This window comes from Zea mays, chromosome 9, assembly GCF_902167145.1.
Source record: "Zea mays cultivar B73 chromosome 9, Zm-B73-REFERENCE-NAM-5.0, whole genome shotgun sequence".
Lineage (NCBI taxonomy): Eukaryota > Viridiplantae > Streptophyta > Magnoliopsida > Poales > Poaceae > Zea > Zea mays.
The window spans coordinates 136,723,360-136,795,448 of record NC_050104.1 but is presented as its reverse complement, the minus strand read 5'-3'; the positions used below and the strand labels follow the sequence as shown (position 1 = coordinate 136,795,448).

At 46.1% G+C, this 72,089-nt stretch overlaps 3 protein-coding genes across 3 annotated transcripts in view; 1 reads left to right on the top strand and 2 right to left on the bottom strand.

The window, feature by feature from the left end:
* LOC103639163 (nardilysin-like) overlaps positions 1 to 7,999 on the top strand; it is a 26,475-nt gene extending 18,476 nt beyond the window's left edge. The window contains exon 19 of the mRNA XM_008661956.3: positions 7,334 to 7,999. Within this exon, the coding sequence (XP_008660178.1) occupies positions 7,334 to 7,580 (247 nt within the window). The 3' untranslated portion in view covers positions 7,581 to 7,999. The remainder of the gene's footprint in view (positions 1 to 7,333) is intronic.
* Positions 8,000 to 46,497: 38,498 nt separating this feature from the next.
* LOC100283018 (seed maturation protein) lies at positions 46,498 to 49,045 on the bottom strand. The gene is made up of 5 exons (NM_001155920.2): positions 48,713 to 49,045; positions 47,524 to 47,704; positions 47,297 to 47,438; positions 47,152 to 47,221; positions 46,498 to 46,982 (listed from the first exon to the last, which is right to left on the bottom strand). The coding sequence occupies exons 1-5, from the start codon at positions 48,837 to 48,839 to the stop codon at positions 46,816 to 46,818; spliced, it is 687 nt and encodes a 228-aa protein (NP_001149392.1). The 5' UTR covers positions 48,840 to 49,045; the 3' UTR covers positions 46,498 to 46,815.
* A 4,479-nt stretch (positions 49,046 to 53,524) lies between these two features.
* On the bottom strand, positions 53,525 to 55,760 carry LOC100277584 (uncharacterized). The gene is made up of 2 exons (NM_001151102.1): positions 55,483 to 55,760; positions 53,525 to 55,225 (listed from the first exon to the last, which is right to left on the bottom strand). The coding sequence occupies exons 1-2, from the start codon at positions 55,660 to 55,662 to the stop codon at positions 53,768 to 53,770; spliced, it is 1,638 nt and encodes a 545-aa protein (NP_001144574.1). The 5' UTR covers positions 55,663 to 55,760; the 3' UTR covers positions 53,525 to 53,767.
* Positions 55,761 to 72,089: the final 16,329 nt, after the last annotated feature.

Here is a 72,089-nt window from a genome sequence, read left to right as displayed (position 1 = left end):
GCCGCACGTCCTGTTCAGCGGGAATGACCTAGCAGCTACACTCTTGTACATGGACTTGGAGATGTGGTCCGTGGAGAAGTACACCCTCCACGCTGCTACAGGTGTCCTGGAAAATTGAGGCGCACGTCCCGGATGATCGAGGTCGTGTACACCAGGGCGTACGTCGCGAGAGTCCTGATGATGTGGCAAGCTGACACATACGTTGTCCATGCCACTATAGGACACGTGGCAAGTCGTGGGACCATGATAACAAGGAGATGGGTACAAGGTGGTTACAGTTGCACATGTTCTGTTGAGTATGCTTTGCACGTCTTCTCCTTGATCGGGTAAGCAGCATGGACGATTTGGACCTGTGGCACGCCCGGACCCCCCTGAAAACATCGGCCCCCTGGGCCCATATGGTGCCTTCGGAACCCTCCTGACTGAGGCCTCTGTGGGAGGGGCTCAGGAGACGTGGCGAGCCCGGATGTCAGGGGTTTCCACGCCTCACATAGTAGCTGGTGGAGTAGGAGCTTAAGGGGGCCCACCCTAGGTATACAGAGGCCTCCCGGATCAGGTCCTCTAGAGGGACCCCATGGGCACGTGGCGTCGCCAGACCCCATGGAGGATAGGGGCCGACTAGGCCACATGGCGGAGATGGAGCCTGCTAGTGTGCCGGCAATAGCAGTTGTAGGTGAGCGCCTTTTCGAAGCCCTAAGCGTCGAGGGGCCCGCTTGTGCTACTGCGTGGCGGGGGTCACAACCACGTATTTTGCTGACTCTGCAGCGGGGTCATGTCGCTTTAGACCGCCTCGAGGGTGGGGCTTATAGCTTGTCCTCTTCGCGCGAGTCTAGTTTTCTTGTAGCGCTTAGGGCATTCATTCCCAAGGGCGTCGATAGTGGCCCTTAGGCCCACCGCAGGCTTAGAGGCTACAAGTTGGACCAAGTACCCCAAATGGCGTTGTGTGGAAGACAAATCGTCGGGAGCATGCCAACGTTCTTCTCAACCGCCATCGGCACACGATCTCCAACCTGGTGGGGGTTTGTGCACTGTCATCGGGTTTCGTGCACCGGTTTAATGCATGCGCGACGCCCTTGGGGCCTGCACGTGATTCTTCTTTTTGACTCGGAAACAGTAAGGGCTTGTTTGGGAGCAAGGGTATGGAGGGGATTGGGGCTAAAATCCCTTACTATTCAAATTAAAGGGATTTTAGCCTCTCTCCCTTGCTCCCAAACAAGCCCTAAGGGAAAACCTCTAATGTTGTATATATTAATAAATATATTGAAAAAGAGATGCATTGTACATAAAAAAGAAAGAAATAGAAAAGAAATAGAAAAAAGAAGGAAAAAAGAAAAAAATGCTGGTAAGATAAGATTTTAGAGAGTATGTAGCCAGTCTGCAACCAAAGGTCTATAACGAGCCTTGGGCCCCGTAAGATTCTTGGTTTGCGTGTGGCGCCCTCGGGGCCTGTGCGGAGAGTGGAGTATAAATGCAGCCAAAGTAATGAGGAGAGGTTACCAAGCGCTTGAGCTCTTGCCTTCCTTCGCACACCTGAGCCCTTGGCCTTCTAGCTTTCCTCCTTCCACCGTTCACTTTGTTTCCCTTTGTCATCACCTTCTTTGCCGACGACGATGGCCCCCTGGGATCGGAAGCTGGCGATGCAGAGGTCGATGGTGACCAACACACGACTACGCTAGAGACGTACTACAACCTGCTTAGGTTGATTACTTCGGAGTCACGTGCCAGTTTGCTGCCGACGTCGTGGCTAATGGAGATGGTACTGACGTCCAAGAAGGTCGTCGTCTTCGGGGCATACATGGTTGCAGGGCTGGGTTTCCCAATCTCGACTTGCATATCCATGGTGCTAGAGTTCTATCGGACCCAACCCTTCGCCAGAGTCGACCTCTACGGTACCTGGTTCGGGTGGTGATGATCTTGCGGGGGGGAGTGATCACCAGGGTGGTCGGTGCTTCCAAATCAATCAAACCCCCTTCGTCCGGGGTGGTGACTCGGACGGATCGTTGGACCCTGGCAGTGTTGGTTCCCGCGAAGTGGCGATGGTAGAGAGTTGGTTCACGTCGTTGTTTTACGAGCGTGGGATGTGCTGCAATTACAGTACGTCGAAGAGTAGTTCCAACTTCTTGACCTCCATCAAATATGCGGCAAGCTGGCGATTTTAACATCCACACTCGCCACACACCTAGATGACCAACTTTGAGTTGCCCTTGGCCAAAAGTTGTCACACACCGAGTTCCACAGTAGAGCGAAGTTCGACAATGAGGTATTCATACTTTGTCATGTTGGTTGTTGGAAAGTTGAGTCCGATTGCATAACAGAGCCACTCTCCACCTGGGGATATCTAGAGGACGTCGACCCCTGAGTTCTGACGCCTGTCGGAACCATTGAAACACATAGTCTAGTGGGGCCCAGTAAATGAGGTATCAGGCTCCACCTGCTCTGGTGGCACTCCATCTCCAAAAAGTTGGAGAATGAAACCCTAACCCTAATCAGGGTTGAGAGTGTATATATATATAGCTGAGTATTGTGGGCCAAGGTCCATTACAATGGAGGTATACACACAAACGTAAACAATACTCCAACACCCCCGCGGTCTCAACTCTATCTTGCACAGATGTTGAGACTGGAGCAAAACTCGACGAAAACACTCGACGACAGCCCCTTGGTGAAGATGTTGGCGAGCTGCAGCGTGGTGGGCACGCTGATAACCCGAACGTCACCGGCGGCAACATGTTCGCGGATGAAGTGCATGTCGATCTCCATCTGCTTCGTGCGCTAATGCTGCACAGGATTGGTGGAGAGGTAGACCACGCTGACGTTGCCGCAGTAGACAAGGGCGACACGTTGGAGGGGACTGTAGAGATCTTAGAGAAGCTAGCGCAGCCAGGAGGCCTCGGCCACGCTGTTGGCCACAACGCGTTACTCGGTCTCAACGCTTGAGTGAGAGACGACATGCTGGTGCTTGGCGGCCCAAGAGCGGCTGGCGCCCAGGAACACTGCGTAATCGGAAGTGGACCGACGCGTGTCGGGACAACCAACCCAGTCAGCATTGGTGTAGACCACGAGCTCCGACCTCATGGAGAGTCGGAGTAGGAGGATGTAGTTGAGGGAGCCACGAAGGTATCGTTGAATCCGCTTGAGAGCGGTGAGGTGGGGCTCCCGCGGGGTGTGCATATGCAGGCACACCTGCTGGACGACGTAAGCGATGTCGGGCCTGGAGAAGGTCAGGTACTGGAGGGCACTGGTCAGGCTCCGGTAGGATGTCGCGTCGGCGACCGGGGGCCCGTCATCCTCAGCAAGCTTCGCCTGAGTGTTGACAGACGTGGAGTAGGGCTTGCAGTCGGACATGCCAGCCTACTCTAGGATGTCGATGGCGAACTGACGCTGGTGGAGGAAGAGACCCTGAGGCTGACGCTCAGCGGTGATGCCGAGGAAGTGGTGAAGGGGTCTTAGGTCCTTCATCGCGAACTCCCGCTGAAGGGCGACGATCGTGCGCTGTAGAAGGTCGGTGGTGGATGTCGTGAGCACAATGTCGTCGACGTAGTGTAGGAGATATTTGAGCGGCTAGAAAGCTGGTACGTCACGTCAGGTCCAGGGTGCTTGAGACGATGATGCCAAACGACGAAGGTGGTGGTTGTGGCAAGAGCATGGGGGGAGGCTACGCTGGTGAGGGAAGTGGAAGGCAAGTGAATAGAGTAGAGGGGGCTAGAGCTATCACAGTGAGCAAGCACAACGCACGTGGGAAGGTGGCGTATTGTGAGCCCCAGGGATCGAACTCCATAGAACAAGTGGTTGTCACTAGTAAAGCCACGAACCGAGAGAAGGGGATGGGTCAGACTGGGAGCGACAAGGACGTCGTGAAGGTAGAAAGGTCCCAGAAGAACCGATGCACCTACTGAGGTGACCGGGGTGGTGGAACCATTGCCCACAACAATAGAGGGAGGATGTGAGGGGTGTGGTGGACGAGAGGGCCTCTAGGAGGGGAGGGGGACAACGAAGGCTCGATTGCTAGGGAGGTGATCGCGGCACAGAGGAAGACAGTGGGTTCGGGCACGTGACGACCGACCTCGGGGTGTAGCTCGATGCATCCATGGAGAACAGGGTTCATGGCCTGGTCAAAAGACACGAAAATAACCCGGATAAGGTGGTCGTCGTGAAGGAGGACGTGCACAACGATCACGACGGAATTGGGCGAAGCTGGAGGTGCCGAGGGTGGTGGGATAACATAGGAAGTGCTGGGAGCGACGGCGTATGGTGGAAGAGTAGCGGGAAAGGGGGCCAGGGAACCGGGAGCTGCAGACGCTACGTGTGAGGGAAGGCTCCCCGTCGTGGGAAACGGAGGCGCAACCATGGGAGCGGAGGCATGACACAGCACAACGAGGTGGGGGCGCGATGTCGAGGATGCAACACACTCGGTCGGGCTCCACGAGCTGAAGGCGGCGAGGAGATGCAGGAGAGGAGGTGAGCATCGCGGGAGGAGACGATGCAGGCTGGCGGCACAGACTGCAGGCGAGGAGTTGCCGGCGAGGTCGGCGGTAGTGTCTGGAACGAGCCACAGACCGACAATGGCTGGACGACGTCGTCCAGGGAGCCGACCGCAGGGCACGACCTGGGGGCGCCACGACAGCAGATCATGGTGGCTTGGGGCGCGGCCTGGACAGGGAGGCGTGGCACCTGCGGGGAAGGTCCGCGCAGGGACCGGGAGGGGGGGGAGAGATCGCGCGCCGGTAGTAGAGGTCCGCGCAGGGGCCGACGGCCAAACTGCGCTAGGGGCTGCCGGGGATGGTGAGCAGTGAGCTCCTGCATCTGCAGCGGAGGGTGGGAGGGAGGTACGCGGCCGGGCAGGGGCAGGAGGTTGGCTGCGTAGGTCGGAGGGAGAGGAGAGAGGAAACTGAAAGACCTAGCTATGGTACCAAGTTGGAGAATGAAACCTAATCCTATTCAGGGTTGGGAGGGAGTGTATATATATGGCTGAGTGTTGGGGCCAAGGCCCATTACAATGGAGGTATACACAGAGACATAAACAACACTCTAACATAAAGAGTGACTCCGTGATTGGGGTCCATTCTGCACCGAAGCCGGCCAGAGCTTGACTCTTGATGGCGCGACTCGGAACAAACTCCATTTCAAACCCTGCCAGTTCCGCTGCCCATTTTGCTATCCGTCCTTGTGCCTGTGAGTTCCGTAGCACGGCACCCAATGGGTACGATGTGACATAGAAAACCTTAGGCTATCCGCAACCGTTACCCCTAAATTTTTCCCCCTATATCACTTTTCCTCTCTATTTCCCCCCCTATTTTTTTATCTCCCGCAGCGGTTCCCCCTAAATACTCCCCCTATACCCCACTACCACTATAAAATATCATTTTCTATACCAACTATCAATTTTTTATCTACTAACAATTACTCGTGGACCCACAACACAGTGTTTAGGGTGATGAACAGTGACACGCTAGATCTGGGGGGAGAGAGAAGGGGGCCGACGCGTAGGGGGCGCTGTAGGGGGCACCGCTGCGGCCGTAGGGTGCCCCCTACAGCCGACATGCAAGGGGAGGGGGGGCGGTAGCGTCGAGCGCTGCAGATAGCCTTAGGCTTGTTTGCTGCGGCTTCTACAGTATTTTGTCTCTATGGATTGCAGCAGCTGCAGCCGCAGCTACCATCAGAGCAGCCGAACAGGCTCCACCCGGAGGTTCAGGGTCTGTTCCTGAGGGCCTGGAGAGGGTGAAGAGATGGCGGTATCCTTCGGAGCTGGGACCTGGAGGTGGGTCCAGGGTATAGATCCCTGGGCCTGGGTCAGGGGACCCATCCCTTGGACCCGCCTTGGCGAGCCTGGCCCCCTGGGTGAGAGCTAGGGCAGCAGAACATTTATTTTGCATCTATCACGTGCGGGGAGAGGGCGATTGTGAGGAGAGGAGGTAGGGGCTCAGCTAGTTGCTGGCCGGAGCGACAAATCCCCGTTTCCAAGTGTTTAACCTTTAGATCATGTTGTCCTCAAGTTGCACTGGAACAACTGCATGTTTAGTAACACTAACTTTATTGTTGATGCATTGGCACAACCCAGGTAACTGCTTTGCTCCCTCAGTATGCTCAGAGTCTGCTTAAACCTCTAGAGTTTATTTTTATTTACTTGACCCCCCCTCTATCTTAACTGGATCACTGTTCCCTTTTGTTGGTCATCTTCTTTGGTTTTGCTTATGCGAGCAGAGGTCAAGCAGGTATTTGTGTTTTTGGGGGTTCACTTATAGAAAAGAAAAACAAAAGAATGTTCTAAGTGCAGAAGAAACTAAGCACACCGCTGGCATGGAATGTTGAGTGGTAAAAGGTGAAAAGTGGTCCCGTTTAAGGAAAGGGACAATTGTGCCGGTGTCCCTCATGTAACTGCAGATTTACCACTGTCTTTTAGACTTTCCGTGGTTGCCCTTGTTTTTTAAAACAAAACTGTTGTATGCCCCTACTCGGTTATTTACGTGACGGTGTTATGTCTTGATAAAATAGATAAGGAACAATTACGTTATTGCCCCTATTTTGGAGTATAATTGTAGTTTTACCCCTATTTTTTAAACTTACGTGTTTTTTGACAATCCAAATTATTTTCCTAACAACTCAAATTATTTTGAACGACAATTCAAATTATTTTATAATAATTTGAATTATTTTAAAAAAACTAAAAATGTTTTAACAAATTATTTTGTCAAAAATAATTTAAATTGTTGATAACATAATTTTTCGAAATTTGTTTTATTTTGGAAATAATTTAAATTATTGTAAAATAATTCGAATTGTTGTCCAAAATAATTTGCTCTGTTGCGAAAATCATTTGAATTGTCATAAAAACATGAGAAGTCTAAAAAATAGGGCAAAACTACAATTACATTCTAAAACAGGGACACTCCCAATTATTCCTTGTCTTTTTTTATCAAGACTTAACACCGTTAAGTATAACTATCGGAGTAGGGACATATAACAGTTTGTTTTGAAAAAATAGGGGTAAACACGCCAAGTCTAAAAAACAGGGACAAATCTGCAGTTACACTCTAAAACAGGCACTGCCGCATAAAACAGGGGACTGCCGCATAAAACAATTGGTTTTAGTCACCAAAAGAAACACGAGCAAGTGAACTCTGGAAATCCTTTGGTGGTGTATCTTCTCCAAATAATTAATATTGACTTAAGATGTATCACTGTACGCGTTCACCGTAAAAAAAGATGTATCACTGTACTGTACGCATGCTCTTTAAAGTTTATACTTTGTTTTGAAACATGAAATTTAATCTTCTTATCACTTATTTCTGTTTTGATACACCAAAATTTATGGTCTCAAGCTGTGGACATGTAGGTACATGTTTGATATGTCAAAACTGGAAGCTGAAGAGCTTAAGACAGTTCAGAAGGCTGATGTTATAGCTTGGTACAACACATACATAAGATCATCGTCCCCAAAGCGAAGACGTCTAGCAATTCATGTGTATGGTTGCAACTCAGATATTGCTGAGGCTGCTAAACTCCAGGAGCAATCTTGGACTATAATTGATGACGTTGAATCATTGAAGGCTTCGTCTCAATTTTATTCAAGCCTTTGTTGAGGGAAGTTGGGCATGATCTGTCAGTGTGTGCAAAGCGCGTAACTTGGACATTGCCGAGGCCCGCTAAGGTGCAAGAATTTCGTGGATCATAATAGATGATTTAGGCCCCTTCTGCAGATCAACCGCCATGTTATCTATGGCCGGCTTGAAATTGAACAGCATCGTTGCACCTGACCAACATCATCAACGAGTATAGTGCTAGTTGGGTAAGAAAAATAGGATTTTGTCAGTGCATTATGTGATTTTCATAACAAACACACATGGCTTTATTGTTACTTTGCGCCAAGAAATGTTGATCTTCCAATATGGCGTAGTAATTGATGGATGAGTTTTTGAGGAAACATAATTTTGTACTTGGAGATGTAAAATGTTTCTGGAATCTTTACTGAACAATTTTGGAAGTCTTGTCTTATTATATACTTTACCCTCCAGTAACGTTATTTTGCATCTTATTTGGGATACATAGAGGATGCTTTGTTTCCGGGCAAGCCTCTTATCTCACCAAAGTTGGCAATCTTGCCCATCCTGGCAAGGATATCCTTGGCCAGCCAGGAGAGGTGACAAAAATCAATGCTACGCTACGCAAGCTTGCCCACCTTTCGGGCGAGATCCACTCCGTTCAGGGACGTCCAGAAAGAGAAGGTGGGAGGTCCTTTCGTAAAACAGATATCGGAACCATATAAACTGAAATATGCAGTATCATCGAAGAAGAAAATAAAATCCTCCTTTGCCTTCAGGAATTCAGGTGCGTTTGGTTTACATATATGTAACGTGAAGGATAATGGATAACGTTGCATCATGTTTGTTTAGAAACCAATCGTAATCAGATACCACATTAGAAACTAATACTAGCATATTCAAACTTGTTACCAATGTTTTTATTGCTGCACTCTAACCTGCGTGTACTTGTAATCATGTTCACTAAATATAATTAAGCTCCCATCATTAGAAAAAAGAGGGGAGGAGATCAAAGAAAACGAAATTTTTTACCCTTAAACGATCGAAATGACAAACGTGTGAACTTACATTTTCTCTTCAATTGATGCTTATGAAGATATCCTACCAGAGAAAATGCCAAGAAAATGCCAAAAACTTAAACATCCAGCTTGGTTGCAAATTAATCTCTAGTTCCCTCCGCATGTACAATCCACATAAATAACTCGTATATGTGTATGTCACACCCGGATTTAAAGGGATGAAGCCGGTTGCGTCTCATATGTACGCCAAAGAAGAACATTACATATAATGACAAAGTGTATAGAGATAAATGTTACAAATATCATTATTACATAGCGGAAGTCTTACAAAAATAAATGAGAACAACAAAGCAGACTAAGTATTATTCCTCGGTGTCATCAAGCTGACTGAGAGACGCCACCTAGATGAGCTCGTACTCCTCGTTGTAAGGCTCCTTCTGGACCACCTGTTCTTCTGCTGTGGAGGGTTTATATATCGCAAGGGTGAGCTCACAAAAGATCATAGCTCGCCAAGTTGTGGGGAATAATGTGCATGAACTCACCAAATGAGGGAGTTCATGTGAAGTGTAAGGCTGATCAACAAATAAAGGTTAAAGCTGAGCATTGATTTTAATAAGTTGGTTAATTTTTATTAGCATTTACTAAATGTAAGTAGATACCAAACCAGAGTAATAATAATAGATCAAAATTAATAATAAACCACAATACGATGCAAATGACAATTTGAATTTATTTCCATAAATTAATCATGCGAGAGTCCTGAGCTGCTCATGACCGCGAGCACGGCTAGTATACCAGTTTTACACTCTGCAGAGGTTGTACCCTTTACCCACAAGTCATGTTACCCATTTGCCACGAGGTTGAACGAGCCTCATACACTTCTACCAAGGAAGCGAGGCAGGATAACACTACGAGGCCTTTACAAAGTTCCACTATCTTCAGAAAATCCGCTACAGTTTTTAGGGAGCGCAATGCAGGAATCCTCCGTCTGACCGTCATGGCAGCAAAATCAACCTGAGAACCTCCCTACAAGCCAACTCCCCTACTGCCCTTGCCCCTTTCGGGTAAGGTAGACCTCCACTAGCTTTCCTAATTAGTCAGTCAAGGGCGTCCCATTCCACCCTTGTGGTGGCACGTGTTTCTCAAGTTAAGCTTCGTGTTCCAATTAATATAATAGTCCTATCATGAACATAATAGAACAATATTAATAAAGAATGAACATGTGTAATAGTTATCTCAACACCCAAAACCATATACATCAATAGCAAAGACTATCCAAAAGTTCAGGGGTAAACAAGGTGTAAAGATAACCAAACTAGGGTGACCTATTGGGTCCTATCAAAATTAGGCCTGTGCATGCCAAAATGATTATAGAGACCATTATTAGGTAAATAAAAGTGGTCAAGGGCACAACTTGCCTTCAATGAGCTCCTGCTCAGCAACTTCTACCTGCTGAACACCTAGGTCCTCAATCACTTGCTCGTCTACTTGCCACAATACAAACAAACATGGTACAAGGGAAATTAATCATTACACCAAACAAAGGAATATACTGCATGATAATATTCTACACATCTCAACGAGATCGTAGGAACAAGAATCACTAAATTCGGAGTTACAGTTTTTGAGTTATGATTTTCCGAAGGTTTTATATGTTTGTACAAAAATAAATAAGTGATTAATTTTAGTCTAGATTTCATGCTAAAAACAGAGTTACCAAGTGATAAACAATATTAATACAAAATTATTGCAACATGAATAGATTAAAAATGAGTAAAAATGATTTTTTATGAATTAAATAAGTTCCTGGAATTATTTAAACATTAAAAATCATTTTCTATAATTCCTTACCCTATTTTCCAGCTTTTTGTACTGCGCGCGTGAATTTCAGAGAGTCCAGGGGTTCGCTTACAAATTTGCAGGGCACGAGTGTAATTATTTTGTATAAGCAGTGGACCGCGGATTCATTTTCTAAAACTCTAGGGGTTCTTTTGCAAAGAAGACGAGGCCGAAGGGGTACGGGGTAAGATCGGTGTACGATCAGACGCCAACGGCCCAGATTAGATCTACTCCGCGGATGAATTGATGTGCACCCCAGGACGCTCAGATCCCAATCCGACGGTCCCAATAGACTTGGCAACTACTCGAGCTCCTCACCCTCCGATCAAGGATCTACAGTCACCACACGCTCGGCCGAAATGGTACGCCAGATTTAATCTCCGTCGCACATCCGGATTTCGACCGCCGACACTTGTCTTCCCAACCCGGCCGAACTCCGGTGACCCACAGAGCTGCCGCGATGGCGATGCCATGGCCGGTCGGTGGCCAAACACGAGCTCTAGGTTAGCAGCACGTGACTAACAGAAAAATATGGAGAGCAGGGTTCGGCGAGTCGTCTCAGGGGGTCATACCGGGATTTGTGGCTGTGACGAGGCCGGTCGACGGTGAACCGCGGATCCGAGATTGAGCCCAACTCCGGCGAGAAATTCGGCCAACTCCCCCGACTTGCCCGACCTTAATCTGCCACGATCGTGATCCTCACAACCAGACGAGTTGCCAAGACTCCTTGCCGACCCCGTAACGACGACGGAAGAGTGAATCTACAACGGTGGCATGACTTAGTCTTTTGCGTCGGTGGAGAGGGTGTGAGGGTTGTAGGGGTTGCAGGCTCAACATGAGTGAGAGGGCGAGGATGCACCGGTACTTATGCAGGGGAAAAACCCAAGCCACGACAAGAATCTCGGAGCTCCCTCCCCACACCCAACCCCATCGCCCGCCAATGTCGTGTTCTGTTGCGAGGACGACGACTGACCGCCCGGGCCCAATGGTCAGAGGCAAAAGGAACACGACAGAGATAGCAGCCGACGCGTGGGTCCCATACGCAGCGGCCCGGTGCGCCAGACTGACAGGGGGGGTGTCAGCGCACAGGCCCGGTTGGGCTGCACGATGGAGGGGAGAAAAATGGGCCGTCGAGAGAATTCGGCCCACTCGCACCTATTCTTTCCTTTTTTTCCTTTTCCTTTACTTTTCTGTTTTCTTTTCCTTTTTATTTTTAGATTTCAAATTTGAATTCGAATCTTGTTGTGACTTTCACATTTAGGCTAAATGCACAAATTCAAATCCTAGTATAAGAAGAATGTATTTATTTATATATTTATTTTCTTTATATAATATTTTCTTTCTCTTCCTCTTTTCTTTGTTATTTTCCATTTCGAAATTTTCAAATTAGGTCTTAAATCCCAATTTGGATATTAATTTATTTCTATTAATATGGTTACTATTATTATTAAATGCACACACAAATAAATCCCAGCTTGATGCATATATTATTTAGGTGCCATTAGCTACTTAATCACTTTAAATGTGGTTGTTCACATGTTATAATCGATTGAGGTCAAAACATATAAGGGAAATAACTCCTTTCTTATGATTTACAAATTGGGTATTACAATGTATCTAAGGACGTGCAAAAAAATACAAGAGACATATCTTAGTGAAGAAACGTCTCTAGCACAGTTTTTCTAAATCTAAAATACGGTTCCACCCATACAACTCACATAAATGAGTCGTATTTCAAGGAGTTCTCGATAAATTACAAGGCTTATATACATTGGGTTGTATGAACGAGTTTCTTAGATGTATCTAGAACGTGGAGAACCGTAACATAATATCTAGGTTGTACATGTCCTAAGGGCATGCACAACCCCATTAATTAAGGGATCTCTATGAGGGTAAGTAAAAAAAGATGGGTTCTTTGTGTTCATGACTTTCTATACATATTGTCTTTTAACTGCTTTTATGGTCTAGAGGCTTAGGGTTGTATCATACAATTTCTTAGTTGTCTCTTGTACTTGGAAAACCGATTTAAGGGCTCAGAGTTGTATATGTCTTACGACCATTACCACAGAGTCCCCATAATTCTCATAATTCTGATTTAAAGCACACTTCAAACAATCTAAACTCATTGATCCGTTGGGCATCCTAATATCAGGACCCTTAGGTTGTCTTCGGTGGATCGTGTAAAATAAAGGACGCGGCAGTGTATATGACACTATTTGTAGAGTTAAGTTTGAAATAAAGGTTGAGATAGGGGATGCGATATGGGATCTGCTGGAGATGACCTTAAAACCTAAGAATCGAACAAGGATCATGGGAGTCACACACCATCATCTTACGACAAGAGTCCAATGAAAATACATATTATATAACCAGAGTTCACAAAAGTTATTACAAACCATGTTCAAAGTGCTTAAACAAAATAAATAGAATTTCAAGGAGTTTTAAGTAAAGTAACTGAAAGTCGCCTAGAGGGGGGTGAATAGGCGAAACCTAAAATTTATAAACTTTAAACACGCACTAAGGCCGGGGTTAGCATTAGAGTTAAATCGGAGTTTGAAAGATAGTTCTACTTGCTTAGAGTTGCTCAATCAATACGGATAACGTTTGGGGGCAAACTCAAATCAATATGAGCAAGAGAACTTTAGAGAGAGGAAAGAGGGGGAACAAATCAAGTGAAGATCAATAAGTTAACACGGTGATTTGTTTACCGAGGTTCGGTTCCAAAGAACCTAGTCCCCGTTGAGGAGGCCACAAAGGTCGGGTCTATTCCAACCCTTTCTCTCTCTCAATCGGTCACACAGACCGGTCGAGGCTTCTCCTTAATCACTTGGATCACTAAGACCCCGCAAGGATCACCACACACTTAGGTGTCTCTTGCTAGCTTTACAAAGCACTTAGAGAAATAAGAATAGGAAGGAGAAAGCAATCCAACCAACAAGAGCAACAAAAAGAACACAAAACACCCTCTCTCAAGTCACTAATGAATTGAATTGATTTGGAGGCTTGGAGAGGATTTGATCTCTGGAATGTGCCTTGGAGTGAATGCTATTGCTCTTGTATTGAATGTGAGCTTCATAAAACTTGGATGCCATTGAAGGAGGTGGTTGGGGGGGGGGTTTATAGCCTCCAACCACTTCCTAGCTGTTGGCTGTTTTTGCTGTCGATGGGCACACCGGACAGTCCGGTGGTGCACCGGACAGGTACTATTCACTGTCCGATGCATGCCACGTAAGCACGCTTGTTGGGTTTGGAGCTGTCGACCGTTGAAACCCTTTGTCCTGTAGCTACAGCGGACAGTCTGGTGGCACACCGGACATGTCCGGTGCGTTCTGACTTCACAGCCTGACATCTGACTTGCACTGTGTGCTTTTGCAGTCGTCCGTTGAGCGCATGTTACCGTTGCTCCGTTGGCTCACCGGACATGTCCGGTGCACATCGGACCGTCCGATGAATTATAGTGGAGCGTGCCCTGGTAAATCCCGAGAGTGGTTAGTTCGAGTAGAGCTCGGCCTGGGGTACCGGACACTGTGCGGTGCGCCACATGCAGCACACTCTCAAGTCATTGCTCCAAACTTTGTTGAATCCCCAACTTAATTTCTTTCTTGGTTTATGTTGAACCTTATGCACCTGATATAAAAGACATCTTGGCAAACTAATTAGTCCACGTGGTTTGTGATGGACGTCAACCACCAAAATCGATTATAGGAAATAATTAAGCCCATTTCCCTTTCAGTAACATTTCCATCTCAATCCCACTCACACTAGACCTGTAACCACTCTAAGTTTATTCCTCGTACCTATCGTCATGAGCCGAGCCAAAATTATGATACAGAAAGGGCCGAGCAATTCATCAATACAATAAGGTAAAAATACTTCATAATATAACATGTGTATACTAATTTGTATATAGTATAAATAATAAGCTAATAACAAAACCTACATCATTCAATTGTATATTAATTAACTTCAACAAAGATCAAAATAAATTTTCACATGCGATACATTTAGAGAATAAGATACCAACATGATTAGATCTCTATTAACTTGAATTTGTCGTTGAGAGGACTAGCAAAATGAAAAGCTTCGACTATACCATGAGAGCTAATCTTCACTACCAATTACTTCTCAATATATATGATCATGTAACTTCATAGAATCATCTTCCATTTTATTCCATAGTGAAGTCGCCTAGGAGGAGGGGGGTGAATAGGCGGAAACTGAAATTTACAACTTTAAACACAACTACAAGCCGGGGTTAGCGTTAGAAATAAAATCGAGTCCGAAAGAGAGGGGAAAACAAATCAACCAAAGTAATAGAGCGGATGACACGGTGATTTGTTTTACCGAGGTTTGGTTCCAATGAACCTAATCCCCGTTGAGGTGGTCACAAAGACCGAGTCTCTTTCAACCCTTTCCCTCTCTCAAACGGTCACCTAGACCGAGTGAGCTTTCTCCTTAATCAAACGGGTCACTTAGACCCCACAAGGACCACCACACAATTGGTGTCTCTTGCTTTGATTACAAGTGCTTGAAGAACAAGAGTGAGGAAGAAGAAAGCGATCCAAGAACAAGAGCTCAAGGAACACGAGCAAAACTCTCTCTAGTCACTAGATGTTTGGAGTGTATTTGGGACTTGGAGAGGCTTTGATTCTTTTGAATTGTGTCTTGTATTGATTGCACTAGCTCTTGTATTGAATGAGATGTCTGAAAAACTTAGATGCTTGGAGTGGTGGTGGTTGGGGGTATTTATACCTGAAAGTCGCCTAGAGGGGGGGTGAATAGGGCGAATCTGAAATTTATAAACTTAAGCACAACTACAAGTCGGGTTAGCGTTAGAAATATAAACGAGTCCGAGAGAGAGGGCGCAAAACAAATCGTGAGCAAATAAAGAGCGAGACACGATGATTTGTTTTACCGAGGTTCGGTTCTTGCAAACCTACTCCCCGTTGAGGTGGTCACAAAGACCGGGTCTCTTTCAACCCTTTCCCTCCCTCAAACGGTCACTTAGACCGAGTGAGCTTCTCTTCTCAATCAAATGGAACACAAAGTTCCCGCAAGGACCACCACACAATTGGTGTCGCTTGCCTCGATTACAATTGAGTTTGATCACAAGAAGGAATGAGAAAGAAAAGAAGCAATCCAAGCGCAAGAGCTCAAATGAACACAAATGTCGCTCTCTCTAGTCATTATTTGATTTGGAGTGATTCCGGACTTGGGAGAGGATTTGATCTCTTTGGTTGTGTCTAGAATTGAATGCTATAGCTCCTGTAATGTGTTGAAGGTGGAAAACTTGGATGCCATTGAATGTGGGGTGGTTGGGGGTATTTATAGCCCCAACCACCAAAATATGGCCGTTGGAAGGCTGCTGTCGCATGGCGCACCGGACAGTCCGGTGCGCCACCGGGCACTGTCCGGTGCGCCAGCCATGTCAGCCAGCCGTTGGGTTCTGACCGTTGGAGCTCTGACAGGTGGGGCCTCTAGGCTGTTCGGTGGTGCACCGGACAGGTCCTGTAGACTGTCCGGTGCGCCAACTGCGCGTCCTCTATCCTCTGCACGCGCAGGCGCGCATTTAATGCGTTGCAGTCGACCGTTGCGCGCGAAGTAGCCGTTGCTCCGCTGGCACACCGGACAGTCCGGTGTGACACCAGACACTGTCCGGTGCTTCACCGGACAGTCCGGTGAATTATAGCGGAGCGGCCTCCCATTTTCCCGAAGGTGGCAAGTTCATCGTCGAGTGCCCTGGTGCACCGGACACTGTCCGGTGGTGCACCGAACACTGTCCGGTGGCACACCGGACAGTCCAGTGCGCCAGACCAGGGTGCCTTTGGGTTGTGTTTTGCTCTCTTTGTTTGAACCCTTTCTTGGTCTTTTTATTGGTTTATTGTGAACCTTTGGCACCTGTAAAACTTATAGACTAGAGCAAACTAGTTAGTCCAATTATTTGTGTTGGGCAATTCAACCACCAAAATTAATTAGGAAAAAGGTGTAAGCCTAATTCCCTTTCAATCTCCCCCTTTTTGGTGATTGATGCCAACACAAACCAAAGCAAATATAGAAGTGCATAATTGAACTAGTTTGCATAATTGTAAGTACAAAGGTTGCTTGGAATGAAACCAATATATTTTCATAAGATATGCATGGATTGTTTCTTTATATTTTTAACATTTTGGACCACGCTTGCACCACATGTATTGTTTTTGCAAATCCTTTTGTAAATTCTTTTCAAAGTTCTTTTGCAAATAGTCAAAGGTAAATGATTAAGATTTTGAGAAGCATTTTCAAGATTTGAAATTTTCTCCCCCTGTTTCAAATGCTTTTCCTTTGACTAAACAAAACTCTCTCTCAATAAAATCCTCCTCTTAGTGTTCAAGAGGGTTTTAGATATTAGTTTTTGAAGAGGGTGTTCAAATTTGAAATTCTATAAAAAATAAGATACCAATTGAAAAATTCATCATTTCAAAACCTTTTCTTAACTCAAATTTTGAAAATTGGTGGTGGTGCGGTCCTTTTGCTTTGGGCTAATACTTTCTCCCCCTTTGGCATGAATCGCCAAAAACGGATACTTGAGTGAAATATAAGCCCTTCTTAACTACTTTCTCCCCCTTTGGCAAACAAAATATGAGTGAAGATTATACCAAAGACGGAGAGCTGTTCGGAGCGACGGTGAAGGATGAGTAATTTGATGGAGTGGAGTGGAAGCCTTTGTCTTCGCCGAAGACTCCAATTCCCTTTTAATCTATGACTTGGTTTGAAATATACTTGAAAAACACATTAGTCATAGCATATAAAAGAGACATGATCAAAGGTATATTAAGGAGCGATGTGTGCAAAACATTAGAAGAATTTTCTAAAATCAAGAATATTTAGCTCATGCCTAAGTTTGTTAAAAGTTTGTTCATCTAGTGGCTTGGTAAAGATATCGGCTAATTGTTCCTTGGTGTTAATATATGCAATCTCGATATCTCCCTTTTGTTGGTGATCCCTAAGAAATTGATACCGAATGGCTATGTGTTTAGTGCGGCTATGCTCAACGGGATTATCCGCCATGCGGATTGCACTCTCATTATCACATAGAAGATGAACTTTGGTTATTTTGTAACCATAGTCCCTAAGGGTTTGCCTCATCCAAAGCAATTGCGCGCAACAATAGCCTGCGGCAATATACTCGGCTTCGGCGGTAGAAAGAGCTACGGAATTTTGCTTCTTTGAAGCCCAAGACACCAGGGACCTTCCCAAGAACTGGCAAGTCCTCGATGTGCTCTTTCTATTAATTTTACACCCCGCCCAATCGGCATCCGAATAACCAATTAAATCAAATGTGGATCCCCGAGGGTACCAAAGCCCAAACTTAGGAGTATGAACTAAATATCTCAAGATTCGTTTTACGGCCGTAAGGTGAGCTTCCTTAGGGTCGGCTTGGAATCTTGCACACATGCATACGGAAAGCATTATGTCCGGTCGAGATGCACATAAATAGAGTAAAGAACATATCATCGATCGGTATACCTTTTGATCTACGGATTTACCTCCCGTGTCGAGGTCAAGATGCCCATTGGTTCCCATGGGTGTCTTGATGGGCTTGGCATCCTTCATCCCAAACTTGTTTAGAATGTCTTGAATATACTTCGTTTGGCTAATGAAGGTGCCCTCTTGGAGTTGCTTCACTTGAAATCCCAAGAAATACTTCAACTCCCCCATCATCGACATCTCGAATTTCTGTGTCATGATCCTACTAAATTCCTCACATGTAGATTCGTTAGTAGACCCAAATATAATATCATCAACATAAATTTGGCATACAAACAAATCATTGTCAAGAGTTTTAGTGAATAAAGTAGGATCAGCCTTTCCGACTTTGAAGCCATTAGTGATAAGGAAATCTCTTAGGCATTCATACCATGCTCTTGGGGCTTGCTTGAGCCCATAAAGCGCCTTAGAGAGTTAGTAAACATGGTTAGGATACTCACTATCTTCAAAGCCGGGAGGTTGCTCAACATAGACCTCTTCCTTGATTGGTCCATTGAGGAAGGCACTCTTCACGTCCATTTGGTAAAGCTTGAAGCCATGGTAAGTAGCATAGGCAAGTAAAATGCGAATTGATTCTAGCCTAGCTACGGGTGCATAGGTTTCACCGAAATCCAAACCTTCGACTTGTGAATATCCCTTGGCCACAAGTCGGGCTTTGTTCCTTGTCACCACACCATGCTCATCTTGTTTGTTGCGGAAGACCCACTTGGTTCCTACAACATTTTGGTTAGGACGTGGAACTAAATGCCATACCTCGTTCCTAGTGAAGTTGTTGAGTTCCTCTTGCATTGCCACCACCCCATCCGAATCTTGAAGTGCTTCCTCTACCCTGTGTGGCTCAATAGAGGAAACGAAAGAGTAATGTTCACAAAAATGAGCAACACGAGATCGAGTAGTTACCCCCTTTTGAATATCGCCGAGGATGGTGTTCACGGGGTGATCTCGTTGAATTGCTTGGTGGACTCTTGGGTGTGGCGGTCTTGGAACTTGTTCATCTTCCTCATCTTGATCATGGACATCTCCCCCTTGATCATTGCTCTCCTCTTTAGGTGGCTCAATTTCTTGATCTTCTCCTTCATCATTTTGAGCCTTATCCTCATCTTGAGTTGGTGGTGATGCTTGTGTGGAGGAAGATGGTTGATCTTGTGTTTGTGGAGGCTCTTCAGATTCCTTAGGACACACATCCCCAATGGACATGTTTCTTAGCTCGACGCACGAAGCCTCTTCATCACCTAATTCATCAAGATCAACTTGCTCTACTTGAGAGCCGTTAGTCTCATCAAACACAATGTCACAAGAGACTTCAACTAATCCAGAGGACTTGTTAAAGACTCTATATGCCCTTGTGTTTGAATCATACCCTAGTAAAAAGCCTTCTACAGCCTTAGGAGCAAATTTAGATTTTCTACCTCTTTTAACAAGAATAAAGCATTTGCTACCAAAGACTCTAAAATATGAAACATTTGGCTTTTTACCGGTTAAGAGTTCGTATGATGTCTTCTTGAGGATTCGGTGTAGATATAACCAGTTGATGGCGTAGCAGGCGGTGTTGACCGCCTCGGCCCAAAACCGATCCGAAGTCTTGTACTCATCAAGCATGGTTCTTGCCATGTCCAATAGAGTTCTATTCTTCCTCTCCACTACACCATTTTGTTGAGGCGTGTAGGGAGAGGAGAACTCATGCTTGATTCCCTCCTCCTCAAGGAAGCCTTCAATTTGAGAGTTCTTGAACTCCGTTCCGTTGTCGCTTCTAATCTTTTTGATCCTTAAGCCGAACTCATTTTGAGCCCGTCTCAAGAATCCCTTTAAGGTCTCTTGGGTATGAGATTTTTCCTGCAAAAAGAACACCCAAGTGAAGCGAGAATAATCATCCACAATAACTAGACAGTACTTACTCCCGCCGATGCTTATGTAAGCTATCGGGCCAAATAGGTCCATATGTAGGAGCTCGAGTGGCCTGTCAGTCGTCATGATGTTCTTGTGTGGATGATGAATACCAACTTGCTTCCCTGCCTGACATGCGCTACAAATCCTGTCTTTCTCAAAATGAACATCTGTTAGTCCCAAAATGTGTTCTCCCTTTAGAAGCTTGTGAAGATTCTTCATTCCAACATGTGCTAGTCGGCGATGCCAGAGCCAGCCCATGTTAGTCTTAGCAATTAAGCAAGTGTCGAGTTCAGCTCTATCAAAATCTACTAAGTATAGCTGACCCTCTAACACTCCCTTAAATGCTATTGAATCATCACTTCTTCTAAAGACAGTAACACCTGTATCCGTAAAAAGACAGTTGTAACCCATTTTACATAATTGTGAAACTGAGAGCAAGTTGTAATCTAAAGAATCTACAAGAAAAACATTGGAGATGGAGTGGTCAGGAGATATAGCAATTTTACCCAATCCTTTGACCAAACCTTGATTTCCATCCCCGAATGTGATAGCTCGTTGGGGATCTTGGTTTTTCTCATAGGAAGAGAACATCTTCTTCTCCCCTGTCATATGGTTTGTGCACCCGCTATCGATGATCCAACTTGAGCCCCCGACTGCATAAACCTACAAAACAATTTTAGTTCTTGATTTTAGGTACCCAAATGGTTTTGGGTCCTTTGACATTAGATACAAGAACTTTGGGTACCCAAACACAAGTCTTTGACCCCTTGTGCTTGCCCCCAACATACTTGGCAACTACCTTGCCGAATTTGTTAGTTAAAACATAAGATGCATCAAAAGTTTTAAATGAAATTTTAGAATCATTTGATGCAATTGGAGTTTTCTTCTTAGGCAATTTTGCACGGGTTGACTGCCTAGAGCTAGATGTCTCACCCTTATACATAAAAACATGATTAGGGCCAGAGTGAGACTTCCTAGAATGAATTCTCATAATTTTGCTCTCGGGATAACCGACAGGGTACAAAATGTAACCCTCGTTATCCTGAGGCATGGGATGAAGCGTCCCGATCCTTTGGGACTCAAATGTGATACAATTACTAGTCCCAGGAGGCTAGTAAACACATTCCTTATTTCAAATAGTACAGAGTTTAGATAAAGGTTATTACAATACCGGGGTACAAGCGCTAGAGAGCCAAAATAAGAAGCGCAATAGGAAAAATATACTAGCCCAAGCCACAGGCAGAACTGGGTGCAGACACAACCCTCTCAATCAAGCATAGCAGAAAAGAAGTCTTCGGCTGCTGAAAAACATAAATAAATCTGGGTGAATACACTAGGTATTCTGCAAGCCCACCCCGCTCCCGTAGAGAGAAAGAGACCTATATTATACATGCTTTATTTGGTGGAGTTGAAGTCACTCATCATTTTCTTAGAGAAAGGCAGTTGCTGAAAGGTTTTTCCCAAAGTCTTAAAGGTAACCAAAAACTCGACCACCACTGAGCTTCCCGCTCCAGTGGCCTTAGTTTCTTTCTCAACACCCATTTAACCACACATTTCCCTTTTCATGTAACTCATAGAAAAATCTCTAATTGTCATGCCATACCAGACTCGTCCATACCAGTGGACACAGACTATTCGAATAGGTTTTCAAACCCTGCGCAGAGGTGTACACTTTACCCACTAGCCCGGTTTTTGCGATCTCACCGTCGCGAGACCCGAATGCCAGATCTCTTTCCTTTCTCGTACGTCCTAACCTTAACGGTTATCCGGAAGGAGTCAGGCCACCACCATGTCCAAACCGGACAAAACATTCCCCCTCCTTATCCTCCCGGTGCTCCCCAGCCTTCTTAACCCTCGGGTTGGACCGCACGAGTTCAGATTGAGTGACTGCCCACACAGTCTCGAGTGGTTGTACTATAAAGGAGTACAGGTATTGAAAATGACAAGTCGGTCCTTATATGAGGGGACAATCCTTCTGCTCATGCCTAAACCAGCTGAGCCAACACCTTAGGCCCTCCCCTAAACCAGGGAGTCCCTGATCATCCCACTCCCAAGGTGATGAGGGTGAGTACCCTTCATCGCATAACTTTTCGAAAAAGAGACTTTATTTGAAGAAACACATTGCCCTTCTTCCTGATCCAAATTTTGTATCTAGAATGTATATGTCAATGCGGGCCATCTCTCACTCACAATGCAATTTTCCCCCTGAATTCCCGGCCTAGGCAGTGGTAGAGAGAATAGGTAATTTATGCATCAAGGGAAGGATGGACTTGCCTTCGTCGAAGCTTTCCTGGCACAAAAGATCTACTTCCAGGAGATCGGGCTCCGGCCCTTCTTCCGGGGCTACGGGTTCTGGATCCGCGGTCCCCGCTTCTTCTATTAAAATAGTCAATAAACAATACATCAACAGCAGTCTACTAATTGTAGTGTGTCATTTATCAACATTATTATCACTTAGGACTTTTTAGAAATTATTTGGATAATTTTTGGTGCATAAAATATTGAAGAAAACTAATTAAATGAGAAAAGGGTGGAAAAAGAAAAAGAAAAAGGGATTTCTTCTCTGCTGGGCTGGGGGAAGGGTTTTTGGCCCACCCGGGCGCGAGCGAGCGCGCTTGCGGCCCAGTTGCGGCCCACGGGCGAGGGAGACGACGCGGGTGCATGGGCACGACGGCGTCGCTGCGGGCCCACTCGTCAGCGAGAGCGGAGGGGGGGAAACGGTGCTACGGCCTGGCAGCGTGGGCGAACCGGCCGAGCGGGGGAGAAAGGCCGGTCGCCGGTGGGCTCGACGGTGGTTTGCCGCCGGTGGCCCGGTTCTTGGTCCACGGGGAGGTGGCTTAGCACGGGCAGAGGCTGGCGATTCTAGGGGTAGGCTTAATTCGGCCAGAGGGGGTTGGGAGGGGGCTGTCCGCGGGGAGGTGGCGGAGCTCCGCGACGGGGATCGCCGCCGGTGGGCTCTAGGTGAGGGACTGGGGCTGGGAAGTGGTGCTTCGGGTTCGTGGCTTCGTGAGGGAGCTGCTCGGTTCACTTAATTTCTCGCTGGACCAACGGAGAGGGAGAGAGAGGAGGGGGGGGGAACTCACCGGAGAGGGGGAAAACGGTGGTGTTCCACGAATTGTGCTCGGGCGAGGGGAGGAAGGTAGTGGCCGAGGCCGGTGCGGGGAAGGAGGTGCCCGGGGTGGCCTTTTTATAGGCGCCCGAGGGAAGGGGAGTGGCGGAGCTCAGCGGGCGCCGGTGAGGTGCACAACGCCAGCATTAATGCCGCACAGCGCCGCCGATGAGACTCCACGGCGGGGCGGTACCGGGCAAGGACGTTGGTCAAGCGGGGAGGACGGGGCGGTGCCGAACTCTTCCTGTGCGGCGAGGGGACGACGGTGAGGGGACGGCGGAGCGTCGTACGCGGGGAAGACGACGCGGCTGACCAGTGGGACCGGTCTGCCAGTGAGGGAAAACGCGCGAGCGAGAGGGCTGGCGGGTGGGGCTCGCGTGTCAGCGAGAGCGGGTGAGGGGAGTGTGCGGGCGGTTTCACGCGCGAGCAGGCCGGCTAATGGGCCGAGGGGGGGGGGAATGTGCGGGCGCGCGGGAGAGGAGGTGGCCGCGACATGGGCCAGAATTGGCTCAGCAGGGGGGAGCTCTTTTCCTTTTTCTTTTTACTTTTAATAACCCATTTCATTTTTGTTTCTTTTTCTTTTTGCACAAAATTATTTAGTGGATATCCTAGGTGTTGGAAAATAAAATCTAAGTGAGGTGCTTGTGATCAAACAAAGTGTATGCATATGATGGGAAAAATCTAAGGGAGTTTTGGAATAGAGGATGAAAAGAGGGGAGGGGTAGATTAGGGTTTCAAACCTGGGTTAGAATTTTGGGATGTTACAAACCTACCCCACTTAAAGGAATCTCGCCCTCGAGATTCAGACGGGGCTCAAGAAAAGGTAAGGGTATTCCCTCCTCAGAGAGTCCTCACTTTCCCAGGTGGCTTCCTCTTCTCCATCTCTGCTCCACTGAACCTTACAGAGTCTTACTTCTGAGTTGCGAGTCCTTCTGACTGCTGAGTCGAGAATCTTCACTGGCTTTTCCCGATACTGGAGATTCTTTTGAATCTGAATTGCATGGGCCTCGATGTGGTTTTCTGGTACTTTTAGGCATTTGCGGAGCTGAGACACATGGAACACATTGTGAATATCTGACATGGATTCTGGTAGCTCAAGACGGTATGCTGCGGGTCCCACTCGGCCAATGACGGGGTAGGGACCGACGAAACGTGGTGCTAGCTTTCCTTTCATTTGGAACCTTTTGACACCACGCATCGGGGAGACCTTGAGATAAACGAAATCTCCTTCCTCAAATTGGATCTCTCTTCGTCTGTTGTCTGCGTAACTCTTCTGTCGACTCTGAGCTTCAAGTAACCTTTTATGGATCAAGGCAACTTTCTCTTCGGCTTCTTTAACAAAGTCGGGTCCTTCTAGTGTCCTTTCCCCTACATTGGACCACATTAGGGGAGTCTGGCATTTTCTTCCATACAGTGCTTCGAACGGTGACATTTTGATGCTGGCTTGATGGATGTTGTTGTACGAGAATTCGGCGTACGGCAAACTGGACTCCCAATCCCTGTCGAATGTTAACACACAGACTCTTAGTAAATCTTCGAGGATCTTGTTGACTCTTTCCGTTTGACCATCTGACTGGGGGTGGTAAGCGGTGTTGAAATCTAGCTTGGTGCCCATTGCTTGCTGGAGGCCCTTCCAAAATTTTGAAGTGAACTGCGTTCCTCTATCTGACACTATCTTCCGCGGAATGCCATGGAGCCTGACTATCTCCTTAAGGTATATTCGGGCAAGGGCGGCTCCTCCAAAAGTGGTTTTTACTAGAACGAAGTGGGCCACCTTGGTGAGACGATTGATTATTACCCAGATAGAATCATTTCCTTTCTGCGTTCGGGGCAGTCCGGTCACGAAATCCATGCCTATTTCTTCCCACTTCCATTCAGGCACTGGGAGGGGTTGCAGCAGGCCTGCAGGCTTTTGATGTTCGGCCTTCGTTCACTGACAGGTGTCACACCGGGCTACATACTGTGCTATTTCCTTTTTCATCCCTTTCCAACAATATCTGGCTTTGAGGTCTAGGTACATCTTGGTGGTTCCTGGGTGGATGGAGTAAGCGGAGTTGTGGGCTTCATTGAGCAGGACTTCCCGTGCCTCTCCCATTGGTACACACAGGCGGTTCTTGAACCAGAGGACTCCTTGCTCATCTGTCCTAAGGTCCAGAAGTTGCTCCTTGCGAGCTCTCTCCATAAGTCTGGCTGTCTCTGCGTCCAGGCGTTGAGCCTTGCGTATGGGATCTTCTAGAATTGGCTTGACTTCTAGGCTACCGTTGTCTCCCAGACATGCATTTAGCTGAGCTGATTCTTTCTTCCAATCTTCTAAAAAGTTGGTTCCTTTAATCCCGAAAGGTTTTCGGCTGAGGGCGTCTGCTACCACGTTGGCCTTCCCGGGGTGGTAGTGGATTTCGAGGTCATAATCCTTGATCAATTCAAACCATCTTCTTTGACGGAGGTTGAGGTCCGGCTGCGTGAAGATGTACTTCAGACTCTTGTGATCAGTGAAGATGTGGCATTTGTTCCCAATCAGATAATGCCTCCATATTTTCAGGGCGTGAACTATGGCTGCCAATTCCAAATCGTGGGTAGGGTAGTTCTGCTCGTGGGGCTTGAGTAAGCGGGATGCATAGGCAATAACTTTCTCATTTTGCATCAAGACACACCCTAAGCCTTGCCTTGAAGCATCACAGAAGATGATGAAATCCTGGTGTATATCTGGCAGTGTCAAAACTGGCGCGGTTCTAAGCTTTTCCTTGATGATCTGGAAACTTTCCTCACATTTTGGAGTCCACACAAACTTATTGTCCTTTTTGAGGAGTTCGGTCATAGGTTTTGCTATGCTGGAGAATCCTTTGATAAAGCGGCGGTAATACCCCGCCATTCCCAGAAAGCTTCGTACTTCACTGACGTTGGATGGTTGTTTCCATTTTGAAACGGCTTCTACCTTGGATGGGTCCACTTCTATCCCTTCTGCAGTCAAGATATGCCCCAGGAAAGCTATCTTTTCTAACCAGAACTCACACTTGCTGAGCTTAGCATAAAGTTGATGTGCCCTGAGTCTTCCGAGGTCGATTCGAAGGTGACGCTCGTGGTCCTTGCGATTCTTGGAATAGATGAGGATGTCGTCGACAAAGACCACGACAAACTTATCTAATTCTTCCATAAATACCTTATTCATGAGGTTCATGAAAAAGGCGGGTGCGTTTGTCAGCCCAAATTGCATCACTGTGAATTCATATTGCCTGTATCTGGTGACGAATGCAGTCTTCTGAATGTCTGCTTCCTTGATCCTCAGTTGGTGATACCCTGATCTGAGGTCTATCTTGGAGAAGTATTTGGCTCCCTGCAGCTGGTCGAAGAGGTCATCGATCCGAGGGAGAGGGTACTTATTCTTGATTGTAACTTCGTTCAAGGATCGATAATCAATACACATTCTCATACTTCCATCCTTTTTGGTAACGAAAAGGACGAGTGCTCCCTAGGGAGACAAACTGGGACGGATGTACCCTTTTTGTTGCAGCTCTGTAATTTGGAGTTTTAATTCTGCTAACTCTGTGGGGGCCATGCGGTATGGTCTCTTTGCAATGGGCGCAGTGCCAGGAATGAGATCTATATAGAACTCCACTCCTCTTTCGGGTGGCATTCCAGGCAACTCTTCCGGAAATACATCCTCAAACTCTTCGATTACGGACATGTTTTCTGCTGCCAGATTAAACATCATTGGATCGTTGGCGAGCGGCTGGGCTTGACAGGAAACTGCCTTCCCTTGGTGATCGGTGAGAAGGACGGTCTTACTTGCGCAGCTGATGATACCCTTGTGCTTAGTTAGCCAATCCATTCCTAGGATCACATCAATCCCTTGGGATGGCAAGACGGTTAAGTCCGCTAGGAACACTACCCCACTTAAGAGAATTCTGACTTGGGAGCACCTGAGTTGGCACAGGAGGTCTGATCCCGGGGTTCGGGTGACCAAAGGGATGGCTAGGGGTGTAGAGGGGATGCCATGCTTTTCCACAAACTTAGTGGCTATAAAAGAATGGGATGCTCCCGAATCAAAAAGCACAGTAGCGGGAGTAAATTCAACAAGGAACTCACCGAGCACTACTCCCGGGGCTTGCTGGGCTTCTTGAGCGTCGACGTGGTTGACTCGGGCTCTGCCTTGGTACTGAGTCCTGCTCTGCTGGCTGTTGGAAGGAGGTGCCTTGGAGGTAGGTGCCGATGGAATCTTGGGGCCATTCACCGAGTTGGAGTAGGTCGGTCCGGGTGCCTTCAACTGAGGGCAGTTATTCTTGAAGTGACTGGGGTCTCCGCAGTGCCAACAAGCATTTGCTCGCAGTTGGTTGCTTGCAACGGAGGGTGCCTGAAGGGAGCTCTGACTCTGCTGACTGTAGCGCGATGGAGTGGGTCCAGATGGTTTATTGAAGCTTGGTCCCCTGGGTGGGAGCCCAAAGGGTCGAGCTCTCTGGTGACGTTCTTGCTGTTGAGCTCGGAGAACTTGGAATTTCCTCTTGAGGTGCCCTTTTTCTTCCTCTTTTGCCCTTTCCACTTGGATAGCTTTGTTGGAGAGGTGAGAGAAGTTGAGGAAGTCTTGGCTGGCGAGGATGGTCTTAAGCTCGGGTCTTAGTCATTTTAGAAAACGGGCCATCTTCCTGGACTCGGTGCTGACATCGTCAGGCGCGTAACGGGCCAACTCTGTGAACTTGTGCACATACTCACTGACTGTTCTCCCGCCTTGAGTTAGCTCCCGGAATTCATCCTCCTTGAGTTGAACTATCCCCTGGGGTACATGGTGCTCACGGAAGGCTGTTTCAAATTCTGCCCAGGTAGCATCTCTGACGGCCTCACTGAAGGTGTCCCACCATGCTAAAGCCATTCCTGAAAGCTGATGAGCTGCCAGTTGGACACGCTGATTTTCGGGGCATCCGATGGCTTCCAGCTTCCTCTTGATCGTGCGAAGCCAGTCATCTGCATCGAGGGGATTGCTGGACCCCGCGAACGTGGGAGGCTTGAGTCTCAAAAATTCTCCCATCCTGTCCTAAGGCCTTCCACCACCTGGGCGCTGGTTTTCCAGACTTCTAGTGAGGACTTCAATGAGTCGGGTTTGATTGGCTAGAACTTGGGCTTGGTCTAGTGGTAGATCCGGAGGTGCGGGGAGGTGGGTCTCACTCCCTTCTCTGCCAGCTTCTCCTTCGGCTCTCAGAGGACAACCTGCTCCAATCCCGGAGGCGGTAGGCGTGGTTTTATCCGAAGCCATCTGCCATGGGAAGAGAGTCACTATCATGCACATGCCATTTTTTTAACTAGTTATTTTATTCATTACATCAGGCCATTACATAATACAGTACACAGCTACCATAAGCTCATTACACGCGCGTGCTATCTAGGGTACTCTCGAACTCCTTCTCTAAAGTGTCCCCAAATTCCTTAAGAAGGTCATCAAGGCTGGCCAGGGACATCTCCTCGGTGTCGGACGAGTTCCTTAACCCGGCAGGGGGTAGGGTTGGAGGGGTTTCTTCCTTCTACTCAGTCTGACATCCTTGGCTTTTGGTCTTCTTGCGTATTTTTCTTGCGGGGCGAGCTTCTTCAGTTTCTTGTCATAGTCCATCTTCAGGGTGCGATAAGCCTCACGAGTATTGGTTTCCTCGCCTTCAGCTATTGCGAGGCTCTCTTGAAGGGACGCTTTTTCCCCTGAAAGTTCCCTGACTTTTTGCTCCAGGCTTTCCACCCGGGAGGTTAGGTAGGTGCAGTGGAGGGTGAGGTCATCATATTGGTTATCAAGGGTGTGAAGGTATCCAGCCATGTAGACGATGGTACGATCATCCTCAATAGGATCTCCTCCTGACAGGGCCTGAAGTCTTTTCCTCCAGGTGGGGGTATTCTTGTTGCTGGGTGGAAAGTAGCGAAGGGGGGTTTCAAAGATCACCTTGTTGTAGTTCTGGCATAGTTGTCGGAGGGCTGTTCGGGCAACATTCTGGCAAGTATCTGGAAAGCGGTATCCGGTAAAAGTGACTTGGAAGGAAGGATGGTTCGGATAGTTTTGGCTTTCTCCCAGGTAGACTGCCATAGAGCATTTCTCTATTCCGCCTTCAAGATACTCCTTCCAGACGTATTCCGGCTTCTTGCGAATTCCCATGCGAAGCGCACAACTTCGCAAAAGATGTGGGAACCCTTCCACCTCTGAGCAGTAGGATGTCCTAATGGCCAGAGAGTCTTCCATCTGGAATAGGAAAAGAAGGGTCTGTTAAAATCGGTGGGGAGGAGAGAAGACTTTTCTTGGGGAAAGAGGTATTTTCTTTTTAGGGCAAGTTTTAAGATCAGGGCTGCGACCTACGACCAGTCCTATGGGCTCCGATACCACCTGAAGCGTCCCGATCCTTTGGGACTCAAATGTGATACAATTACTAGTCCCAGGAGGCTAGTAAACACATTCCTTACTTCAAATAGTACAGAGTTTAGATAAAGGTTATTACAATACAGGGGTGCAAGCTCTAGAGAGCCAAAATAAGAAGCGCAGTAGGAAAAATATACTAGCCCAAGCCACAGGCAGAACTGGGTGCAGACACAGCCCTCTCAATCAAGTATAGCAGAAAAGAAGTCTTCGGCTGCTGAAAAACATAAATAAATCTGGGTGAATACACTAGGTATTCCGCAAGCCCACCCCGCTCCCGTAGAGAGAAAGAGACCTATATTATACATGCTTTATTTGGTGGAGTTGAAGTCACTCATCATTTTCTTAGAGAAAGGCAGTTGCTGAAAGGTTTTTCCCAAAGTCTTAAAGGTAACCAAAAACTCGACCACCACTGAGCTTCCCGCTCCAGTGGCCTTAGTTTCTTTCTCAACACCCATTTAACCACACATTTCCCTTTTCATGTAACTCATAGAAAAATCTCTAATTGTCATGCCATACCAGACTCGTCCATACCAGTGGACACAGACTATTCGAATAGGTTTTCAAACCCTGCGCAGAGGTGTACACTTTACCCACTAGCCCGGTTTCTGCGATCTCACCGTTGCGAGACCCAAATGCCGGATCTCTTTCCTTCCTCGTACGTCCTAACCTTAACGGTTATCCGGAAGGAGTCAGGCCACCACCATGTCCAAACCGGACAAAACATTCCCCCTCCTTATCCTCCCGGTGCTCCCCAGCCTTCTTAACCCTGGGGTTGGACCGCACGAGTTCGGATTGAGTGACTGCCCACACAGTCTCGAGTGGTTGTACTATAAAGGAGTACAGGTAGTGAAAATGACAAGCCGGTCCTTATATGAGGGGACAATCCTTCTGCTCACGCCTAAACCAGCTGAGCCAACACCTTAGGCCCTCCCCTAAACCAGGGAGTCCCTGATCATCCCACTCCCAAGGTGATGAGGGTGAGTACCCTTCATCGCATAACTTTTCGAAAAAGAGACTTTATTTCAAGAAACATATTGCCCTTCTTCCTGATCCATATTTTGTATCTAAAATGTATATGTCAATGCGGGCCATCTCTCACTCACAATGCAATTTTCCCCCTGAATTTCCGGCCTAGGCAGTGGTAGAGAGAATAGGTAATTTATGCATCAAGGGAAGGATGGACTTGCCTTCATCGAAGCTTTCCTCGCACAAAAGATCTACTTCCAGGAGATCGGGCTCCGGCCCTTCTTCCGGGGCTACGGGTTCCGGATCCGCGGTCCCCGCTTCTTCTATTAAAACAGTCAATAAACAATACATCAACAGTAGTCTACTAATTGTAGTGTGTCATTTATCAACATTATTATCACTTAGGACTTTTTAGTTATTATTTGGATAATTTTTGGTGCATAAAATATTGAAGAAAACTAATTAAATGAGAAAAGGGTGGAAAAAGAAAAAGAAAAGGGATTTCTTCTCTGATGGGCTGGGGGAAGGGTTTTTGGCCCACCCGGGCGCGAGCGCGCGCGCGAGCGCGCTTGCGGCCCAGCTGCGGCCCACGGGCGAGGGAGACGGCGCGGGTGCGCGGGGACGACGGCGTCGCTGCGGGCCCACTCGTCAGCGAGAGCGGGGGGGGGGGAACGGCGCTACGGCCCGACGGCGTGGGCGAACCGGCCGAGTGGGGGAGAAAGGCCGGTCGCCGGTGGGCTCGACGGCGGTTTGCCGCCGGTGGCCCGGTTCTTGGTCCACGGGGAGGTGGCTTAGCACGGGCAGAGGCTGGCGATTCTAGGGGTAGGCTTAATTCGGCCAGAGGGGGTTGGGAGGGGGCTGTCCACGGGGAGGTGGCGGAGCTCCGCGGCGGGGTTCGCCGCCGGTGGGCTCTGGATGAGGGAGCTGCTCGGTTCACTTAATTTCTCGCTGGACCAACGGAGAGGGAGAGGGGGGGGGGGAACTCACCGGAGAGGGGGAAGACGGTGGTGTTCCACGAATTGTGCTCGGGCGAGGGGAGGAAGGTAGTGGCCGAGGCCGGTGCGGGGAAGGAGGTGCCCGGGGCGGCCTTTTTATAGGCGCCCGAGGGAAGGGGAGTGGCGGAGCTCGGCGGGCGCCGGTGAGGTGCACAGCGCCGGCATTAATGCCGCACAGCGCCGCCGATGAGACTCCACTGTGGGGCGGTACCGGGCAAGGACGTTGGTCAAGCGGGGAGGACGGGGCGGTGCTGAACTCTTCATGTGCGGCGAGGGGACGGCGATGGAGGGGACGGCGGTGAGGGGACGGCGGAGCGTCGTACGTGGGGAAGACGACGCGGCTTTCCGGTGGGGCCGGTCTGCCAGTGAGGGAGAACGCGCGAGCGAGAGGGCTGGCGGGTGGGACTGGCGTGTCAGCGAGAGCGGGTGAGGGGAGCGTGCAGGCGGTTTCGCGCGCGAGCAGGCCGGCTAATGGGCCGAGGGGGGGGGGGGGGAATGCGCGGGCGCGCGGGAGAGGAGGTGGCCGCGACATGGGCCAGAATTGGCCCAGCAGGGGGAGCTCTTTTCCTTTTTCTTTTTACTTTTAATAACCCATTTAATTTTTGTTTCCTTTTCTTTTTGCACAAAATTATTTAGTGGATATCCTAGGTGTTGGAAAATAAAATCTAAGTGAGGTGCTTGTGATCAAACAAAGTGTATGCATATGATGGGAAAAATCTAAGGGAGTATTGGAATAGAGGATGAAAAGAGGGGAGGGGTAGATTAGGGTTTCAAACCTGGGTTAGAATTTTGGAATGTTACATGGGAGCCTTGCCCTTAACAAAGTTTGACAATCTTTTAGGAGGGACATTAAGTTTGACATTGTCTCCCTTTTGGAAGCCAATGCCATCCTTGATGCCAGGGCGTCTCCCACTATAGAGCATGCTTCTAGCAAATTTAAATTTTTCATTTTCTAAGTCATGCTCATTAATTTTAGCATTAAGTTGAGCTATGTGATCATTTTGTTTCTTAATTAAAGCTAGGTGGTCATGGATAGCATCAACATTAATGTCTCTACATCTAGTACAAATGGAAACATGCTCAATGGTAGATGTAGAGGGTTTGCAAGATTTTAGTTCAACAATCTTAGCATGTAATATGTCATTCTCACTTCTAAGATTGGATATGGTAACATTGCAAACATCTAAATCCTTAGCCTTAGCAATTAAATTTTCATTTTCATTTCTAAGGCTAGCAAGAGAAACATTTAATTCTTCAATCTTAGCAAGTAATTCAACATTATCATCTCTAAGATTGGGAATTGAAGCATCACAAACATTTGAATCAACCTTAGCAATTAAACTAGCATTCTCATTTCTAAGGTTGGTGATAACATCATGGCACGTGCTTAGCTCACTAGATAATTTTTCACATTTTTCTACTTCTAGAGCATATGCATTCTTAACCTTAATATGCTTCTTATTTTCCTTAATTAGGAAGTACTCTTGAGAGTCCAAGGGATCATCCTTCTCATGAATAGCACTAATTAATTCATTTAGTTTTTCCTTTTGTTGCATGTTTAGGTTGGCAAAAAGGGTGCACAAATTATCCTCCTCATTTTCACTAGAATTATCTTCATCACTAGAGGAAGCATATTTAGTGGAGGATCTTGATTTTACCTTCTTCCTTTTGCCATCCTTTGCCATGAGGCATTTGTCGCCGACGTTGGGGAAGAGGAGGCCCTTGGTGACGGCGATGTTGGCGGCGTCCTCGTCGTCGGAGGAGTCGGAGGAGCTCTCGTCGGAGTCCCACTCGCGGCACACATGGGCATCGCCGCCCTTCTTCTTGTAGTACCTCTTATTTTCTCTCCTCTTGCCCTTCTTGTCGTTATCCTTGTCAATGTCACTAGATAGTGGACATTTTGCAATAAAGTGACCGGGCTTACCACACTTGTAGCAAACTTTCTTGGAGCGGGGCTTGTAATCCTTCCCCCTCCTTTGCTTGAGGATTTGGCGGAAGCTCTTGATGATGAGTGCCATCTCCTCATTGTCGAGCTTAGAGGCGTCGAAGGGTTGTCTACTTGATGTAGACTCCTCTTTCTTCTCCTCCGTCGCCTTGAATGTGATCGGTTGTGCTTCGGGCGTGGAGGGGCCATCTAGCTCGATGATTTTCTTTGAGCCTTTGATCATCAACTCAAAGCTCACAAAGTTTCCTATTACTTCCTCGGGAGACATTAGTGTATATCTAGGATTACCACGAATTAATTGAACTTGCGTAGGGTTAAGAAAAACAAGTGATCTAAGAATAACCTTAACCATTTCATGGTCATCCCATTTTGTGCTCCCGAGGTTGCGCACTTGGTTCACCAAGGTCTTCAAGCGGTTGTACATGGCTTGAGGGTCCTCGCCTTGGTTGAGTCGGAACCGACCGAGCTCCCCCTCGATCGTCTCCCGCTTGGTGATTTTGGTCACCTCATCTCCTTCGTGCGCGGTCTTTAGTTCATCCCAAACCTCTTTTGCACTTTTTAATCCTTGCACCTTATTATACTCCTCCGGACTTAGAGAGGCGAGGAGTATAGTAGTTGCTTGGGAGTTAATGTGTTGGATTTGGGCGACTTCATCTCCATCATAATCTTTATCCCCTATGGAAGGTACCTGTACTTCAAATTCAACAATGTCCCATATACTTTTGTGGAGAGAGGTTAGGTGAAATCTCATCAAATCACTCCATCTAGAATAATCTTCACCGTTAAACATCGGTGGTTTTCCTAATGGGACCAAAAGTAATGGAGTTTGTCTAGGAATGCGAGGGTAGTGTAGGGGGATCTTACTAAACTTCTTGCGCTCATGGCACTTAGAAGTTACGGACGGCGTGTCAGAGCCGGAGGTGGATGGCGACGAAGAGTCGGTCTCGTAGTAGACCACCTTCCTCATCTTCTTCTTCTTGTCACCGCTCCGATGCGACTTGTCGTGTGAAGGGGATCCCTTCATCTTGTTGGCGGACTCCCCGGATGGAGCCTTCCCATGGCTTGTAGCGGGCTTCTCGCCGGTCCCGATCTCCCTCTTGGCGGATGCTCCCGACATCACTTCGAACGGTTAGGCTCTAATGAAGCACCGGGCTCCGATACCAATTGAAAGTCGCCTAGAGGGGGGGTGAATAGGGCAAATCTGAAATTTATAAACTTAAGCACAACTACAAGCTGGGTTAGCGTTAGAAATATAAACGAGTCCGAGAGAGAGGGCAGAAAACAAATCGTGATCAAATAAAGAGCGAGATACGATGATTTGTTTTACCGAGGTTCGGTTCTTGCAAACCTACTCCCCGTTGAGGTGGTCACAAAGACCGGGTCTCTTTCAACCCTTTCCCTCCCTCAAACGGTCACTTAGACCGAGTGAGCTTCTCTTCTCAATCAAACGGAACACAAAGTTCCCGCAAGGACCACCACACAATTGGTGTCGCTTGCCTCGGTTACAATTGAGTTTGATCACAAGAAGGAATGAGAAAGAAAAGAAGCAATCCAAGCGCAAGAGCTCAAATGAACACAAATGTCGCTCTCTCTAGTCACTATTTGATTTGGAGTGATTCCGGACTTGGGAGAGGATTTGATCTCTTTGGTTGTGTCTAGAATTGAATGCTATAGCTCTTGTAATGTGTTGAAGGTGAAAAACTTGGATGCCATTGAATGTGGGGTGGTTGGGGTATTTATAGCCCCAACCACCAAAATATGGTCGTTAGAAGGCTGCTGCCGCATGGCGCACCGGACAGTCCGGTGCGCCACCGGACACTGTCTGGTGCGCCAACTGCGCGTCCTCTGTCCTCTGCGCGCGCAGGCGCGCATTTAATGTGTTGCAGTCGACCGTAGCGCGCGAAGTAGCCGTTGCTCCGCTGGCACATCGGATAGACCGATGTGACACCGGACACTGTCCGGTGCTTCACCAGACACTGTCCGGTGCTTCATCGGACAGTCCGGTGAATTATAGCGGAGCGGCCTCCCATTTTCCCAAAGGTGGCAAGTTCATCGTCGAGTGCCCTGGTGCACCGGACACTGTCCGGTGGCACACCGGATAGTCCGGTGCACCAGACCAGGGTGCCTTTGGGTTGTCTTTTGCTCTCTTTGTTTGAACCCTTTCTTGGTCTTTTTATTGGTTTATTGTGAACCTTTGGCACCTGTAAAACTTATAGACTAGAGCAAACTAGTTAGTCCAATTATTTGTGTTGGGCAATTCAACCACCAAAATCAATTAGGAAAAAGGTGTAAGCCTAATTCCCTTTCAATAGCCCCAACCACCAAACCAACCGTTGGGGAGGCTGTTTGTCGATGGGCGCACCGGACAGTCCGGTACGCCACCGGACACTGTCTGGTGCGCCAGCCACGTCACCCAACCGTTAGGGTTCTGACGATTTCGACCGTTGGAGCTCTGACATCTTAGGACACCGAACAGTCCGTTGCCGCACCGGACAGGCACTGTTCACTGTCCGGTGCGCCTTCTGGCGCTGCTCTGACTTTGCGCGAACTGTCCGTGCACTGTTCACGTTTTCAGACGACCGTTGGAGTTGCCCGTTGCGCTCGATAGTCGTTGCTCCGCTGGCACACCGGACAGTCCAGTGGCCCACCGGATAGTCCGGTGAATTATAGCGAAGCGGCTCTCTAGAAATCCGAAGGTGGCAAGTTTGAAGGGGTACGGCCCTGGACACCGGACACTGTCCGGTGGCACACCAGACAGTCCGGTGCGCCAGACCAGGGTTCTCTTCGGTTTCTTTTGCTCCTTTCTTTTGAACCCTAACCTGGATCTTTTTATTGGTTTGCGTTGAACCTTTAGCACTTGTAGAATATATAATCTAGAGCAAACTAGTTAGTCCAATTATTTGTGTTGGGCATTTCAACCACCAAAATCATTTAGGAAAATGTTTGACCCTTATTTCCCTTTCACATACACGTGCTTTGACAAGTTTTATAGCTAAAAGGCTCTATCAGGTATTTCAGTTGAGGCTAGATGAATGACCACTAATCTTAATAATCTGGCAACCATTGGATACACGAAACTTGTACATAGTTTAACAAAGCCTTTCATCAATTCAACAAGTGATGTCAATGTATTTAGCTCTGAATGATTGTATACATCAAGTTGATAATGTGGAAGGTGGCGCTACAAGTGACACCTTGATTGAAAATCACTATAATAGTATTTTTTTAATAAGGTGTATATTTTCGACATATCAAAAGTGCCATTTCTTGGATACAAGAAAGCACAGAGCGACAAAGGCTCTCTAGCTTAAGAGTCGAAGTGATCTTCCAACTTAATTAGTTGTTGGTCAACTACCACACTAAACACACTTACTTCATATTTATGAATAGTTGTGGTATTATCATACTTGTTTCTAGACTTGGTCACATCATACACTCAACATGGAATACGAACTCTAGTGCTTCACAAATTGTACTAGTCTATGTGTCCATTTTCTAGCTAATTGATTTTTTGAACTAAAATTGTTACACAATAATAATACTAAAATAATAAAGAAGACATATTGATGAATGATCGGTTGATAAGATTCAACTTTTGTATAATGACTACTATTAATGAGGTAGCTGATGAATTTTGGAGAGAATTCAAAATTTCAACTAGCCTTGAGAATCCATGAAAATCTGTTAGCTTACATAGGCACACGATAAATTCATTGTGTGCACGACAACTATCCGGTGGCAACTTTGGCTGAAACTCATTGATTTTTGTTATTCACGACCAATTTGATGCTTCATAAAATACATAATTTTTTTACTTGCATGGACAAAGTTATTTTGACCAATGAAAGTCTGAGCAAGTATGGAAAGGTATAGAGGCCTAGGCCCCGAAGAGTGTCACAGATGCTTTGGTTGTGACTATGGAGCCACCAAGGTAGCGGACTCCTATCAAGGATTCTGTCTCAGAGTCACACTTTATAATGGTGTGCAGCTTCTAGATCCTATCGAGGTGCTGTTTCTCAGAGTCACACCAGGGTAGCGTGTAGCTTCCAGGGCCACATATCCTATTATCGTTGTTACCGTTTAGGACTTTAGGGTGTTGTTGGTCGGGGTGCTGCTAAAAACGCTCGGTTAGGTTCTTGATCGTCCTACACTCGGTCAGATCATGGATTCCTAATTTATATATACAATATTACTTGTCGATGCGCTAGGGCATTAGGTGGGGCTACTTTTCAATTAAGGTACAGGCTCGCTATCAATCCCTGCACCAACATAGATCTAAGTCCCGTTTGGTTCTACTTTTGAAACCTGTCTTTGCTTTAACAAAAGTAGAAGCTGAACCAAAGTTGTAAATTTTTTCACCATAACCTGCTTTTTAGCGTAGAAATCTCATAGCAATTAGGGAGCTGCTTTTACCGACTGCCATTGGTTTATGTGCGTACCGGTTCGCTCGCCACCCATATCCTTTTTTCGCTCGTGATCAGGTAAGACTTTGTTCGGTTAATCCCGTTACCTATGGATTGAACGGGATTAAAAAAAATTATGAAAAAAATTAATTTATTTAGGATTTAAACCCACTCAATCTATATGAATTGAGTGCTAACCGAATAAGCACTAAGCGGTCTCTGCTAGGGTTCCCCATCCCCTGCTCACGGCGGCGTCCGTCCCGGCCGGTGGCACTCCCTGCGGCGTGGCTTTCTTCATCGCGGTCGTCCCCTGCTCCACCGCTTTCCAAGCCGGTGGTCGTTCCCTGCTGCGGCGCCCGTCCCAGCCGACGCTCCCCACCGATGCTCTACCAGCATCACGTTCTCCGGCGTTGGCCCTTGCAGGCGCCCCAAGCTAGTGACCTCCGCACCACAGGCGACCCTCCCAACACCTGCGATAAGGAAACGGTTTTTCTCCCTTGTTGCAGCCTGGCTGGGAACGACATTATTGGGTTGTGCGTGCTAATTTTGAGTTCTGACAGAGTTGATAGAAAATGCTAGATCATGTATCGGAGATGGAAAATTATCTTACCAACAAAAAGAAAATGATAGTACTAGTCACGTGACATCTAGACATAAGCTATTCACTTGAAATACATGTGTAGCTGTCGGCTATGCCCAAGATCAAATATGTTGTGTCCAACTGGAGAGTTCTTTCGGGGAACTAACCAATAGGTTTTCACTAGCGAAATGTTAACTAATATATTAGCTCAGCTAATAGTTAGAACAAATACTTAGCTAAATAGTACCAATTAATAATTTTTCATACAATTTATTTTGTTCTTGCCAGATTAACTTATTCTGATTTATCACGATATTTTTAACATGTTATAGTTCACAACACATCAAATCCACACCAAATTCACAACAGGTTCAACAAAACAACTTATCAGCTTTTTCATAGCTGGTAACTCACAACAGTTTTTTCACAGCTGACAGCTCACAGCTGAACCAAACGCACCCCTAGGCTCCGAGGGCCATGATCATTTTCTTTTCTCGAGTCTCAGCTTGAGAGGGCCTAATGCCTACTGCCCTTCATGGGGTGCATGCCATGCTCTACCATCAACTAAATGTGCACACTTGTACACTAGAGAGAGCAGCTCTCTAACATCTTGGATGTTATGGGTGACAAGTTTCTCGAGCATTTTCTTGTCCTACATGCCTTGTCAAAAGGTGACAATGATGGACACTGCCAAGATGCGACGAATGGTGTTTCTAACATGTTAAAAACATTGCATGAAGCCACACAGAGACTCACCAGGTTGCTACTAAACAACATGGATAGTGGACTGCCAGGTCGAGAGTAGGTGCCCTCGAAGTTGGAGACAAACTGATGGTAGAGCTCTTCCCAAGATCAAATATGGCCTCAATAAACTTCATGAGGCATGACTAGGCAAAGCTAGTCAAGACTACATGCAAGTAGTTTGCCATCACTTCTTCGTCGCCTTCGGTGGTGAGGATGGGGTAGCATAAATCTATAGGAACTTGGTGGGGTTAATGGTCCCCTCATACTTCTCTAGAAGATGGGGATGAAACTTATGCAGCTAGGACACATGTTAGAGCATAGAGGTGAGTGCCATGCAATATGCGCCAAATGAATGGGCCCTGTGTGCTGCAGGTGGCGTTGTCCCGAGAGGGTGGGGCTACTCACCAACCCTCCCATCTTCGAGACCATCATGTGTGTTCTAGGCACCATGTAGCTGCTTGAGTCGATGACATGGCACATGAGGCTATTGTTGAGGATGTGGGACCCTGTTTTAAGACTTAAAAGAGAGGGGTATGATCTTAGTGGTTGGACTTAGAGAGACCACAGTTTGTGCATAAGAGCGGGTAGTTGGAGCATCATGGCCTATTGTGGCCTTTTTAGATTTAGGTTTCATGGGGTGAGAAGGGGTAGCGTTAACATTGTCGATGGCTATGAACCTGGTGACATCTTGTCTCCATTGTTCAACGAACACTTCTCTAGCGGTTAGATGTCAATGGGGCCGATGATGTCGTCAGCGAGTTGAGGCACCGATGATCCCGTTAGGATGACCATTGCTAGGAGGAACCTTCATGCTTGGAGGCCACCTCACCATGATCTTGACGCGAGACTGTGGGAGTGATGTGCGGTAAGAAGACATGTTCTTCTAGTACCTATAGAGGAATACAATGTGACGTCCCTAGGGTATGGCGCACTCTAGAAGATGCATGAGACAAAGAAAGGCCTATGAGAGTAGTTCCACGTGTTCCTGCTAGAACAAGTCCTCCTACATGAGGCAATAGTGGGCAAGACTATGCAAGACTGACATTGCTTGTGTTAAGGCTCAATCATAGTTGTTGGAGTAGGTGTTGGAGGTGAGTGCTCTAGTTGGCAATTGAGCTGGAGATGCCATGGTTGCACTACATGAAAAAACACACCAAATCCAAGAAGAACGTAGTGCCATATCTCTACCTGGCATGCTAAATGTCATCGTTGCATGATGTTGGGGTATAGAAGGCACCCAAAATATGAAAAGTGTAACAAATAGAATGGGGTGTAGGCTTGATGCGTTTTGAACCTAGGTACAAATGGTACCAACATAAGGGCAGTTTAGAGAGGTTACCCTACATTCTCCTGTGAATGATAGATTGATTTACATACGTCGTGCTCAGATTGAGTTTAGTTCCCCATCAACTTGAACAACTACGTCCAAAAGGCACTAGTGAAAATTTTGTCATAGTCACTCATTATAGACTTGGGAAATCCATGTAACTTCACCACTTGATCCATCAACGGGTTAGCAACCTGGGTTGCTGTAAACGAGTGTTTCAGAGCAAGAAAATGAGCATACTTTGAAAATCGGTCTACCACCACTAGAATGGTATCATATCCCTCTGATTTGGGTAGCTGTTCAATGAAGTACATTGTTATATCTTGCCAAACCCCTTGAGGGACGGGTAACAAGTGCAGTAACCCCGCTGGATGGATCCTTCCCCCCCATGGCTTACCGACAGACTTGGCATTGCGTCGCAGAATTCTCCACAACCAATTTGAGACCCATCCACCAGAAAAGTTTCTTCATATGATGATATGTTGCGTGGACCCCGGAGTGACCACCGAGGGCACTATCATGAAGTGTTGCGGTAATCTTAGTTCACAAAGCATAATTGTTTCCCAACCAGATTCTATCGCCCTTCCTAATCACGCCTTGAGAGAGTGAGTACCCATGCTCATCAGGGCTATGCGCACACAATTGCGTCAGCGTTGTCTGAGCCTCGGAATCAGAAGTATAAGAATTCAAAACCTCTTGGAGCCACACAGGTTGAACAACACTCGCTACCGTGACATCCATAAAATATCCCACACAAGAGAGAGCATCAGCAACCTTGTTATCCTTGCCCTGTTTATACACTACTTTAAACTCCATTCCCTTGAGTTTAAACATGGCATTACGTTGAAGTTTAGAGTGTAACTCTTGATTTCCCCGAAAACTGAGAGCTCAGTGATCGATTCTGATTTCAAATTATCCTCATTGCAAATAATGCCTCCAACGATCCACTGCCATGATAAGAACAATAAACTCCTTTTCGTAAATAGAAATTTTCTAGTTTCTAACTCCCAATGTTTTGCTCAAATAAGCTATTGGATGTCCTTGCTGCATCAAAACCGCCCCGATTCCATCATCACACGCGTCGGTTTCAACTGCAAATGGTAGCTTAAAGTCGGGTAATGCCAAAATTGGTGTGCTAAGCATAGCATGTTTGAGTCGGTTAAATGCTAGTGTTGGTTGCTCGGTCCAGTGAAACTCCCCTTTCTGAAGCAACTTAGTCAGCGATCGAGCTATACTACCATAACCGAGCACAAAGTGTCGGTTATACCCTATGAGGCCAAGAAACCCTCGGAGCTCAGTTACATTAGTTGGTTGAGGCTAGTTTTTCATGGCTGTTGTCTTCTGAGGATCTATGGAAAAACCCTCAGTTGAAATGATATGACCCAAGTAAATCAACTCTCGTCGACCAAAAGCACATTTCTTCAACTTATATAAGGTAAGAGTGATAATATCGAAGAGCTTCAAATACTAGCTTCAAGTGCTCCAAATGAGTTTGCCAACTAGGATTGTACACAAGTATGTCGTCAATAAACACCATCACAAAGTTCCATAAAAATGGAGCTAAGATCAAGTTCATGGCACACTAAAACGTGGTCAGGGCATTAGTGATCCCAAACGGCATTACCCAGAATTGGTAGTGCCCGTGGTGCGTTTTGAACGTGGTTTTGTACTCCTCATACTATCCCATGCAGATCTGATGATGCCCGAAAGTCATGTCAAGATTGGAAAAGAATGTGGTGTCAGACAATTCATCCAGTATCTCTTCAACGATCGGCATCAGAAATCGATTCTTGATAGTCATATTGTTCAGCCTACGATAATCCACGCAAAAGCACCATGTGCCATCCTTTTTGTGTACCAACAACACCGGAGAAGCAAACAGACTCACACTCGGTGTGATCAAGTCTGCTTCTAGTAACTCCGTAACTTGTCGTTCAATTCAGATTTGTGATACGAGGAGTACTTATATGGCCTTGAGTTAACTGGAACAGAGCCGAGTAGTATGGGAATATGATGATCGAAGGGCCTTGAAGGTGGTAATCCTGAGGGAACTTCGAAAAGATCTCTGAACTCTCGAGCAACACTTTTAGGTCTGCACTCTACCTCCCCTCTAGCCTTCGTGCCCTCTTCCAACAAAGCCAACACCCAAATTTCATTTCCTTTTAGCCATTTGCCAATATGCACCGTAGATACCTCCATCACTTCTACTACCTCCGAGGTACCCAATAACTGCATTAACTTCCCCTTGTCTTCAAAGCTAAGAACCCTTCCCTTCCAATCACAGTTCATCGGACTGTGATTCTGCAACCAGTCATAGCCTAATATCACATCATATTCTCCTAACTCCAACACCCTCATATCATCAGTATAAGAATGTCCATTGAACCACCACTCCAAAGATTTCACCATCTGTTCACTCTCCATAACCTCCCCATTTGCCACTTTCACCTTAACTAGGTGACACTCCGTCATCTGTAATCCCAGTCGCTCTACCAAGGCCTTACTGACAAAAGTAGTTCCTGAGTCGATCAATATCAATAGAGTTTGATTGCCCACCATGGCCCACAGCCTCATACATTCATGACTAGTGGAACCACTGATAGCATGTAAGGACATATAAAATCTCTCTTGGTTTGTCTCCTTCTGAATCTGACCCAACATCTCCTCAGTCAGATTCATCTCCAACTCCTCAGAGGTTAAGGCATTCAGCTGCTATTGCACCTTCTTAGAATAGTGGGCCTAATGATCGGGCTCAAATTTCTCGCACATGTGAAGCATAGCCCATTTTGTCGCCTATATTCCTTCACTAGTCTCTCCTTGGACATTTCAGGCACAACACTAACTCCTCGATTCTCAACCTTAGATCCCAGCCCGCGAAATTTGCTAGGTCCATCCACTTTCAACGATTTTGACGTTGTTTCTCCAGAATCCTATATTGCACCCTAGCCAGCAACATAGCTCGGCTAACTGAGGTTAGTAGATGCGCCTGAACTGAACCTTGCAATTCATGTTTCAATCCTGTAATAAACTGGGCCAAAAGAAAGTCTCATCCAACTGATGATTGTGCATGGAGGCGACAGAACATGCTTCCTCAAAGTTCTTCACATAATCCTCAACAAATCTAGCCTGATACAAATTCAGCAGGGCTCTCATCGCCTCTAGGTACTCCTCTTCACCGAAGCGCTGCATAACCGCCCTACCAAACTCCTCCTGCGAACTCAATCCATTCCTGATTTTGAAAATTTGGAACTACCGAGAGGCGTTCCCTTCCACGCTCAGAGAATAAGGGCCCCTTTGGTAGGGCTTATTTTTCAGCTTCGGCTCTGGCTCATGCAAAAGTTGTGCCAAACACCTCTTTTTCAAATGGCTTCACCAGTGAAGTGCTTTTCCAAAATGAACTAGAGGGCATGAGCCAAAAAAAGTGGCTCACCCGGCTTCAGCTCACGTTATTTTTGCACAATAGCCCTCCCACCAGTCCAAATTATTATTTTTTGGTCCTCCCCTCAATCCCTAGCCACGTACAGCTAGCCACGTACAGGAGAGATATACATATACAAGGGTCTTTCTGAAAAACAACCTATAAGCCGTTTTGCCAAATGATTTTTAGAATAGCTTTGGCTCATCTAAAGAAGTGGTTTTACCTCGTGAGCCAGAGCTAAAGCCGTTTTTGGAGAAACCAGAGCCCTGCCAAAGTGGCCCTAAGTCACCACCCAAATCGGTTCAGGAACCTGATAGAGAAAAATAACCCAAACGCCTTTCCAACCAGACCTTAGGTTCTTCCCCATCAAACCTTGGAAATGGTTGTCTGGGCAACGACGATACTTGCCACTCTATCTCCCCCAAACGCCTATTCCCAAACTCCCTATTACGATGAGGAATCGAATAATCATACCTTCTACCTGGTTCTGGTTGGTTTATCCTTGCTCCTCCACACCGGTTCCTCTCCCCAGTCGCCGAATCAGCCATCTTCATATCTTGGGCCATCTGCTCCAACCTCAGCTCTGCCACAGCCTTGTCCGTCCACTCTAGCTATTGTGCTAGAAGGACGATCTCCTCTGTTGTCCTCTACGCCACAGTCGCCGCCAGCCTTGCCTGCGCCAGCAACTGTTGCTGCACCTCATCCATACCCATCACCTTCTGTGTGAGCCAATCCATCTTCTTCATCAACCGCTCCCACTGATCTGAATCCTCCTCCTTGCACGCCATAGCATCCAATACGAACAAGGTGCCGTTTGGTTCACATATTTGTAACGTAATGGGTAACGGATAACGTTAAATCATGTTTGTTTTAGTCCAATCGTAATCAGATACCACACTAAAATTTGATACCAGCCTATTCAAATTTGTTACCGTCAGTAATCGAGCCGAAACCATTACCATTACCATTTGCGTTACATTTTTTGAACCAAACAGCACCTTGGTTTGCGTCGAGGGTTTTGGAATCGGCGCCGTTGTGGACGAATCCTGGGACGACCTCTTCCTCGATGATGACCCACGCAGAGGACGATAGCTTTGATACCAGTTGTCACGGCCCTTGGCCACCAACGACGGATCGCCGGGACGTGAGCACTCTGCGACGGCGGCACACGGAGACAGAGTTGGAAATTGGTTCACGTTATTCTCATTGCTTACTGTAGGGTTCGGAATATACTCGTGAATGGGTCGGCTCACTGCCACAGATGCCCCACACCACAAACGGCCAACATGGCCATAAACACCACCCACACGGCCCTTTCCTCTTTCCTACTCCTGGTCACCGTCCGGCACCAGATGACCAGACTCATCCTTGCTGATGCAGCCTCTTCAGACATCGACTCAGTAATCCCTTCGCGCTCCTCAATACCAGCTGTCACATCGAGCTTCCTGTTTCTCGAGTGATTCACACTGTTGGGCCTATATATGATATGGACAAGCATCCTGAAGTGTCATTAAAGAACGCCAATGAGTAAGCTCTATTCAAATTTTAAAAGAAATTATGTGCTGGTTCAAGCTTGCTAAAGACAGTACATCGCATTCCCTGCTATATCTTGTGGTGTTTCTCGGTATGTGCAGGTTTTAGTTTTCGCTCATTTACGTACCTTTGCTGCACTCAACTGATTTTCCAATTTCGAGTTTTAATTTATAGTGTAACTTGACTTGGATCTTATGCAGCTATCCTGCCAAGGAAGCATAAAAAATTGTTGTTTCTACCATGCAACAATTTTCAGAGGTTATCAAAGAGGTTGGGTTTAGTTCTGCTCCTAAACTTTTCACGGTCAACTGGTCAAGTATGATAATTCTATAGTTCTTTGGAGCTCAATTCTCGAAACTCCATTGTTACAGAAAAATAATCATGAAACTCCATTGTTGGAGAAAAATAATCATGCTTGATTCTGTAAAGTGTTTGACAATTATCTTGATTAAATATAGAGATCACCGGGTATAAATTATTGTTGCAGGTGCGACTGTTCTGTTTTCGGAAGACCTTTCACTGTATTCGGCGTGAGACTGACCCGGAGTTGCTATGACAGTTTGAAAAAAAAAATAGTCTATATGTTGTTGTGTAGTGTCGAGATGTGAACGCTATAGAGAGTTTGCCTGATATAACAAAGTGAGAGTATCAAATAGCATTTTAATGCTGAATGAGCAAGGTTTGGCAATTCCGGACATTTGCAACCGTCAGTCGCCTTAGTTGATCATGAAGAAGGGAAGAACTAGTACCAGTCAGATTTAGCAGAAACGAGAATCCATATGGATAATACATAATAGTTATTTGCTAATAATAGACCAGCTAATTGTTAGCTTGTTCTGTAGACAGTAACTATCTGGACGAAATTAGATAGCTAATTACTATTGGCTAACAGCTAGCTAGACTCAAACTGGACCAAATTGGATATCTAATTACTATTGGCTAACAGCTAGCTAGATTCAAACTGGACCAAATCAGATAGCTAATAACTAGCTATTAGCTAATTACTGTTAGCTAATGGGTCCAAAGTCCAAACAGCGCCTTTATTTTGAACCATGTATTGCACTTGTGGCATAATGCTGAAGGAGTAAGGTTTAGCGATACTGAGCAGCGAGCACTTGCACCTGTCAGTCATCTTATTTTATCATGAAGGGTAGGAGTAGGACCTGTCAGATTTAACAGAATTACTAGTGAAATGATACCAGGGGGGTAACATGTTCGGAGCTGACTTCGGAGTGAGACGTAGCCATGCATCTGACTGCAAGCCGCAACCAAAGTACCCTGCAGTAGATTCAGTCTGTTGCCATTGCTGGTACCTGCTACAGCACTCGCTTTCACAAGTTACAACCACTTCATTTTCAACTTCCCATGACAATTGCTTTTGTTATTTTTAACAACATTTAGCCAGTTCGTTGCAAAGAGCTAACACAGAAAGCTATACATTTTAATTTCGTCTCAAACCTTTGCCCAAGAGTACACTGCAACGGTATCTACTGTAGGTTCCATGCCGTTCTCTGTTTTCGTAGCTCTATAGTTTCACACCATGTAAGGTCTGACAATGTAGGTAAAAGATTACCTGACTAGCTTAGCGAGTTCATTTTTCAGAGTATCAGTCCTCTTTATCTCTGATAAACCTTCTCGGTAGTCTACTGATCACATTCTCATCAACTATCTTGTAATGCCTCGAAATGTTCCGGTAGACCATCCCAGCATACCTATCAACAGGCCTCTGGTACTTGTTGTACAATGCAGGCATTGTGACCAAAGCAACGGTTCCTGTCGTGCACCCATTTTAAAATTAGCAATGAAATTCAGAAATAATAACTCAAGACGAAACAGAGATAAGATTCTGCCTGCACTTTGGTGGTACTGTCTGAGTGTCTGTATATTCCTAAACGTGTAAGGAACAAAGGGTAAAGTATGACCTGTACAGGATAATATATACCTATGTAAGCAAGAGTGATAGACGAGCAGAAATTTCCAATGACAGATAACAGCCACAAGACAATCACGACCTGTGAAGAGAAAATGTCTCAGCAATGACAGGAATACCAAAAAAATCAACACAAAGTACATGCATAACAGTGAACCTGGAAAAATAGCCTGAAGTCCTTGCCAAGAGTAATGTCATGCGCTATCATCAGCATGCTGTTCACTTTCACACGGAATGAAGCCGCAGCATTGCTAACCATCTCCTCTGATAAAACTAACTCAGGTAGTGGCCTAGGCTGCCTGCAAATAGTTAAACCAGTATGATAACATATAGGCAATTCATCCAAATTTGAGATACAATGGAAGGAGGATCCGGGTTGCTTACCTATCTAGCAGTCCAGCTATTTTAACCCTTATGAACTGCAGAACTATCAAGATGAGAAGTATATCAGAGCAGATAGTTAATAATGATAGTCCAGACTTCTCAAACAACCACCATGCCAGAGTAGCACCAAATATAACACCAAATGTAACACGCGCTCGCCTCCATAAGATGATATCAGCAGCTGAAAACGGCAATTAACATTAGCAGGAACAAGACAGATAGATGTTCAGCTGCACTTTAATAGGGCATAAAAGTAGCACCGTTTATCCATCTCTAAATTACAATTGACCAGCCAGTAAAAGCTTCCCTAGGACATTTCATGTAGGTAGTAGAACCTTAACTCTGCTGGTCGAGAAAAGCCCCAAACCATGGTTCCACACAAAAGATGCATCGTAAAGTGCCATACGCAGCCAGGCACTAGCCAATGCAAGAGGCAACCTGGCATCATAGGCCGGCGCCACATGAGTAGTCGAGAGTCTAGAAACATCCATAGTGACAAGCAAGCGCCACATGAGCAGCCGAGACTCTAGAAACATCCATAATGACAAGCAAGCAATCCTTGCGCAGAGAAAATATGAATTGTCAAACCACTTGAAGCTAAGATGATCAACTAGTTTAGGCGGGGTGATAAAAGAAATTGACTAACATCTGAGATTAAGTACAACAACCATGCACTTTACAGCCCAATTAGACCCAAATTCAAATGCTACCAATTCTTATCTTACATGACTCTTATCTTTGAAATGGGCTCGTTGCAGCAATTATCAGGTCAAATTCCAGCACAAGTATTTCAAGCCCTATTGGGTTCACAGTAATAACTATAATTTCATTTAAAACAGCACGATACTCTCTGGCTACAAGTCCACATCACACAGAACCGTAGCTTCCGTACATGATGTAGTCCAAACTCCAAAGTTTTGAACTACACGGAACACAACATTTGCTTGTAGTAGTTGTAGTTGCACAAATCAAAACCTCGCGAGCCACCGTTTTCCAATCCTGCAGTACTAATCTACTACAGCTGGGACAAGCACGGCACTTATCTGATCGAGAAGGCCAAAACTGCATCGACGTAACGACGTCACTAACCAATCCGCGCTGCTAATCGCACGGACATGACAACAGGGCGCAGAACCTATCGCAATTCGCAAACCGGGGAGCGGAGAGTTCGGGCAGGAGAGCAGCAGACCTTTCCCGCCGCCGGCGATCTGGTGGACGGAGCGCCTGTACCCGCCGGCACCGCCTGAGCTGCAGGGGTCGGCGGAGCCCTCGATCCCGCCGTTGGCGGCGGCCTCCACCCCGCCGGCAGCGTCCATGCGGGAGCCTGGGTCCGCGGGCGGAATCGGATAGAGAGGAGACGACGCGATACGCTCTGGTGATGGAAATAATCCGGGAAGGACGGAAAGGTTAGGGAAGACGAGAAGGGAAGCAGTTCGATTATCCTCCCACGACGCGGCGGCGGTAGGACCGAAGCCGAACGAGGTCAGCACGAGTGCGCCGCCATTCTTTATTCATTCCTCAGTGTTTTCCCGTAAATTAAGCTGGATTGTGATGATTAATTAGGCCGTTGGATGATTAGCGGGTCCGTACTTTCGGCTAGTGTTGAAAACGATGGAAAAGATCGGTAAACACTAAAATTATTTTAGTTTTCATATTTTTTCAGATCGAAACGGTAATTCCGAAAACAGAAACGATATCGGTAATTCAGAAATATCGGAAACGAAAGTTCGGTACGAAAATTACAACGGTTACGATTAGAATCTAAAAATCGATCGGTAAAAACTGTAACTTGTACCCTCAATCAACTTTAAAAGTTCACGCAAGTCATACATTTATATAAAATTAGTAATAATATATAAGATAGAAGGTCACAATAAATATATAAAGTAATAAGTCTTACTATAATAAAATCATTAATATGTATTAAAATAAAGTAGAATCAAGATGTGTATAATGATATGACACTTACATTCTATTTGTACTCTTACTGCTTGTCACAGTCAATATAATTAGTGTTCTCTTGGTCTTTCTTAAGTTCTCGTGCAAATTATGAATATATGTATCAAGAGTAAAAACATGTAAGAAAACATAAATAAGATTTATAAAAGATTCAAACGATTCTAAACTATATACCATTAGATAGATCTTGATTTTAGGAAAATAATAAAATTAGTTTCATATTTTTCTAAGCTAAGATGAATTTATTATGAGTTTATAAAGATCAATTCAGATTTAATATTTTTCTAAAAAATACCGAATTTATCACCGACGGTAAAATACCGAATAAAAACGGTAATTTCCGGAAACGGTCGGAAGAGAATTAAACCATTTTTGTTTCCGATTCCGATTTTTTCTATTGATTCTGTTTCCGTATTTTTGGTAACCGCTTCCGTTTCTGTTTAGACCTAAATTTTGGTAAAACTTCAAAAACGATTCCAAGTATCCGAAAATTACCGTTTCCGTTTCTACCCCTACATTCGGTGGAGCAACGTATTAGTTCCTGAACATCTTGTACCTCTAGTAATATTCTAACAAATCTTCCCTTAACTCTAAATCCATGGAACTGTTTCACAAACACCTCTAGGATGCTAAATTTGAATATCAACCAAGTCTAAGGAACCATTAGACTTGGAACTGGAGCACGACTTCGTATCATCAAAATAACCTCTCTTCTAGAACGCAATATAAATAGCTTCAACATCAACTGTTGAACATTGCAAATAATATAGATTATTCAAACGGTTGCCCATCAAGATAATACAATTGCCACGAGAAACCTTAAAAACACCATCAATAGCAGCAAAATTGAATCCCATTGCTTCTAAAGTCTCAAAGAAATAAGATTTCTCTTCAATTTTGGAACAAAACAGACATCGATAAATTTCTTAATACTATCATCATGAACTTGGATATAAATAGAGCCGATTCCAATAATCTCACATGTGAATCCATCTCCAATAACAACCTCACCAGCATGAGACTGAACATAATCAGAAAACCAATCTCTATGCGAACAAATATGAAAAGTGCAAGCGGAATCGAGAACCCAAGAAAAGCACTTTTCTACAAAGGCAACAAACAGAGCTTCTCCACTATCCAAAGTTTCAACAAAACTAGCTTCAGCAGAAGACTTATCCAATTCTTTTTTCTTTCTCTCATCTTTATTTCTCACTCTGGGGCACTGAGAAATATGATGAGTATTTTTTCTGCAATAACGATAATAAAGGTTGGATTTATGATATCTAGATCCCCGAACAATTAAACCTTCACCTTTGGGTTCAGAACGAAAATCAACATCAATTTTTTCCTTGGACAACAAATTTGACTTAACATTCTCAAAGGACAGTGAAGTATGATTACAATAAAGCATAATTTCCTTAAAATGCTTAAAAGAAGGAGGCAATGAGACTACCAATAAAATTACCTTATCTTCATCATCTATCTTAACATCAAGACTCTTAAGGTCCACAATAATTGAATTAAATTCATTAATATGTCATTGCATAGATGTACGTTCTAACATGTGAATAGTGTAAAGATGCTCCTTGAGACGTAGTTTGTTTGCAAGACTCTTGGTCATATACAGCTCCTCCAATTTCTTCCACAATGTTGTTGTGGATTTTTCATGCATTACTTCACGCAGAACATTAAAAGATAAACTGAGTTGTATGGCGGACAAAGCTCTCTCATCAATATATTGCCATTTATCATCAATCATGTCAGCAGGTCGCGTCTGCAACGCCTTTTGAACAATCAACTGAGTAAGAACAACCTTCATCTGAATTTGCCAAATAGCAATAATTTTGTCATCAAACTTCGTAATATAAAATTTAGTCGACATAATGTGACAAATAGCAAAACTCATCGTCGGCGGTGGCGACCACAATATGGATATAAACAATGTGTCTAACCCTAGCTCAGATACCACTTATTAGGAAATAAAATAGACACAAAGATTTACGTGAAAAATCCACTCCAATATGAAGGAGCAAACAATCACGAGAAAACAGATCTACTATCAACCGCATAGTATAAGTTACAGAAATGACCTATATTTATAGGCGTACAGAAAAACATCCTCGAATTGGCATTCATCAAAGTCATCCTGTTTTTTTTCTAAATCCAAAATCCTATAGCATTTCTTTATAACTTTGCATTTTAGAAAAATATGACTACCATCCTCATCAATTTGTTGCACACTGGGCATATTGTTTCAATAGCCATTCCATGTCTTTTTATAGTCATTCTTAGAGGGAGGCTGTCATGAGCTAAACGCCAGATGAAATGTAACACCATAGGCTGACATTTAAGTTTTCATATCTGTTTCCACAACTCCTTATTATTTTCATGTCTCGAAGAAGACTGACCTTCCTGCTTTTTCAAGGTAAACTAATTTACATCATAAGGCGTTGTTTGGGAGCAAGTGGAATGAAGGGGATTGAGGGGGCTAGAATCTCTCACTATTTAAAATTGAATAGTGGGGAATTCTAGCCTCTTTAATCCTCTCTATTACCCTTACTCCCAAATAAGCCCTTAGTGTATGGTAGGCAGATTTCACGGAGAATTTTTCCTTTTACATCTGGGTGCCATGCAACATAATCCTCTTGCTCATTTGCTCAAGATCGACTGGAATAGTTAAAATGAGGCGAGCATCAATATCCCAAAACATGTCACGCACCAACTCTTCATCCCACTCTCCAGTATTTGGGTTTATCAAGTCTGAAACTTTATTTAGAACATTTTATCCTCTTGGAGTCACAGATCTTCTAGTTACCTCATTCGGTATCCAAGGATCATGCCAGATATTTAGAGTGTGTTTGGTTTAAGGAATAAAGTGATTCATCTTTTTCTCACTCCTCACTTTTTTATTTGGTTTGTAGAATAGAATGGGTTGATCCATCACCACACCATTCCTCGTAAGTTAATAATTAGTATATACATGAGGAGTGAGTTGATCCTACCAAAATTGATAGAATTAACTTATGATACATCATCTCATGAAGCATAGATTGACTCCACAAACCAAACACGCCATTATTTTCCCCATTCCCAACTCGCCAAACCAGCCCTTCTTTCAGGGTTCAACACAACGCAAAATACTCCTCCAAGAGTACGAGATGTTTGGTTTTGACTCTGCCATAAGTAGATTACAATCTGGGAAGTACTTTGCTGTCAGGACTTGTGCACAAAGCGAATTAGGATTTTGAATAAGTGGGCTAAAATCTGGACCGCTTCTCTCTTAGGGCTTGTTCGCTTTGGGGTGGATTGAGGAGGATTGGAGGGGATTAAATCCCCTCCTATACAAATTTGTATAGGAGGGGATTTAATCCCCTCCAATCCCCCTCAATCCACTCTAAAGCGAACAAGCCCTTAAGAATTTGAGATAATGTACGTTTCTTATGGGAACCCCTCGAAAAGCCTGAAGAACAAAATCCCAACTCAAGAAATTGTATGCGACGGGACATGAGAATTTTTGTGCTGCCTACCTTATTTGTTTTTCCAACCGCGGATGAAAAAAAACAAACAAACAAAGGTAAATCCACGACGTCATCGGCTCCGCAACCAAGCGACGACAGGACGGGGCCGTTGGGCAATTCGTGCTCCAACGGAATCCACTACACGGTCACGCCCGGCTGTGGGATGGCAGACATGACCACGCAATCAGCAATGCTGCTTAAACATTCAGCAAAGTATGTAGGACCGCAGCGGAGGTTAGATTAGATGATTCTTTTCCTTATGAAGTCCGGCTGCTTGCTCCAGCTGAAAGCGCCGTCAGCTGTTTGTTTTTTCTATGGCTGCATCCATGTACTTCACACAGTCACAAAGGTACTCCTCAAATTACTCCAGTTTATGAACGATAAAAAAAGAAAACGGCCTTATATTTTTTGTTTTTTTATCTCTTGTATAATTGACGACCACCAAGGATAATGGTGCTTGTGCTTCAGATGTTGTACAAAAAAAAGGCAAATTTTAGACCATAGACCTCAAACGCAGAAATGTAAATTTTGGGTCCAATTACGTAGACCTCAACAGCATACATAGCAGAGAACTGCCAGTCGCTACTCTAATTAGCAGCAAATAATCGCTACCGGTACATTTAACATGAGGAACTAAAATATACTACCTCATTCCTCATACAAAATATCTCGATATAACCAGCTACTAATGACAAGGTTGAACTACAACTGCATATCACAAGACTATAAAGTACAGCACTGATATTTGTGGGACGACTTGTACCAGCTTAAAAGGATTCTCTCTTCTTCTTGTTCTTCGATTGCTTGGCCAGGAGAACAGAAAGCCCAGTCAATGCAAACTTCTTCCTCTTCCCCGAAATTCTTCTGCGAGCAGCCACATCCTCTCTGCACAGAACACCACTCCTGTTTATAATCTGACCGAGCGAGATCTCCGGTATCTCGCCTGTTTTGTCATCCCAAACACTCTTGTCGTACCCATCAGGTCCCATTAGCTTCATGCTCAGTATCTGCCCGATCGACAATGTTGGTTTGGGTGGTCTGTCTGAAGCATCAGAGATCATATCCGTGGCGTGCGAATCTTCGCGACGGTGAGCTGCCGCCCTTTTGAATCTTGGGGAGCCACCAAGAGACCGCCTCTTGTGCCCGCTCTCAGATTTCCATCTACGAAGAATCTCTTCCACCGCAAACTTCCCATGGTTTGCAGCCTCTACCCTCCTCAGGGCCTCTTGCAGCGCCTTCTTGCACTCCTCGACCTCCACTCTGGCATCCTCGAGCCTCTTGACAGACTCGGACTCTGAATCGTCAGCTGCGTCTACCTGCAGCATTGCGTTCTCCACTTTCCTCCTGGAGCTTTCGTCAGCTTCCAGAGCTCGGGAGCACAGCTTGAAATACTCCTCCATCGAGAGAGTTACCCCTCCTCCATCGGAAGCGGTGTCTCCTTCGAAAGAACTTCCGCTGCTCACTAGCGCTTTGATCTCGGCCAGCGCGAGGGCCTCTGCTGCTCTAGCGGCGTCTTCCATCTTCCTGGCTGCAATGCACCTGACCTCAGCCGTGCAAATGCTGGCCTTTACCTGCTCGATTTCTGCAGCCAACACCATTGCCTCAGATTTCGAATCGTCTGCCATGCTCCTGAGCTGCTGCACCTCGGTGGTCATTTTCTTGATCTCTACAAAAATATCTGAGGGGTCTTTGCGTCTCCTCTGCAGATCCTTCAGCGTTTCCATCTTTTGCGCTGTCTGATCCAGGTCATCCTCCAAAGAAGAAACCGACGAAGTATCAGAGGAGAGCTTCTCTCGGGCTCTTTCAAGCAACACTTTCTCTTTCGCTATGCTGTTTCGCAGTAGCTCGACTGCAGCCCGCACCGCAGCCAGATCACATGTAGCTCTGTTCAGGTTTGCCTTCGCCTGCTCGAGATCCACCGGAACCGAACCTGAATGGTTCTCCTCTACACCTTCCATGTCCACCACCACATCAATGTTGGTGTTTTCAGGTTTCTGCTGTTGAGCTCCCGCCTCAGAAACCTGGTCAGCAGCCTCTTCAGGGGATGTTTCAGTGGCTTCCTTCCGTATCTTCAGTTTCAGGTCTGCTATGATCTTCTTGGTTGCCTCCAGCTCCTTGAGCACATCAAGAGTCTCCCTTTCTTTAACTGCCAGCTCGTTCTCTAGCTGTGCAGCCTGCTCCTCGGCGTTGATGGCCTCTGCAGCTTGGTCAGACTGTTCATGTTTCTGCAGGTTGCAAACATGGAAAGCAAAGTAAGAAACAGCACCATCGATCTACTCTGTTGCTGGCTTGCTGGGGCCAGTCACTCCGGGGACCAAGCAAGTAGAGCAAAACCGAGGAGCCAGCAACCTCGGATCTCACATTGATCAACTACCAGGTGGATGCAGCAGCAGCAAACGGAGCGGACTATGCCACGGCAGGGGATGGACGGAGGAGAAAGAAAATGGGAGAAGAAAAGAGGCGGCGGCGGGTGGTCGGTCACCTTGGAGGGCGCGAACATGCGCCTGACGAGGTCGGAGCTCCAGACGGCGCTGCCACCGAACCGGTCGACGGCCTCCCGCACGGACTCGAACGGCGCGGACGTGTCGATCTCCACCCTGCCGCCGCCCGCCCCATCCGGCGCGGCGGCGGCTGGAGCTGCGCATTCTGCTTCGGAGCTCATGGCGAACGGTGGGGCCGGTTTTTTTGGTGGTGCGAGAGGAGAGTGGAGAGAGGACTGGCTACTTGGCTAGAGTGGGGATATGTCATATACTCATATGTGGGAAGACGCCAAGACGGGAAGAAAGCTGTGGGTTTTAAGATGGAGTCATGGAGAGCGCCCCGGCGAGAGAGACGTTGACCGCCCGCCGCACCAAGGAGCCGTTGGCCGTTGAGAGCACAGCCCCTCCTAATTTAAAAACTAAAAAAAAGAGAAAAAGGTTCCCACACCCCACGCACAAGGCTGCCACATGTTACCGTTTCCCAGCAGGCCTCAGCGGCTGCTCCCTCCTCTGCCAGACTGCCACACAGGTCCCCCTTCTCAGCTCAGCTCCGCCAAAACCCGAAAACGATGCAGCCGAACGCCGGGACACTGTACGACGAGTTGCCGTTGCAGGCCGCCGCGCCCGCGCACTGCAGCCAAATGAACACAGGATCCGCCGGGCGACGGGTCTTGTTCCATCATTGTCACACAGTGGTGGCGCGCGCGGATCACGAGGAAACCAATCGCCCCATCCCCTATTGCAGATGCTGCAGCGATCGTCATCTCCGATGCGGCCTTGTCTGCTTTGGCTGCGATTTTGGACGGCCGTCCTCACTCTGCCTACCAGTGCCAGTGCCAGCACACGGGAACTGAACGTGAACGTTGCCGAAGAGAAGACGACAGCAAGGGCTTCTTCGTTTCTGGACCGTTGCCAAGATCTGAATGGGATATAAACAAAACCGGTGCTGATCCCTATTTGTGGCACTATAAATTTAACACTAAATCGGTCACTACTAGTCTCGTAGCTTGATAGCTTGAGCTTTTGTTACACAGGATCCGATGTCATTAAATTATACCGTCTATAACGTCAGCTATCGATCACACTATAGACTATTACAATGTCTTTACCGTTATTATACATTGAGCATCATTCGAGGACATATATGTTGCACATGAAAGTTTAATGCACATGGTGCACATATTAAATCATCACTATCCATATCAGATCTAACGTTTCTGTTTAATTATTGTAATTCATAAATAACATCTTCCACCACTACATCTCACCATGTTAGAGTGTGTCCTTGGCAAAATGTATCAAACAACTAGAGACGTTAGATCTAAAATGAGTGGTGATGATTTAATATGTGCATCATATGCACTAAACATCCATGTGCACGAGATATATTCTCATCAGTTTTTCTTATACATGTTTGTATTGCAAATAAAACACGTGCTTTATTTGCAAAACATTAATCTAACGTATAGATAAGAATATCCACTCTACATAGTTCATAAAGAGAACAAAATTTATATTGTTTTAAAAAATAAAACTACACAATTGATGGAACAATTAAAATTACATTACTTAGGAAGAAAATTATATAATGTATAAAACAAATAAAAATGACATTATAATCTCGTTTGGATGTAGATTTTGGGGTACGAAATTGTGAATTGGGATCAGTTTTCTTAAATTTTGCTGTTTAATTGCACATGGAATAGAGATTTGAAATTAGGGACCCAATCTCTAGTATTGGACTATAACCGGAAGCTCCATCTTTCAATACAGAGTGTCACCCCTCTATATTGCGTGGAATTAGACCACACAATTCCAAACTTCAATACAATAACATCAAAAAATAGAACTGGAATTGCATCCCATTTCAATACCATGACTGATTTGGTATTGAACCAATTCAATTTCATACCCTCCAATTCACCGTCAATTACATCCAAATGGAGCACTAGAAAAATAAAAAAATTACATTACACATAAAAATAAAATCTAATTTCCATGATGCAAAGATCCTAAATATACTCCATTAAATAATTTTAGAGATGGTCATACATCGAAAAAATGGATTGAGGTCTCATGTTGAAGGATGGTTGCAAAGACCATAGGTGCTTGAGGGGTGATGGTTGGTGCTGCAATGGAGGACTCGACTATATTGTAGTCGTCCACAACGTATGATACATGCACACATGATCACACTGAATACTTGGTGAGAAAAAGGAATGGCATGGGGTAGCAAGAATATATAATCGAGCCTTAAGGACCCTGAAATGCTCTCTATGTCCTTCCATGCGCCCTCATGCCCTACAACAAACATCTGCTGCTTAGGAGTCTATAGGAGGAGAATGGTTCTCATAAACACCAACCACTGAGGGTTGATGCCATCGGCGAGGGAGTACCCTTGGTTGTACTCATGACCATTCACCGTGAAGTTCACATTATCAGTGAGCAACAACGGCTGGTTGAGCATGTTCACGTTGTTGTTCGACCCCGTGACCCCCAAAAAATATGTCAATCCACAAGTCATATGAGGTAACTGTCTCGAGCATGATGGTTGAGGATCCAGTGTCCCTTGTAAACTATCATCTCCATCCAATGGAACAATTCCTGCACTTTCAATGCATGCAATCTATACTTTCTATCATATTAGGAATCTCCTCCTCCCTTAGCTCTATCTTCTAAGATCATTAATAGTGAAACTACAACTATATTTCTCACCAAAACATAAAATAACACCTCTATAGAATAGTTCGAGGCACTCTAATGCTAAACTTCCCCATTTTGATGTACTCATCAATGGAGTCATCAACGCTATCGCATGCAAGCATACATAGGGTAGCGATGCATTTCTGGTAGGGGAGAAACCATCACATTTGAGTGCATCGATTCTAAGAGTGAAGTAGGTGAATGCTTATCCAACCTATCCAAGATTTGAAGAAAGAGAATCCTCCGCAAGCGGTACCTTCGATGAAAGTAGACCAGAGGGTAGACACACGAGTCATTGAAGTAGTCTTGCATCAATCGATCGTGGGTGGCTTCACGATCTCGGTTGATGTAGCACCACTTTTGTATCCTTCGTCTCCTCCTTGTGGAAGACCTAGAGGCAAGCTTCATCGTTGCATCCACTATAGTTTGATGTAGAAAATTGACAACCATCTCATCTTCAGTCATGTTAATGTTTGAACTCGACAAAGACATCACAATAATTTGTGCCCTATTTATGGAAGCCAATTCTTAGTTTTGAAAGGAAGACTAAGAAGGTTAATGATATGCTAGTTCTAAGTATCAAGAAGTTGATAGACATATAGATTAGTGATAGGACCTTTTTTCTTTGGCCATACAATAAGGGGGCATGAATGGGTAGCTTTACCTAGGTAAGTCTAGAGAGGAGTCATGATGTGTTGTTAATGGCCATTATTTCATGATCTTGGCCCTCAACTATCATAAGGATAAGAGAAACTTCATGACAAAGTGAGTAAAAGGTTAACACTAATGAGTTCCACAAGTTGTGTTGAGCTATTTGGATGCAGGTGACAAAACATGAAGAAAACATGCAACAAAGAAGCACTAATGGGCGAAGGCATGAGGCAACGAGGGGGTGGTGACCATGAACATGGTCGCCCGATCAACCCCCTTATCGGTCGGCCCCTCAAGTGACCACCCGGCCACACCGACTTGCCCCTTCAAATCTACATGTGTAACACGATGAATGCAACATTGATAGCCACCTAGAGAGGGGTGAATAGGCAAAACCTAAAAATTTAATCACTTAGAACAAAACTTGATCCCAATTAGTTGGTTAGAACAAGATATAGGTTAATCAGAGCGAGGAGACAAGTTCTTCTTGCAATGTGTTGCTCTAATGAGTGCGCATAATAAACCCGGGAGCAACACAAAATGATTAGAATGGAAATCGACACAAGAGAACTTAGGGAGGAAGGAAGAAAACAAATTGCAAATAATCAAACACAAAGACACGATGGTTTTTTACTGAGTTCGGTTTCCAAACAAAACCTACATCTCCGCTGAGGTGTCACATAGGACCGGGTCTCTTTCAACCCTCTCAAGTGATTTCAATAATCAAACTTGATCCCTCTCTCTTTTCTCAACTCAATCGAGAGACCAAAGTCTCCACAAGGTGCTCCACAAGCTTGGGGGCTCTTGCTAGCCTTTATAATCGATGGGAGTTGTCGGAAATATTTCTCTAGTCGAGTGGCAGACTGCACCCACCTAAATCCTAAGATGAGAAGGGGGCTTGAGGTTAGCCTGTTGAGATGGATGAACCTCTGATTACCCAAGAATCACACCAGGATTATAGTGGTTCGGGCTGCTAGGGCGTAATACCCTAATCCATTGTGGATTGTATTGCTGATGAGTGAGATGGCGTCGAGTTGCCTTGGAAAGCTTGAGTCTTGGTAAATTCTGCACCCTCCCTTTTATAGCCCAAGGGGGCACATACATGGGCACTGAGGAACCCCGATAGGTGGGCCCAATTAGTATAGCAAAAAATGTGTGGAGTAATTAATCCTACCAACCAAGGTCTTCTCCTATGGTGTGAAGATATCTTCACTTGGTCGTAGTGCAAATTCTTCATCCAGTCACACCTTTGCCATGTCTAATCGGCGTGCAGGCGAACGCTCTAGTGTAGGTTGCGGCGTAGACTAGCTCGCCGACATGCGTAGGGGACATACAAATAGTGTTGTCTTGTCACATCCACCTATCACTGGAGTAGGAGTCATGATGAGGGCTGCCCATGCGTGGCGTTGAGAGTCAATGGTCTTGCGTCGGTAACGCGTGGGTTACTGGTGCATCCCATGCCTTACGAACTGCACATTGCCTCTATTAAATGAGGGGTGCAAGCCACCTATCACGGGCGTGGACAAGTGTGCATCCTACCTGCATTTAATGCGAGCGGAGCCCATGCTAGAAGCTTAAGTCAGGCTACACATGCCGGCTTTCGTCATGCACCATAGGCCACCTAGCGACACCGTTTCTCTGCCCGTGTAGGGAGTAGTACCTGGGAGCGCAAGTAGACGTGGTAGCCCTGGACCTCCCTTGCCAGGGGGTCCGAAAGGCACTTCAAAAAGTTCCAGTCCCACCTATATTGGCCCGAACACGTGGCGGCACCGGACCTCCTCTAGCTGGAGGTCCGGATGGCACACGCAGGGGTTTGAGATCGTCCCTCGGGGGTTCGGTCTTATGGTAGGAGTTGCCGAGCAAATCCCTCTTTGGGACTTGTGGTGACACTGGTAGGACTCAACAAGTCGTAGGCTCTGGAATGGGCCTGGTGGCTAGTGGGCCCATCGAGCGGGCCTAGTCTCTATGTCGGGCTAATCAGCTCGTCGCCACGTGGCTACGAACAACCATGCAGGCCTAGGGTTGAAAACCAACGGGAAAAATCCTGTCCCGATCCGTACCATATTCCCATTTTTCCCGATCATTTTCGTATTTCCGGGAAAATATGAAAATGGTACGAAAATGGGACGAGACTAACCGGGAACGGGAGCGAAAATAGTTAAGGTTATTTCCCGCTTGTATTTTCGATATCCTGTTTTTGTCCGGTATTTTTTCGTATTCTTCTGTTTTATGTTAGCACGGGAAAAACTCGGACCAGCCGGCCCAACCACAGAGCAACGGCCCACAGGCATGAGCCACACGACTGATGGGACCTGGATGCACGCGCCCTCCTCCCATGTCACATACGTGGCTCCACCATGCCCTCCCTCTATCTCCAGGACCTGTGTTCCATCGCCATGTACTAGAGGATTAGAGTTGTTGGTATTTTTTCTTTTTACCACCCCCGTTAGACGCTGCTCAATTGCTGTACCGAACTGCTGAGATGCAGTGTCTATGTGCTTGTGCTATCTATCCTTTCAACGGCCCACAGTGAGTGGTGGCATCATGTGGTGATTTTTTTGCTTGCCGGCAATCCAGTGGGTGGTGGGATGGTGGCACCGTGACACCGGTTACAGCAACTTGCTTGTATTAGAAGATATTTTGGTTATCGTCCGTTTTCATTTATGTTCCGTTCGTATTTATTCATTTTCGTATACCCGTATATTCCGTATCCGTTCCCGCTCCCGGCTCTCTCGCTTTCATTCCCGTTCCCGGTCGAAGAATATGGTAACAGAAACGGTTAAGGATGTTTTCCGTCCGTTCATGTTCGTTTTCATCTCTATGCAGGCCCTGCCTTGACCCAGCAGGAATGGATACCCCAGTTTTGGGGTATCGACAGGAACCAAAACTTTCGGCACAATGATTACAAGAATAGCACATTCTTTTCTATAGCTCTCGCTCAAGGTACTATATCTCAAATTACGCACATAAGACTATCTCTTTGCTTGATTCACTCTTCTATGGCACTTGGGAGGCTTTGATCACTTGAGAGGCTTTGATCACTTGAGAGTCTTGCTCTAGTGTATTGGAGTTATTGCTCAGCTCTTGAGTATTGAATGGGCTAGCTGGGGATGTATCTATATCCCCCAACAACCTAAATAGTCGTTGATATCAAATCCCAAAAAATACACTTTCTGCGGACCGGACCTCGGCCACGCCTGCTGTTTCACTGACCGTTCTGACCAAACTGTCAGGTGTCAAGGGGCACTACATCAGTCTAGTACACCACTAGACCCTACCATGTTTTTCGCCATGTTATCTATCTGTTGGATCCTAAAGCCTACCATTGAACCCTGATAGGTCTGGTGCGCCTAGGACCACTTCCTCCAGGAATTAGCCTTCTCCGCGTAAGTGGTCTGGTGCTCCATTTGCTGCACACCAGACTGGTTCGATGCATTAAACCTTAGTTCCCTAGAAATTACCTCTCTGCGTAACCAGTTCTGAGGGCACACTAGATTTGGTCTGGTGCACCACATACCAACTGAACTTAAGTACTTTTAGGCTATTCTTCCTTGACTGAGTTTGGTTGTCTTATTGAGTACTTCTTAGACTTAGACAACATATCGAGAGTCTATAGAATTCGTCTAAGCCATAGTTTCATATGTTTTTTATCAATCCAACTCATTTTCCAACTCTAGCTCAAACCGAGCTCCAAAGCACCGTTTTCAGTCTAAACTTTCCAGTCCCTTAAGGTGCTCAAATATGTTCCCAAGGACATTTAGAACTTATACAAACACATGAACTACTCACAGCTCATCTTATCCAAATCACACCCTTTCTAGCCTCGTTTTGAGCTATTGTTCATATTGAATTCTTAAATTTCATTCCTATGAACCAATATTCATTCACGTAGAAAACTAGTTAGTACATAATGTTGCGATGGCCTCGAATCTTTTGTTTCAGTCGATGAAAAACTTTTGTTTTGAAAAAGCTCCACCTTTGTCAAATTCTTTTATGTTTTTCAAAATTCTCCCCCTTTTTCAATTTTTTTTGCTTTTGGCCAAAATCTCCCTTTTGTAAAGAATTCTCTCCCTTTTTGATAAATTTTCATAAGAGACTCTCCTCTTAGCTTGTCAAGAGGGTTTTTTCATACCAACGAAACCAATTGATAGATTTCTTAAAACCTAGTGGTATGGTCCATTTCGTTTGGCAGTGTGGCCTATTTGCTTTGACCAAATAATTTCTCCCCTTTGGCATTAAACACCAAAAACAGAGAAATTCAAGTGGCCTTTGCTAATAAGATATGACAACTAAAGCATGAATCAGATGCAAATGACCTTTGGTACCAATCAAATTTGCAGTCGAATTGCTTTGCTTTGCCTGATTAATACATTTCCCTTTCAATTTGGGATAAGACATGTTAGAGAGTAAACTCTAGCCAGGTGGCGAAATGCACCTGCCTAATCCTAAGAATAGGGGGCTGCTTAGGGTTTGCCTTATTAGATGGATGAACAGAAGAACTCACAAGGATTTAGAGTGGTTCGGGCCGCTAGAGCGTAATATCGTACTTGAAAGGGAAATAGGCTAAAACCTTTTCCTAAATGATTTTGGTGGTTGAATTGCCCAACACAAATAATTGCACTAACTAGTTTGCTCTAGATTATAAGTTCCACAGGTGCCAAAGGTTCACAACAAACCAATACAAAGTTAAAAGAAGGGTTCAAATCAAAGGAGCAAAGAAAACCGAAGGCTGCCCTGGTCTGGCGTACCGGACTGTCCGGTGCACCAGGGAGAATCACTCCGAACTCCTCAGCTTCGGATTTCTGGAAGAGCCCTCCGCTATAATTCACCGGACTGTCCGGTGTAGCACCGGACTGTCCGATGTGCCATGCGGAGCAACGTCTAACAGCGCCAACGGTCGTCTGCAAAAGGTGAACAGTGAGCTACAGTGCGCGGACAGCGCGCGTAGAGTCAGAGCAGGCGCCAGAAGGCGCACCGGACAGTGAACAATGGTTGTCCGGTGGCCCCACATGTCAGAGCTCCAACGGTCGAACCCTAACGGTTGGGTGACATGGCTGGCGCACCGGACTGTGTCTGGTGGCGCACCGGACTGTCCGGTGCGCCCTTCGACAGCAGCTTTCCCCAACGACCACTTTGGTGGTTGGGGCTATAAATACCCCCAACCACCTCACTTCAAGGCATCCAAGTTTTCAGCCAACACATTCAATACAAGAGCTAGTGCATCCAATACAAGACACAAATAAATTGAATCAAAATCTCTCCAAGTCCCAATTCCACTCAAAGCAATTAGTGACTAGAAGAGAGAATTTTGTCGTGTTCTTTTGAGCTCTTGCGCTTAGATCGCTCTTCTTCTTCCCATTTCTTGTTCTCAAGACATTTGTAATCAAAGCAAGAGACACCAATTGTGTGGTGGTCCTTGTGGGGACTAAGTGTCCACTACAGGAAACACATAAATTTTCGTGGGCCTGGCTATTTTCGTCGGTCGGCCCACGAAAATACATAGTTATTTTCGTCGGCCCTCGGGACCGACGAAAATTTGGCCTATTTTCGTGGGCCAGTACGTATTTTCGTCGGCCTGCCCACGAAAATAGGAACGATATTTTCGTGGGCCCTGAGGCCGATGAAAATAAGGTGTATTTTCGTCGGTCATAGCCCGGCCGACGAACATAAGTCATTTATTTTCGTCGGTCTTCTCCCGGCCGACGAAAATAAGGCATTAACTGACCACTATTTTCGTCGGCCTCAGTGAGGCCGACGAAAATAGAGGCCTGTTAATCGTCCGCCTCGGCCTCAGCGCACCTTCTCTCTCGCTTGTCACTCTCTCGCTCGATACCTTGCGCCGCCGCCCGCCCGCCCTCCATCGCCGCGCCGCCGTCGGCGCCCGCCCTCCCTCGCCGCAACGCCGCCCGCTCTCCACGCGCCACGCCGCCTCACTCGCCCGCCCGCACGCCCGCCCTCCCGCCCGCCCACCATAGCCGCGCCGCTGTCCACCATCGCCGCGCCGCCGTCCACCATCACCGCCCGCCCGCCCGCCCTCCCTCGCCGCACCGCCACCCGCGCCCGCCCGCTCTCCACGCGCCGCTCCGCCACACGTTGCCCGCGCGCGCCCTCGCCGTTCATAGGAGCAGACTCGTCCACGCCGTGCCCACCGTCCACGCCGTTCGTCCACGCCGTGCCCACCGTCCACGCCTGAAGCGTCCCAATCCTCTGGGACTCAAATGTGATACAATTACTAGTCCCAGGAGGCTAGTAAACACATTTATACATCAGATGATACCAAATCTGCTTAAACGAGACAAACCTACAAAGGTGGCGAACAACTTTAAGAGTTGGTCCACAACTCGGGACATATCATCAGAGTGGGGCTGAAGCAGCCTGATATACACAGTGAAGCAATTCAGCGGTCCAACAGCCACAGGCAAGGTTGGGAACAGTCGTAACTCTTACCCGATCTCCTTTTTCTGAAAAACAACAAATAAGCAAGGATGAGTACAAACGTACTCAGCAGCCCACCTTCACCCGCGGAATGGGGAAATCAGATATAATGCATGGAATATGTGGAGCTCAGGATATTTTGCAGAAACAACAATATTTTATGCAGGGTTGTTTTGAAAATCATTTTGTATTTTTGCAAAGCGCATCCTCTCCAAAAGGAGCAGGAAGTTTTTTCAGTATTATAACAAAATCCCCTGGACTAAACCATCCAGGTATCTCAGCAGTTTCCCACTGGTTTTCATTTTCAAAAACAGCTATTGGACTTCCCGTCCACCATAGCTCACGGCTCAACCGCCGGTCCTTTTAAAAACCACTTTTCTCAAACACACCCCTTTTTTTGGAAAAACCAAACACTAATTGCCATACCACACCAGACTCGTCCATTCCTGTGGACACAGACTATTCGAATAGGTTTTCAAACTCTGCGCAGAGGTGTACACTTTACCCACTAGTTCGGCTCTCCGATCCCATGGCCAATGAGACCCGAATCCGACTCTCTTTCTTTCCCCGCACGTCCTAACCTTAACGGTTATCCGGAAGGAGTCAGGCCACCACCATGTCCAAACCGGACAAAACTTTCCCCCTCCTTATCCTCCCGGTGCTCCCCAGCCTTCATAACCCTGGGGTTGGACCGTACGAGTTCAGATTGAGTGACTGCCCACACAGTCTCGAGTGGTTGTACTATTAAAGAGTACAGGTAGTGAAGATGACAAACCGGTCCTTATACGAGGGGATAATCCTTCTGCTCACGCCTAAACCAGCTGAGCCATCACCTTAGGCCCTCCCCTAAACCAGGGAGTCCCTGATTATCCCACTCACAAGGTGATAAGGGTGAAAACCCTTCATCATACACATTTTGAAAAGCATTTTCTTTTGAAAACTCACACCCTTTCTCAAATCATTTGTAACAAATATATTAAGGAGTGATTGCGGCAAGCGGCTTGGGTGGCCATAATAACTTGTCACAAAATCATATCATGCATAAAATAACAGGCTGAGGGTTGTGGTTGAAAAACATAGGTAATTTATGCATCAAAGGGATCCAGTGAGCTTGCCGTGCTTATTCGGCGAAGGGGGAAGGGGAGCTCGCGGAACTGGCTTCTGGCTCCACCGCCTAGCGTAGACTTGCAGATCTGGCCTCCACGAGACGGCACGAACGCTCCGATAACTATGCAACATGAACAAGCAAACATACAAACCAGCAAGTATACCAACAAATATTTAGTATAGTGGTCAGAATAGCGATATATGGATGGGTAGAGTCTTGAGTAGAATCTGTGTCATGTGGTGTTGTGATATTACTGGTGGTGGAGCGGAGGTGCTTACCAGGAGGGTGGACTGGAGGCGAAGCGACACTATGTGTGTAGCCGGCAGAGCAGAGTAACTGAGTGGGTGGGGTGTTTGCCTTGGCTGAGGGTGTTGAGTGTGTGTGGAGAGGGAGAGGGTAGCTGGGTGTATTTATAGCTGGGTGTATGTGGTGTAGCACAGTGAAGTTCACTGTTGGTGAGAATAGTGACGAATGAATCGTCTGACTTAGTATGAACAGGAGAGTTATAGGCAGAATATGGGACAAGAGTATTTTGGGAGTTTTCTGGAATATGGACCATGCTTAAGGGATGACATGGTTGGGTAGGGAATAATTCGATAAGAATTTAGAAACAAGAATTATTGGAATCTGAGTTTGGAAGCCTGGTTCAAAGGAATCTCAAAGTTAAGCGTGTTCAACTTGGAGAAACCTAGGATGGGTGACCAGATGGGAAGTTCCCTACTGGAAGAAAAATCACAGTCACCGGAGTTCGTATGACTGGAATATGGGTCTGGCTGGTCTTAGGTGGACTGGACAACATGATGTACGAGTAGTTGAAATTTGGGATGACTAGATGACCGATGAATAGTAACGATGATCAGTAACGATGAATAGTGGTGATGGAAAAGAAATTATAGATATCATTGATGAATAGTAACGATGATGAATAGTAATGGTAAATAGTAACGATGATGAATAGTGTATGTGAATAGTAACGATGAATAGTAATAGTGAATAGTAATGGTGAATAGTAATGGTGAATAGTGATAGTGAGTAGTTCGTATGAACGAACGATGAACGATGAATAGGAACTATGAACGAACGGACGAACGATCGAATGATCGGACGAACGAACGATCGGAATTTCGGCAGCATAACGGCAGGAAAAGATTATTTGGACGAACGAACGGACGAACGATCGAATGATCGTACGAACGAACGATCGGAATTTCGGCAGCATAACGACAGGACAAAGATTATCTAGAAGAACGATGAATAGGGACTATGAACGAACGATGAACGATCGAATGATCGAACGAACGAACGATCGGAATTTCGGCAGCATAACGGCAGGACAAAGATTATCTGGAAGAACGATGAATAGGGACTATGAACGAACGATGAACGATGAATAGGAACTATGAACGAACGATGAACGATCGAATGATCGAACGAACGAACGATCGGAATTTCGGCAGCATAACGGTAGGAAAAAGATTATTTGGACGGACGAACGGACGAACGATCGAACGATCGAACGAACGGACGAACGAACCATGAACGATCGGACGAACGATCGAACGATCGGACGAACGAACGAACAAACTAAGAACAGGGGGACGAACGATCGAAGAACGATCGAACGATCCTTGTGCTAGTGTGTGCTTGTGTGGAACATGGAGTGGGTGTGTGTGGGGGGGGAGAGTTGCCATGAAATGGCTTGGGGTGGGATGAGAGGAGGCCCTTGCCCCTCTATTTATAGCCATGGTGGGGGATTAGGGGGAGGGATGAGAGGATTAGTGGGAGGATGAGAGGATTAGTGGGAGATTAGCATGTATTTGTCTTGTATAAGTGAGATTTGCTTGTAGAGCTCACCGTATAACACTGGAGGCATACGTATACGTATGAGCATGAGGAAAGTTATGAAGAAAATATTTATAGGGACTTGAAAAATGATTCTGAAGGTATTTCTCAGGAGGAAAATATCTGGAGATATATCGGTGGAATATTTGGGCAGTATTTCTGTAAACAATTTGAGGGGGATCACTGAGGAAATATTTGTAGGGTATTTTGAGGAGGATTTTAGAGAGAATATAGACCACTATACTTTATTTGTTGATATCATCTCGCAAACAAACATTTTGAAATGGAATTTGAAATTCATTTTGAATTTAGGGCGAGTTTGAGAAAATTTCAGAATTTGAATTTTTGGGATGCTACAAATCTACCCCACTTAAAAGGAATCTCGTCCTCGAGATTCGGTTTAGAAGGGTTATGGGTATAGCTTTACTTCAGCTACATATCTTCACTTTGCAACTCTTCGAGGAGATGAAACTTCAACAAAGTCTGGCCTTTGAGGAACATCTGGTTGCTGATTGAAAACACTGATTCTGGCTACTCAAAGATCATCTTCAGGCTTCTAGCTTTCGCTTGGCAGCTTGCTTATTGAAGGAGCATAGATGCCAACACACAAACCTTTCTCTTGCGAACTCCCACATGGATTCCTTCCTTGATTGTTCTTCTGGTGCTTCATCAACGGAACTTGGGTGACCACTTCTCATACAGAAACTTATAAGCTTTGGTGATCTGGTCCTCCACAAGCTTGCTACATGCCTTCTTATTTTTCTCCATGACAGGAACCTTATTGGAACACTACCCCACTTAAAATGAATGAGGGTAGATCTCTTGAATCTTGGGGATTTGAACTCCTTGAAGTACCTCATAACAAAGGTGTTACGGGGCCTTCTTCTCCTGTTGCTGCTTGAGCAGGCTGCGGAGAAATGACTGACACAGGGTTGATTCTGGGACAACCTTCTTCTCATCTTCTCTTCACTATCTTCTTTTCCCTTCTCACTTTTCACTTTTCACTGCCTCTTTCTTTCTCTTTGCTCTTCCCACTCGAGGATTCTATCAAAGAGTATTACCATCATACAGAGGAGGAAACCAAAGATGTTGAACCATATACAACAGTCTTCAACCCAAGAATCGCCAAGCATTGTGATCTTAGGGGCGAGGGAGTGGAAAAAATGGAGTTGCTTGCGATTTGGCAGAGGGGATTTATCTGGAGTGTGCTTTTGCTTTGAGCGAGATGGGAGTTGAGGGAGATGGTGGGGGGGGGTTTTATAGGCGAGCGGGGGTGTTCGGTTGCGGAGCAGTGGTGATGGAGTAGGTGCTACGCGGCAGCAGGTGCGATAAGGGGAGGGGGGCCTGGTGTTGCCGGTGATGATGGTGGTGGTGGGTGCGCTGCAAAGGTGGCGTGGGCGGCGGTAGTGCGCTGCAAAGGGGGGCGTGGGGCGGTGGTAGTGCGCATGGAGGCGGGCACGCGTGGGGGGGGGCACGGGTGAGTGGTGGGGTCGATGACCCTGATGTTTGTGGTCTCTGGTTCCAAGAATCTTTGCCTCTGTGTATGGTAATAACTCCTTCTGTCCTCCTTTCCTGTTTACTTTGACTCAGGGGCAGTGCTTTGATTCTCACGGTCGGTCCTTTTGACTGAGCGGCTGGACTGGCTTCTTCTGTAGCTTGTTCCAGGCTTCAAGGGTAAGCTTCCCGGTATCTTCTTGGGTAAGGCACTTTTCTCTTGAGATGGGTTAAGATGAGAATGGAAGCATAAGGTGAGGATTAGATCTAATTTGTGATCTATGTTTTTTAGAGAAAACCTTTCTTAAAAAACACACACAAGCTCAGCAATGATAAGCACAAACAAATCGAATGTTTTGAATAAGGGAAGAATAGAGTTTTTCCAAAGCACGGACTACTCAGATTCGGGGGGCTAAGCATAACTACTATTGCTTGGCTCCTGAATTGAGAACTATGCTAAATGCAACTTATGAGCACTAACGTTAAAGCATCACATATGCACTCAAAAGGGAGGAAAACATCAAGCGAAATTCATTTTGAAATGCCCTAGGGGGCAACACAAATAGAGTTTTTCAAAGCACGGGACTACACGATTAACTCTCATACATGCAGGGCTCTAGCCAAAGTGAAGAAAAACTTCACTACCCAATGCATGCAGAGGACTGGGCATACTAACTTCAGACCAGACAACTTCTCTTCTGGCAGGGCTGGCACACAACTTCAATCTGAGACATCTCCTGGATGGGTCAAGAGGGAGCTGACGTTGATGACTTCTTCTGGCGGCGACTGAGATGGCAGGACAGGGTCGAACTCTTCTTCAAGCGGGACTAGCTCTTGTAGCTCCTCTGAGGGCGGCGGTGCTGGCGGGGTGCTTGCAGCTTCTTCCTTGACCTCAAGGGATGGTGCTGGAATCTTCTTCATGGTGAGGGGCTCAAACAACTCTGGCGGGGGATCTTGGGAGGATTCAGGGTGCTCTTGCTTATCCATAGCCTGAGGGGAGACTGGAATTCCTTCCAAGACTATGGCTCCTTCCGGGAGTTCCCAAGCCTTCTTTTCTCCTCTGATAGAGACCGGGTGACCTTCAAGAATCTGGGGGTCTTCAGCTCTCCTGGGTTGAACTGGGTTGGATGGAGCAGGCTCTTGGATCCGCAGGGCTCTACGTTGGTTATGGGTTACCAAGTAGGCCTCCATCAACTTCTGGATGTGCTCATCCTTGGCTTGCTTCAGGGCTTCAACAGCAATGACTTCACGACTTTCCAAGGCAGCTACACGGGCTTGAGCTGTGGTGAGATCCACATGGAGCTTACGGTTGAGCTTCTCTGCATCTTCTGCTCGAGCAATCATCTGACGGTGGTGCCGAGCCAAGAAATCATATTGTGCATCCAGGGTGAGCAGGTATGCAGTGAGGTACACGACTGTGGGGTCATCCTCAAGCAGCTGCTGCCCTTCCAATGCACGCATCTTGGCCATCCAAGCGGGACGGTTTCTCTGAAAGGGCGGAAAGAATCTGAGCGGAGTGTCAGCCACTTCTTCTTCATAGATCTGACACAGGGCCCTCAATGCCTTGCGAGCGACGACTTGGCAGGTGTCTTTGAATCTGTGCCCAGCAGCAGTGACACTCCATTCCACATGGTGTGGACTGGATCCAATGTATACAGTCACGACACACTTCTCTGTGCCATGCTCGACGAATTCACGACCATCATACTCTGGCTGGCTCCTGATTCCGAGGCGGACTGTGCATGCTCTTAGCAACTTGGGGAAACCATCTTCATTCTGGCAGAAGCTGATTTGGCACTGAACCTCCATCTGACTTCTGAGAGAAGGAAAGGGGGAAAACATTTTTGAAATGAAGGGATGCGAGCAAGAATTTTTTTAAGAAAATAGTTTGGACTCAAAAACTTTTGGATCAGGCTAAGGGTTACGTCCTGCGGCCAACCTAACAGCTCTGATACCACCTGAAGCGTCCCAATCCTCTGGGACTCAAATGTGATACAATTACTAGTCCCAGGAGGCTAGTAAACACATTTATACATCAGATGATACCAAATCTGCTTAAACGAGACAAACCTACAAAGGTGGCGAACAACTTTAAGAGTTGGTCCACAACTCGGGACATATCATCAGAGTGGGGCTGAAGCAGCCTGATATACACAGTGAAGCAATTCAGCGGTCCAACAGCCACAGGCAAGGTTGGGAACAGTCGTAACTCTTACCCGATCTCCTTTTTCTGAAAAACAACAAATAAGCAAGGATGAGTACAAACGTACTCAGCAGCCCACCTTCACCCGCGGAATGGGGAAATCAGATATAATGCATGGAATATGTGGAGCTCAGGATATTTTGCAGAAACAACAATATTTTATGCAGGGTTGT

Bases quoted from the DNA above. Each gene is read 5' to 3' on its own strand.
- LOC100283018 (NM_001155920.2), bottom strand. From the start codon at position 48,839: ATGGACGCTGCCGGCGGGGTGGAGGCCGCCGCCAACGGCGGGATCGAG. The intron at 47,705-48,712 runs GTCTGCTGCTCT...TGCCGTTTTCAG, and splicing joins GATCGCCGGCGGCGGGAAAG to CTGCTGATATCATCTTATGG. The intron at 46,983-47,151 runs GTATATATTATC...GGTGCACGACAG, and splicing joins TATCACTCTTGCTTACATAG to GAACCGTTGCTTTGGTCACA.
- LOC100277584 (NM_001151102.1), bottom strand. From the start codon at position 55,662: ATGAGCTCCGAAGCAGAATGCGCAGCTCCAGCCGCCGCCGCGCCGGAT. The intron at 55,226-55,482 runs GTGACCGACCAC...TGCAACCTGCAG, and splicing joins GCATGTTCGCGCCCTCCAAG to AAACATGAACAGTCTGACCA.